Source organism: Eleutherodactylus coqui, chromosome 9, assembly GCF_035609145.1.
Source record: "Eleutherodactylus coqui strain aEleCoq1 chromosome 9, aEleCoq1.hap1, whole genome shotgun sequence".
Taxonomy (NCBI): Eukaryota; Metazoa; Chordata; class Amphibia; order Anura; family Eleutherodactylidae; genus Eleutherodactylus; species Eleutherodactylus coqui.
The window spans coordinates 9,720,546-9,792,634 of NC_089845.1; the positions used below are offsets into that span (position 1 = coordinate 9,720,546).

General features: G+C 44.8%; 1 protein-coding gene across 3 annotated transcripts; it reads right to left on the reverse strand.

The window, feature by feature from the left end:
* Positions 1–38,334: 38,334 nt before the first annotated feature.
* On the reverse strand, positions 38,335–50,518 carry CCDC127 (coiled-coil domain containing 127). 3 transcript variants are annotated; one of them, XM_066579112.1, is made up of 3 exons: positions 50,331–50,518; positions 46,574–46,702; positions 38,335–40,374 (listed from the first exon to the last, which is right to left on the reverse strand). In XM_066579112.1, exons 2-3 carry the CDS (start codon positions 46,686–46,688, stop codon positions 39,704–39,706), a joined length of 786 nt encoding a protein of 261 aa, XP_066435209.1. In that variant the 5' UTR covers positions 46,689–46,702; positions 50,331–50,518; the 3' UTR covers positions 38,335–39,703. The 3 variants fall into 3 exon arrangements, with proteins under 3 accessions (XP_066435209.1, XP_066435208.1, XP_066435207.1); XM_066579111.1 differs by having other exon boundaries at positions 50,381–50,516; XM_066579110.1 differs by having other exon boundaries at positions 50,303–50,516.
* Between the last annotated feature and the right edge of the window lie 21,571 nt (positions 50,519–72,089).

A 72,089-nucleotide genomic window follows, 5' to 3' on the forward strand; every position in this document is an offset into this window, starting at 1 on the left:
AATTAAAGACAGCTTGTGAGGGAGCTAACAAGAGGGAGGGCCAGTCTGGACTTATTATTGACTAACAAACTGGACAGAATCAAGGGGGTGCAGGATGAGTAATGGCCCATTTACACAGGACGAGTGTCGGGCAAACGATGCCCAACACTCATAACTGTGTCTCTCGCACACGGAGCGGCCAGCAGGTGGGCGGGGCAGTGCAGGAGATTTCTCTCCTCTCGCTCCCCCGCCCCTCTCCATTGAGATACACAGCGGCCGTTCACTATTGAAAGGCCGCTGTTTAACCTGCACGATGACAGGTGAGCTTCATCGCTGATCTTTTATGCAGCATAAATGATGGACGATCAGCTCATCGCTCATTGTGCAGTTTAAACAGCGGCCGTTCAATAGTGCATGGACACTGTGTATCTCAATTGAGAGGGGCGGGGGAGCGAGAGAAGAGAAATCTCCTGTACTGCCCCGCCCCCTGCTGTCTGCTTTGTGTGCGAGTCAACTCTGCTAGCTCCCGTGCAGGAGCATGGGAGCGCAGAGACACAGGTGCGAGTGTCGAGCATCGTTGCCCGACACTTGTCCTGTGTAAATGGGCCTTTACACTTGAGAAATAGTGACCACAATACCATTAATTTCCAGCTGTCATTCAATAAGAAGCCTTATCAGGGAGCGACAAAAGAACTAATGTTTAGTAAAGCAAAATTTGATCAGCTCAAAGTTAGTCTTGGCAACTTTAATTGGTAATATTAAACATTAAATGTCACCATTAATAACATTAAACAAAAATAACAGTACAGGCGGCAAATGGGAGGAATTTAAAAACATCCTAATCACCTCATGTGGGCCTTTCATACCCTTTAAAAACAAAAGAACTACAAGTAAAAAAAAAAACATTGTGGCTCGACAAGACTGTAAGGGGGCAATAAACGAAAAAAAGAAAGTGTTTAAACTACTAAAACAAGAAGGCAGCGAAGAAGCGCTAAAATTGTACAGAGAAAAAACAAAGTATGTAACGAAAAGATTAAAAACTGTCGAGGAGGAGGCAGAAAGACTGATTGCCAAAGAGAGCAAGAATCACCCTATTTTTCAATTATATAAATAGTAAACGGATTTGCACTGAGAGCGCTGGCCCTTTAATAAATAATGCAGGAGAAATAATAGAAGATGATGGGGGGGAAGGCAAATCTATTAAATAGTTATTTATCAAGTGTATTCACGAATGAAAAAGAAATGTCACACGAGATGCAGTGAGATAATGCAACCCCCCCCCCCCCACACACACACACACACACAAACACACACACACACACTCAATATCACCTACCTAACGCAGTAGGAAGTGCAGAGACGATTAAAAATGATTAAAATCAACAAATCACCGAGTCCAGGTGGAATAAAACCAAGGGTTCTAGGGGAACTAAGTGACGTGATACCTAGACCATTATTTCTTATATTTAGGGACACTATTGAAACCGGTTTTGTACCACTGGATTGGCGCATTGCCAATGTGGTTCCAATATACAAAAAGGGGTCAAGTAGAGAGCCTGGTAACTACAGGCAGGTAAGTCTCACTTCAATAATTGGAAAAATATTCGAGGGGTTTCTGAGAGACGCCATCGTAGAATACCTCAAGAAGAACAACAGAATAACTCCTCATTAACATGGGTTAATGAAGGGTCGATCATGTCAAACCAATCTGATCAGCTTCTATGATGAAGTTAGCTCTAGGCTGGACCTGGGAGAGTCTATTAATCTTGTATATCTGGATTTTTCTAAAGCAATTGACACCGTGCCGCTTAATAGGCTAATATATAAAATGAGACAGCTCGGATTGGGGGAAAACGTATGTATTTGGATAAGGAACTGGCTCAGAGATAGAAAGCAGAGGGGGGGGGTGGTAATAAATGGTGCGTACTCTGATTGGGCCAAGTATTCCACATCTATTGTGGTCAGGATAGCACTATCAGGGAGGAAACTTATGGTTGACAGTTTGTTCAGTAGGTCTGTGGTGTCCGGCAAGTAGCTGGTTGTTTTCCTCACCAGTGGTTTGAGCAGGGGCGTAACTATAGAGGTTGCAGGGGATGCGGTTGCACCCGGGCCCAGGAGCCTTAGTGGGCCCATAAGGTCTCTCTTCTCCATATAGGGAGCACAGTACTATGAATAAAGCATTATAGTTGGGGGCCCTGTTACAGGTTTTGCTGTGGGGCCCAGAAGCTTCAAGTTATGTCTCTGTGCAGCATGGTTTAGGTATGGGTACGGGTAGAGATACAGATAGAGGGGGGGCCCCAGCTCACCTATTGTATCAGGGCCCCTGAGCCTTTAGTTACGCCCCTGGGTTTGAGGACACCTTCTACCCATCCTGAGATTCCTTCAGTGAGGGTTCCCACACCGGAGATAATTGGCCTCCCTGTGTTGCCAGCTTTGTGTAGTTTTGGAAGCATGTAGAATGTTCCAATCCTGGGGTTCTCTGGTATCAAGTCCAAAAGTCTTGTGGAGCCCACAGACTGGCTGCTGATGACACGTCTCAATTCCCTCACATATTTCTGAGTCGGGTCTTGATCCAGTTTGGTGTAGTATCTGGTTTCTGTCAGCTGTCTGTCTGCTTCTTTCTTGTAGTACAATGTGTTCATGAGGACTATAGCACCACCCTTATCTGCAGGCTCAATAGTGAGCTCCTTGTTTTTGAGTGCATAGATGGCCCTTCTTTCCTGCATATTGATGTTAAATGTTTCCCTTCCATGCTTGTCCAGTATAGTGGATTGCACCATATTTCTAAAGGAGCCAATATATTTGTCCAAAGTGGGGTTGCGGCCAGGAGGACTGAATTCTTTCAGTCTTAGTCTTCTGAAATATTCCTCTAAAATACAGAACTCTGTAGCAACCACATGGAGGAATATTTCAGAAGACTAAGACTGAAAGAATTCTTTCATGATAAAGAGGACACAGGCCTTTCAAACACACAAATACAGGAGAAACTTGGGGCCAAAAAGAAGTCTGATTGGACGCCCCCTCCTGGCCGCAACCCCACTTTGGACAAATATATAGGCTCCTTTAGAAATATGGTGCAATCTACTATACTGGACAAGCATGGAAGGGAAACATTTAATATCAATATGCAGGAAAGAAGGGCCATCCATGCACTTAAGAGCAACAAGGAAATCACCATTAAGCCTGCAGATAAGGGTGGTGCTATAGTCCTCATGAATACATCGGACTACATGAAGGAAGCAGAGAGACAGCTGACAGACACCAGATACTACTCCAAACTGAATCAAGACCCGACTCAGAAATATGTGATGGAAATTGAGAAAGGTCGTCAGCAGCCGGTCTGTGGGCTCCACAAAACTTCTGGACTTGATACTTGAGCCAAAGCCAGCATCTTCTCCATAAGGAGAAGGTAACAATGTTCAAAGCTGCTACCTATTGGAGAGCAGTATTCAAAATGTTTTTTAATGACATACCATTTTCTGCCACATCACAGTGCTGGGTCTCTCTTTACAATTTTATGGTCCCTGAGGTCTGTGGGGTGGTACACATTCATCATGGCCACCACAAGCATCAACCCGGTAGACCATTACTTGCCACACATGAATTAGCTGGTCCCTGGTTATTGAATTCACAGCTTCAACAATTCACTGTCTGAAATCCTGAAGAGTAGCAGGTATAGGTGAGACAAAAACTCTATTCTTTATGTACTCCCAAAGATAAAAATCACATGGGATAACGTTTGGTGACCTGAGGGGCCACTGTCCAAAAACAATGTCATGTTGTCCCCCTCTTCCAATCCAATGTCCTGGAATGGTGTGGCAAAAAATCGAACTTACTAGTATGTCATAAAAAACTTTGCATTTTCCTCTTTTCACTGATGTGTAAATTGTGGACCTTTCTTTTGTAGTTTGTAATTAAATCTCCTAATCGGCTCCTTTTTGGATAACCCTGTATATGGCTATGCATGCAACATCACCAAAACCAAGCATATGCAGGCAATGGCAGGAAGCAGTATTGTGGGACACCTACGCTCGGGGTTCTGCTTTCCTGCTCCATTCGTGAAACAGGAAAGGGGAATTCCTGTGACCAAAGGCGTCATCTGAGGACAGAATTGAATAGAACCGAATTGACTATAATGGGGTCTGTTCGGTTTCTGCTCAGGTGTCTGGCTCTTTCTGGAAAGAAAAGTGCTGGATGCAGAGCTTGGTGGACATTGGGGTGGGCTTGGGATCACTGTCCTGTTGGAAGGTCCATTACCCAAGCTTCAGCTTTCTCAGAGAAGACCTGACATTTTCTCTTAGGATGTCTGGATACTTGATGGAGTCCATCTTTCCTCTGCACGCTGCAGGTGTCCATGTCAAAAGAAACAAAGCAGCCCAAGAGCATCAGTGCGTCTGTAGTGTCATTAAAAGTGTCATTTTGTGTTGAATTTGGAAAAGCCGCTTGATATATAGGTTGTGTTCAGCTCGTTTAAATTATTCCTGTATGCTTGTTTTTTTGCAAACAGCTGAAAGTTTTATAAATTTGGCAAATAAACCCAATTTGCAATGAGGCTGGAATAGTTTTGATTGTAACTGTATTATATATATTGATCTGGCTTACTCTGTATATGTGTTCAGATCTCTGACAACTGTTTGTTCGGGAGTTGTGACCTGGAACCTCTACCATTTGCAAAAATGCATGTTCTTTCCAGCCCCATAATTATATTTATAGGAGACTTCTCAGTATAATTCTAAGGTAGCAAAATTACAGCGCTAAAGGGAATCTATTTTAAACCGCTGCTGAAATACCGTCCTCCTCCTGCTGAGGGACAGCTATACACACAAGGGGAGAAAGCGGTCACTCTACATAATGCAGCCGGGGAGAGGCTGGTGCAGCTCGGGGGTAATGAGCATGCCTGTCCCGAGTTCATACTGCGCATGCTTCGGACAGCATGAACCTGGTGACAGATTCCCTTTAACCCCTTGAGTGGCACGCCCGGAAATTTTCTGGGACGAGCTCCACTGCCCCTAGTGATATAGCCCGGAAGATTTTCGGGCTATGTTTCACTATGGGAGCTGCAGAGCACAATGCCACAAGCTGTGGCATTGTGCTCTGCCTGCACAGACCCACAGAGAACAAAGCAGGACTTTGAAAAAAAAGCAGGAATATATTACCGATCGGCCGGCAACTTCCCGATTCATTTTTTAAACTCCTGCACTGCTTTGTTTACAGGTTGCCATAGAGACCATCGGTTTGTCAGAAGCCAGCCGATGGTCTCTGTGGCAGTAAGAGCTGGTGCTTGGCTGTCATAGGTTAGCCAGGCACCAGCTCTTACAGCAGAGAATGAAGAAAGCCTCTGATCTCTGCTGTGTTAACCCTTTACATGCCGCGGTCTATGTGACTGCAGCATGTAAAGGGCTGACAGATGGAGGGGGCTCCCTCTGTCAGAGGATAGCCGGACACCAGCTCTTACAGCAGAGAATGGAGAAAACCTCCAATCTCTCTTGTGTTAACCCTTTACATGCCACAATCTATGCGATTGCAGCATGTAAAGGGCTGACAGACGGAGGGGGCTCCCTCTGTCAGAGGATAGCCAGGGACCAGCTCTTACACAGCAGAGAATGGAGAAAACCTCCGATCTCTGCTGTTAACCCTTTACATGCCACGGTCTATGCGACTGCAGCATGTTAAGGGCTATGTGGTATCGGCATAATCGTACCGGCCTGTGGAATGACTTTAACCCCTTAGTGACAGCGCTATCGTAAAACTACGATAAAGCGCCGCTATCTCCCTCCATACAGCACGGGCGTCAGCTGTTTATTACAGCTGACACCCACAGGCAATAGCCGCGCTCGGCCATTCGGCCGATTGCGGCTATTAAAACTTTAAATGCCCCGAACGCTGTTTGAGGGTCCCGCACGGCCCCCCCTGCGGTGAGATGGGGGAGCCATGCAGGTGTCATGGCAGCCGGGGGCCTAATGAATGGCCCCAGGGCTGCCTTAGCAGACTGCCTATCAAGCCATCCACACAGGGTGGCTTGATGGACTGCCTGTCAAAAAACAGTATGACGTAATACTATAGCATTACGTCATACTGCAGGAGCGATCAAAGCATCGCATGTTAAAGTCCCCCAGGGGGACTTCAAAGTAAAGTAAGAAAAAAGATCAATAAAGTTTTTTTAAATTGTAAAAAAAAAAAAAAGTTATGAAAGTTTAAATCACCCCCCTTTTGCCATATCAATTATTATGATCAATTATTATTATCAATAAAAAATTTAAATCATAAAATAAAAATATGTATTTGGTATTGCCGCGTCCGTAAAAGTCTGATCTATCAAAGTAGTGCATTATTTTTCCTGCACGGTGAACGTCGTCCGAAAAACAAAATAAAGAATGCCAGAAATACACTTTTTTAGTTACCCTGGCTTCCAGAAAAAATGCAATAAAAAGCGATCAAAAAGTTGTATGTATTCCAAATTGATACTATCGGAAACTACAGGACATCCCGCAAAAATTGAGCCCTGGCACAACTACGTCGACAGAAAAATAAAAAAGTTATCGCGCGCACAAAATGACCACAGAAAATAATTGAAAAAAATTAAATATCTAAAAAAAAAAATACAAGTACTACAGCAAAAAAAAAACTATATAAGTTTGGTATCGTAGTAATCATACTGACCCATAGAATAAAAATATCAGGTCGTTTTTGTTGCAGTTTGTGCGCCGTAGAAACAGGACGCACCGAAAGATGGTGGAATGTCGGGTTTTTTTCCATTTCTCTCCGCTAACAATTTTTATAAAGTTTTTCAGTACATTATATGGTACAATAAATAGTGCCATTGAAAAATACAACTCGTCCCGCAAAAAACAAGCCCTCATACAGCGACGTCGATGGATAAATAAAGGAGCTACGATTTTTTAAAAGGGAGTAGGAAATAACAAAAATGGAAAAAAGCAAAAAAGCTCCGTCACTAAGGGGTTAATATATTATTTATACCGCTCAGAGAATGCAGGGAAAAATAAAAAACAACCAGAATTACAGATTTTGTTAATCTTGCCACTAGAAAAAATGAAATAAAAAGCGATCAAAACTTTACATGTTCCTAAAAATTAGATAAATGAAGACTAGAGTTCATCCCGCAATAAACACGGCCGTCTAGAGCGCTGGCGATGGGAAATAACATTATTACGGCTCTTGGAATGTGGAAACACAAAAGCAAACCTTTAAGAAAAAAAATTTTTAAATGTACAAAAATAGCAAAACATAAACTGTATAAACTCGGTATCGCCAGAATCGCGTGACTCAGAGAATAACGTTATCACACTATTTATTCTGCACTCTGAACGCCGTAAAAATGAAATCCAAAAAAGCAGAATTTATTTTTTTCCCCCAATCTCCCTACAAATTTTTTTTACAAAAGTTATGCAATACATTATATATACCCAAAAATGATGGCATCAAAAAATACAACTTATCCCGCAAAAAACAAGCCCTCATACGGCCGTGTCAGTGGGGAAATGAAAAAGTTATGGCTCAGGGTCTGCAGTGAGGCTTTATTTGTACAATCTATATATATATAAAGCTGAAAGCCCTCACTGACTCACTGACTGACTGACTGACTCACTGACTGACTCGCCAAAAGTTCTCCAACTTCCCGATGTCGTAGAAACATGAATTTTGGCACGAGCATAGATTATCTCCAAAATAGGAAAAGTAATTGGGTCCCAACTCGATTATTCAATTCTAGCGCAAAAGAATTGGCGTCGAAATTTAACGTACATAATCTAAATCTCTCACTTCCCAATGTCATAGAAACTTAAAACTTGGCACAAGCATTGATTATCTCATAAATAGCAAAAGTTAATGGGTCCCAACTCGATTATTCAATTCTATGCGCAAAAGAATTAGCGTCAAAATTTTACGTACGGAATGTATTTTTCTCACTTTCCGGTGTCATAGAAACGTGAAATTTGGCAAGAGCATTGATTATGTCATAAATAGGAAAAGCTAATGGGTCCCAACTCGATTATTCAATTTTATGCGCAAAAGAATTAGCGTCCAAATTTTACGTACGGAATGTAATTTTCTCACATAGAAACTTAAAATTTAGCACGGGCATTGAATATGTCATAAATAGGAAATGTTAATGGGTTCCAACTCGATTATTTAATTCTAAGCGCAAAAGAATTAGCGTCCAAATTTTACGTACGGAATGTATTTTTCTCACTTTCCGGTGTCATAGAAACGTGAAATTTGGCACAAGCATTGATTATGTCATAAATAGGAAAAGCTAATGGGTCCCAACTCAATTATTTAATTCTATGCGCAAAAGAATTAGCGTCCAAATTTTACGTACGGAATGTAACTTTCTTACTTTCCGGTGTCATAGAAACGTGAAATTTGGCACGAGTATTGATTATGTCATAAATAGGAAAAGCCAATGGGTCCCAACTCGATTATTCAATTCTATGCGCAAAAGAATTAGCGTCCAACTTTTACGTACGGAATCTAATTCTCTCACTTCCCGGAGTCATAGAAACTCGAAATTTGGCACAGGCATTAAATATGTCATAAATAGGAAAATTAATGGGTCCCAACTCGATTATTCAATTCTATGCGCAAAAGAATTAGCGTCCAAATTTTACGTACGGAATGTAATTTTCTCACATAGAAACTTAAAATTTTGCATGGGCATTGAATATGTCATAAATAGGAAAAGCTAATGGGTCATAGAAACTCAAAATTTGGCAGGAGCATTGATTATGTCATAAATAGGAAAAGCTAATGGGTCCCAACTCGATTATTCAATCCTATACGCAAAAGAATTAGCGTCAAAATTTTACGTACGGAATGTAATTTTCTCACTTTCCGGTTTCATAGAAATGTGAAATTTGGCACGAGCATTGATTATGTCATAAATAGGAAAAGCTAATGGGCCCCAACTTGATTATTCAATTCTATGCGCAAAAGAATTAGCGTCCAAATTTTACGTACGGAATGTAATTTTTCTCACTTTCCAGTGTCATAGAAACGTGAAATTTGGCACGAGCATTGATTATGTCATAAATAGGAAAAGCTAATGGGTCCCAACTCGATTATTCAATTCTATGCGCAAAAGAATTAGCGTCAAAATTTTAAGTACGGAATCTAATTCTCTCACTTTCCGGTGTCATAGAAACTCGAAATTTGGCAGGAGCATTGATTATGTCATAAATAGTAAAAGCTAATGGGTCCCAACTCGATTATTCAATTCTATGCGCAAAAGAATTAGCGTCCAAATTTTACATACGGAATGTATTTTTCTCACTTTCCAGTGTCATAGAAATGTGAAATTTGGAACGCGCATTGATTATGTCATAAATAGGAAAAGTTAATGGGTCCCAACTCGATTATTCAATTCTATGCGCAAAAGAATTAGCGTCCAAATTTTACGTACGGAATGTATTTTTCTCACTTTCCGGTGTCATAGAAACGTGAAATTTGGCAAGAGCATTGACTATGTCATAAATAGAAAAAGCTAATGGGTCCCAATTAGATTATTCAATTCTATGCGCAAAAGAATTAGCGTCCAAATTTTACGTACGGAATCTAATTCTCTCACTTCTTGGTGTCATAGAAACATGAAATTTGGAATGGGCATTGATTATGTCATAAATAGGAAAAGTTAATGGGTCCCACCTCGATTATTCAATTCTAAGCGCAAAAGAATTAGCGTCCAAATTTTACATACGCAATGTAATTTTCTCACTTTACGGTGTCATAGAAATGTGAAATGTGGCACAGGCATTGATTATGTCATAAATAGGAAAAGTTAATGGATCCCAACTCGATTAATCAATTCTAAGTGCAAAAGAATTAGCATCCAAATTTTATGTATGAAATCTAATTCTCTCACTTCCTGATGTCCTTTTGATATAAAGGAAACGTCGCATGGTTACCTCCCCGTGATGTTTCCTGGGTAGCGCAGAGAACTATGCAAAATGGGGAACATATGTTTTTCCGGTATCTCTAAAGTAACCACGGCTTCAGAAGATTTTCCGTATGAACAGCAGATAAACACCAGTACCAAATTAACTCGGGCGAAGCCGGGTATATCAGCTATTCTATATATATAAAACGGAAAGCCCTCACTGACTGACTGACTGACTCGCCAAAAGTTCTCCAACTTCCCAATGTCGTAGAAACATGAAATTTGCCACAAGCATAGATTATCTCCAAAATAGGAAAAGTAATTGGGTCCCAACTCGATTATTCAATTCAAGCGCAAAAGAATTAGCGTCAAAATTTTGCGTACGGAATCTAAATCTCTCACTTCCCAATGTCATAGAAACTTAAAATTTGGAACGCGCATTGATTATGTCATAAATAGGAAAAGTTAATGGGTCCCAACTCGATTATTCAATTCTATGCGCAAAAGAATTAGCGTCCAAATTTTACGTACGGAATGTATTTTTCTCACTTTCCGGTGTCATAGAAACGTGAAATTTGGCAAGAGCATTGATTATGTCATAAATAGGAAAAGCTAATGGGTCCCAATTAGATTATTCAATTCTATGCGCAAAAGAATTAGCGTCCAAATTTTACGTACGGAATGTAATTTTCTCACTTTCCGGTGTCGTAGAAACATGAAATTTGGCATGAGCATTGATTATGTCATAAATAGGAAAAGCTAATGGGTCCCAACTCGATTATTCAATTCTAGCGCAAAAGAACTAGCGTCCAAATTTTACGTACGGAATCTAATTCTCTCACTTCTTGGTGTCATAGAAACATGAAATTTGGAACGGGCATTGATTATGTCATAAATAGGAAAAGCTAATGGGTCCCAACTCGATTATTCAATTCTAGCGCAAAAGAACTAGCGTCCAAATTTTACATACGCAATGTAATTTTCTCACTTTACGGTGTCATAGAAATGTGAAATTTGGCACAGGCATTGATTATGTCATAAATAGGAAAAGTTAATGGATCCCAACTCGATTAATCAATTCTAAGTGCAAAAGAATTAGCATCCAAATTTTATGTATGAAATCTAATTCTCTCACTTCCTGATGTCCTTTTGATATAAAGGAAACGTCGCATGGTTACCTCCCCGTGATGTTTCCTGGGTAGCGCAGAGAACTATGCAAAATGGGGAACATATGTTTTTCCGGTATCTCTAAAGTAACCACGGCTTCAGAAGATTTTCCGTATGAACAGCAGATAAACACCAGTACCAAATTAACTCGGGCGAAGCCGGGTATATCAGCTATTCTATATATATAAAACGGAAAGCCCTCACTGACTGACTGACTGACTCGCCAAAAGTTCTCCAACTTCCCAATGTCGTAGAAACATGAAATTTGCCACAAGCATAGATTATCTCCAAAATAGGAAAAGTAATTGGGTCCCAACTCGATTATTCAATTCAAGCGCAAAAGAATTAGCGTCAAAATTTTGCGTACGGAATCTAAATCTCTCACTTCCCAATGTCATAGAAACTTAAAATTTGGAACGCGCATTGATTATGTCATAAATAGGAAAAGTTAATGGGTCCCAACTCGATTATTCAATTCTATGCGCAAAAGAATTAGCGTCCAAATTTTACGTACGGAATGTATTTTTCTCACTTTCCGGTGTCATAGAAACGTGAAATTTGGCAAGAGCATTGATTATGTCATAAATAGGAAAAGCTAATGGGTCCCAATTAGATTATTCAATTCTATGCGCAAAAGAATTAGCGTCCAAATTTTACGTACGGAATGTAATTTTCTCACTTTCCGGTGTCGTAGAAACATGAAATTTGGCATGAGCATTGATTATGTCATAAATAGGAAAAGCTAATGGGTCCCAACTCGATTATTCAATTCTAGCGCAAAAGAACTAGCGTCCAAATTTTACGTACGGAATCTAATTCTCTCACTTCTTGGTGTCATAGAAACATGAAATTTGGAACGGGCATTGATTATGTCATAAATAGGAAAAGTTAATGGGTCCCACCTCGATTGTTCAATTCTAAGCGCAAAAGAATTAGCGTCCACATTTTACGTACAAAATCTAATTCTCTCACTTCCCAATGTCATAGAAACTAGAAATTTGGCACGGGCATTGATTATGTCATAAATAGGAAAAGTTAATGGGTCCCACCTCGATTATTTAATTCTAAGCGCAAAAGAATTAGCGTCCAAATTTTACATACGCAATGCAATTTTCTCACTTTCTGGTGTCATAGAAATGTGAAATTTGGCACGGGCATTGATTATGTCATAAATAGGAAAAGCTAATGGGTCCCAACTCGATTATTCAATTCTAAGTGCAAAAGAATTAGTGTCCAAATTTTATGTATGAAATCTAATTCTCTCACTTCCTGATGTCATTTTATATAAAGGAAACGTCGCATGGTTACCTCCCCGTGATGTTTCCTGGGTAACGCAGAGAACTATGCAAAATGGGGAACATATGTTTTTCCGGTATCTCTAAAGTAAACACGGCTTCAGATTTTCCATGTGAACACCAGATCAACACCAGTACCAAATTAACTCGGGCGAAGCCCCGTATATCAGCTATTCTATATATTTAAAGCCGAAAGCCCTCACTGACTCACTGACTGACTCGCCAAAAGTTCTCCAACTTCCCGATGTCGTAGAAACATGAAATTTGCCACAAGCATAGATTATCTCCAAAATAGGAAAAGTAATTGGGTCCCAACTCGATTATTCAATTCAAGCGCAAAAGAATTAGCGTTGAAATTTTGCGTACGGAATCTAAATCTCTCACTTCCCAATGTCATAGAAACTTAAAATTTGGCACGCGCATTGATTATGTCATAAATAGGAAAAGTTAATGGGTCCCAACTCGATTATTCAATTCTATGCGCAAAAGAATTAGCGTCCAAATTTTACGTACACCATCTAATTCTCTCACTTCCCGGTGTCATAGAAACGTGAAATTTGTCACGCGCATTGATTATGTCATAAATAGGAAAAGCTAATGGGTCCCAACTCGATTATTCAATTCTAAGCGCAAAAGAATTAGCATCCAAATTTTACGTACGGAATGTAATTTTCTCACATTCCGGTTTCATAGAAATGTGAAATTTGGCACGAGCATTGATTATGTCATAAATAGGAAAAGCTAATGGGTCCCAACTCGATTATTCAATTCTATGCGCAAAAGAATTAGTGTCCAAATTTTACGTACGGAATGTAATTTTCTCACTTCCCGGTGTCATAGAAACGTGAAATTTGGCACGAGCATTGATTATGTCATAAATAGGAAAAGCTAATGGGTCCCAACTCGATTGTTCAACTCTATGCGCAAAAGAATTAGCGTCCAAATTTTACATACGGAATGTAATTTTCTCACTTTCCGGTGTCATAGAACCGTGAAATTTGGCACGAGCATTGATTATGTCATAAGTAGGAAAAGCTAATGGGTCCCAACTCGATTATTCAATTCTAGCGCAAAAGAATTGGCGTCGAAATTTTATGTGCGGAATGTAATTTTTTCACTTTCCGGTGTCATAGAAACGGGAAATTTGGCACGAGCATTGATTATGTCATCAATAGGAAAACCTAAGGGGGCCCAACTCGATTATTCAATTCTATGCGCAAAAGAATTAGCGTCCAAATTTTACGTGCGGAATGTAATTTTTTCACTTTCCGGTGTCATAGAAACGGGAAATTTAGCATGAGCATTGATTATGTCATAAATAGTAAAAGCTAATGGGTTCCAACTCCATTATTCAATTCTAGCGCAAAAGAATTAGTGTCCAAATTTTACGGACGGAATGTAATTTTCTCACTTTCCGGTGTCATAGAAACGTGAAATTTGGCACGAGCATTGATTATGTCATAAATAGGAAAAGTTCATAGGTCCCAACTCGATTATTCAATTCTATGCGCAAAAGAATTGGCGTCGAAATTTTATGTGCGGAATGTAATTTTCTCACTTTCCGGTGTCATAGAAACGGGAAATTTGGCACGAGCATTGATTATGTCATCAATAGGAAACGCTAATGGGTCCCAATTAGATTATTCAATTCTATGCGCAAAAGAATTAGCGTCCAAATTTTACGTACGGAATCTAATTCTCTCACTTCTTGGTGTCATAGAAACATGAAATTTGGAATGGGCATTGATTATGTCATAAATAGGAAAAGTTAATGGGTCCCACCTCGATTATTCAATTCTAAGCGCAAAAGAATTAGCGTCCAAATTTTACATACGCAATGTAATTTTCTCACTTTACGGTGTCATAGAAATGTGAAATTTGGCACAGGCATTGATTATGTCATAAATAGGAAAAGTTAATGGATCCCAACTCGATTAATCAATTCTAAGTGCAAAAGAATTAGCATCCAAATTTTATGTATGAAATCTAATTCTCTCACTTCCTGATGTCCTTTTGATATAAAGGAAACGTCGCATGGTTACCTCCCCGTGATGTTTCCTGGGTAGCGCAGAGAACTATGCAAAATGGGGAACATATGTTTTTCCGGTATCTCTAAAGTAACCACGGCTTCAGAAGATTTTCCGTATGAACAGCAGATAAACACCAGTACCAAATTAACTCGGGCGAAGCCGGGTATATCAGCTATTCTATATATATAAAACGGAAAGCCCTCACTGACTGACTGACTGACTCGCCAAAAGTTCTCCAACTTCCCAATGTCGTAGAAACATGAAATTTGCCACAAGCATAGATTATCTCCAAAATAGGAAAAGTAATTGGGTCCCAACTCGATTATTCAATTCAAGCGCAAAAGAATTAGCGTCAAAATTTTGCGTACGGAATCTAAATCTCTCACTTCCCAATGTCATAGAAACTTAAAATTTGGAACGCGCATTGATTATGTCATAAATAGGAAAAGTTAATGGGTCCCAACTCGATTATTCAATTCTATGCGCAAAAGAATTAGCGTCCAAATTTTACGTACGGAATGTATTTTTCTCACTTTCCGGTGTCATAGAAACGTGAAATTTGGCAAGAGCATTGATTATGTCATAAATAGGAAAAGCTAATGGGTCCCAATTAGATTATTCAATTCTATGCGCAAAAGAATTAGCGTCCAAATTTTACGTACGGAATGTAATTTTCTCACTTTCCGGTGTCATAGAAACATGAAATTTGGCATGAGCATTGATTATGTCATAAATAGGAAAAGCTAATGGGTCCCAACTCGATTATTCAATTCTAGCGCAAAAGAACTAGCGTCCAAATTTTACGTACGGAATCTAATTCTCTCACTTCTTGGTGTCATAGAAACATGAAATTTGGAACGGGCATTGATTATGTCATAAATAGGAAAAGTTAATGGGTCCCACCTCGATTGTTCAATTCTAAGCGCAAAAGAATTAGCGTCCACATTTTACGTACAAAATCTAATTCTCTCACTTCCCAATGTCATAGAAACTAGAAATTTGGCACGGGCATTGATTATGTCATAAATAGGAAAAGTTAATGGGTCCCACCTCGATTATTTAATTCTAAGCGCAAAAGAATTAGCGTCCAAATTTTACATACGCAATGCAATTTTCTCACTTTCTGGTGTCATAGAAATGTGAAATTTGGCACGGGCATTGATTATGTCATAAATAGGAAAAGCTAATGGGTCCCAACTCGATTATTCAATTCTAAGTGCAAAAGAATTAGTGTCCAAATTTTATGTATGAAATCTAATTCTCTCACTTCCTGGTGTCATTTTATATAAAGGAAACGTCGCATGGTTACCTCCCCGTGATGTTTCCTGGGTAACGCAGAGAACTATGCAAAATGGGGAACATATGTTTTTCCGGTATCTCTAAAGTAAACACGGCTTCAGATTTTCCATGTGAACACCAGATCAACACCAGTACCAAATTAACTCGGGCGAAGCCCCGTATATCAGCTATTCTATATATTTAAAGCCGAAAGCCCTCACTGACTCTCTGACTGACTCGCCAAAAGTTCTCCAACTTCCCGATGTCGTAGAAACATGAAATTTGCCACAAGCATAGATTATCTCCAAAATAGGAAAAGTAATTGGGTCCCAACTCGATTATTCAATTCAAGCGCAAAAGAATTAGCGTTGAAATTTTGCGTACGGAATCTAAATCTCTCACTTCCCAATGTCATAGAAACTTAAAATTTGGCACGCGCATTGATTATGTCATAAATAGGAAAAGTTAAAGGGTCCCAACTCGATTATTCAATTCTATGCGCAAAAGAATTAGCGTCCAAATTTTACGTACAGAATCTAATTCTCTCACTTCCCGGTGTCATAGAAACGTGAAATTTGTCACGCGCATTGATTATGTCATAAATAGGAAAAGCTAATGGGTCCCATCTCGATTATTCAATTCTAAGCGCAAAAGAATTAGCATCCAAATTTTACGTACGGAATGTAATTTTCTCACTTTCCGGTTTCATAGAAATGTGAAATTTGGCACGAGCATTGATTATGTCATAAATAGGAAAAGCTAATGGGTCCCAACTCGATTATTCAATTCTATGCGCAAAAGAATTAGTGTCCAAATTTTACGTACGGAATGTAATTTTCTCACTTCCCGGTGTCATAGAAACGTGAAATTTGGCACGAGCATTGATTATGTCATAAATAGGAAAAGCTAATGGGTCCCAACTCGATTGTTCAACTCTATGCGCAAAAGAATTAGCGTCCAAATTTTACATACGGAATGTAATTTTCTCACTTTCCGGTGTCATCGAACCGTGAAATTTGGCACGAGCATTGATTATGTCATAAGTAGGAAAAGCTAATGGGTCCCAACTCGATTATTCAATTCTAGCGCAAAAGAATTGGCGTCGAAATTTTATGTGCGGAATGTAATTTTTTCACTTTCCGGTGTCATAGAAACGGGAAATTTGGCACGAGCATTGATTATGTCATTAATAGGAAAACCTAAGGGGTCCCAACTCGATTATTCAATTCTATGCGCAAAAGAATTAGCGTCCAAATTTTACGTGCGGAATGTAATTTTTTCACTTTCCGGTGTCATAGAAACAGGAATTTTGGCACGAGCATTGATTATGTCATAAATAGTAAAAGCTAATGGGTTCCAACTCCATTATTCAATTCTAGCGCAAAAGAATTAGTGTCCAAATTTTACGGACGGAATGTAATTTTCTCACTTTCCGGTGTCATAGAAACGTGAAATTTGGCACGAGCATTGATTATGTCATAAATAGGAAAAGTTCATAGGTCCCAACTCGATTATTCAATTCTATGCGCAAAAGAATTGGCGTCGAAATTTTATGTGCGGAATGTAATTTTTTCACTTTCCGGTGTCATAGAAACGGGAAATTTGGCACGAGCATTGATTATGTCATCAATAGGAAACGCTAATGGGTCCCAACTCAATTATTCAATTCTATGTGCAAAAGAATTAGCATCCAAATTTTACGTACATAATCTAAATCTCTCACTTCCTAATGTCATAGAAACATGAAATTTGGCACAAGCATTGATTATGTCAGAAATAGGTAAAGTTAATGGGTCACAACTCGATTATTCAATTCTGAGTGCAAAAGAATTATTGTCCAAATTTTATGTACGTAATCTAATTCTCTCACTTCCTGATGTCATTTTATATAAAGGAAACGTCGCATGGTTGCCTCCACGTGGTGTTTCTTGGGTAACGCAGAGAACTATGCAAAATGGTGAACATATGTTTTTCCTCAGTATCTCTAAAGTAACCACGACTTCAGAAGATTTTCCGTGTGAACACCAGATAAACACCAGTACCAAATTAACTCGGGCGAAGCCGGGTATATCAGCTAGTCTCTATATAAAATGTAGAATATTATTCGAATAAGCTAAATTCTTGCGCTCTTCATGTTTTGTTTAACGAATCATTTCTCCATTTTTATGATATTTTGGTATAACTTTTTTTATTAATTGTAGTTTTTATTAAATTTTTCAAGAGTAAACACAAGAAATGGGTGAAAAGTCCATTCGCATATAACCAGGCAGTAAATAAATGCAAAAGAAGATTTTGCAACTTTGTATCAGAACACATAAGCAAAAGAGCTTTCAATAAAAGTAGTGAGTATATATGAAAGCATATGGGTCCGCGCTCCACTGGAACATACACTCTCCATCAGCAATATTGCATAGACAAACTTTTTATTGTACAACGCGTTTCGTCCGTGTGGGACTTTCTCAAGTTTGTTTACGGCTCTCTGTATTGAGAGACGGAAGGATTCGCTTGCTCTCCTTCTTGTCTAGCCTGGCGGGATTAGAAGGAACCTCTCGAGGATTGGATATCTGGCTTGCTTGGACATGGGGTGTTAGTGGGGATCCTCTATGGAGGGCTCCACTATGCACCGGGTAAGTTGTACCCACGGTTATTTTCCTGTTTGCGCTGTGTCTTTTTGGATTGAAGCAATAGTCTGCATTTTTTGACCTGCCTGGAGCGCTGTCCTAATTTTTATATTTGTTTTTCAATAAAAGTAGCTCAGCGGAATGGCTAAACAACGGTATAACAAGACATGCCAAGATTTAAACCATACTGACTGGGAACAAATCCATCATACATGAGGAATAATCACCGTGCAACGGAATATAACCAAATGTAAAGCACTGAGCCATAGCCCCATCAATAACAAACCAGCAAAGAAGACAAAACCAAGAGATGAAAATAATAGAAATGACACATAAGAAAGCATTAACCCTTTCCAATCCAATTTGTATCCTGGTTTTCCTCGGGGGCTTACTCTTTTTCTGCCATTATACAACGGTGCTATATGCTGGCTAAAGCCAGTACTGCATGAGGTGACAGGTTGGATAGGCTCCGACAGCAGAGAGGCTGGCAATATTCAGTAAGAGAACCCTGATGGATGTCTTCCAACAGCGGAGCTGTACAGCCTTAAATCATAATGTCTTCAGAGGTCAAACAGTGGATTGGAAAGGGTTAAGGAAGGGAGTGGAGAGGGTACTCCTTTCTGTAAGGGTGTATAGCCACAAGGGCCTTACCTAGAAGTGAGGATATTTAAGGTGTCACATGGGTCTTAGATAGCCTGAAACCTCTCCAAAATGTTGTTAAAGGGGTTGTCCAGTTGTCATGGTAGATCGGCAAGTGTCTGCCTCCTGTAAGCTGGGCCTTTGTGCTCATGCACTCAGCTGATTTCTGCATGATGCAGACATTTGTGTTCTCACTGCAATAGCAGGCCAAATTCCCATTTGTTTCAAACTCCAGGCCTAACCGCTGCAGTGGGAACAGAGTTGTCTGCTTTCTGCAGAAATCAGCTTAGTGCATCAGCACAAAGGATGAGCTTATAGCTGATTGGTTGGGGTCCTAGGCAGCAGACCCTCACAATCTACTGTAAATGGCTTATCCTAAGGATAAGTCATCATTAGGTTACATCTGGACAACCCCTTTAAGGGATGCTCTAAGATATTCAGGGGAACAGATGTCACGCAGCCTGACACATATAAACTCATACAGGACGGTGGAGCAGTTTGTTTCCAAGATTGTGCTATACGCTTGGGAGAAGCACTAAGTATAACGGTAAGAGGATCTAAGGGTATGCTACAAGAAAAGAAAATGTACTTTAAAACGGGGAGATTATCGACTGAATTACCTCTGAAAACAGCGAATTCCGACAATAATTATCCTGAGTACATGCGTCCCCTGACACTGTAAGAAATCACTCACTTGTCAGAGTTGATTAAATTTTAGCAGAACTAAAAACCAAACAACTGTTGCCCCATGTGAACAGGCAGTTAAATGACTTCAACTATGAATGACTGCCTGTTTACTATGAATGGAATTGGGCCCGATCTGCCTCCATTCACAAAACAACTATCGCAACTTTATAAAGCACAGGTGCAATAGTTGGGTGATAGTCCATGAGATGGCTCTTGGGCGCTTCTGTGCCTGATGGTTGTCCCATGTAAAGGTCCCAAGTTGTCCCACGTCATGCAAGTATAAGATTTTGAAGCCCTATTCCAGATGAGCTGCCACAACTCCCGGGAAATGGGTCACCCCAAAATTGTCATATATTTATGTTGGACTGGGGTCTCTACTGAGGCCAACAAAATCTGATAGACTGTCGATACAAAGCTCTTTGTAGACATGCCACTTCCACAAATTCTTCTAAATAAAGATGGGAGGAGACATGGTTGGAGTCAAATAATGAGACCATAAAATGTTGAATTTGGTGATAGTGTAGATATACCTGGGATGTAAGATGATGGGACCGCATTAGGGATTCAAAGATCTAAGTTCCCAAGGTCAACCAAATCCTCCAAGTGGGAGAGCCCCGCTGTCGACCAGGTGTGCACAAGCCTTGTGGTGAAGCTCCCTGGATTACTGGTTGCAAGGAAGAAAATCAAGGAGGCCAGAGAACAGCATCTAGTAGTAACAATGAAAGAAAACGGCACAGCCTGAAGAAAAGAAATCCCAGTAAATGGAGCGCCTTACACGAAAACCGTAATGTCAGACAGAAAAAAAAGATGTATATAAATGTATAACAAATGTATATAAAAGCTCTGCATGCCTACATGAATGCAGCCAAAGCAGGATTACTAGAACAGTTATTAAACACATATGAATATGCAGACGCACAAATCTAAGAATAAAACAATGTTCAGGCAACACTGATCAAAGCCCCGCAGAATATATAGAATCAGCGATCTGTGCTCCTCTACCCTACAAATGTCATTCAAACTGCAAAACGGTCATTAGATAACATAAGTGGAGAAGAGATCAGCGAATGGGAATCCAGATACGTGTAAGACGAGGGCTAAACAGGCAGGCGGACATGTAAGATGCCTTCTAAGGTAATTATAGCAAAATGTGAAAAATGACCCATTCCTGGTTTTATAGTGTTATTTCCTGTCTGCATTGAGCGGTACTTACTGTGAAAATAGTTGTTATAATCCAGAAACTCTGTTTTTGTGGCTGCCACAATAATATTATATCTGCGTATACTAATATTTGCCCACTATATCCGAATTCCTTTGTTCATGTGCATCAAATGCCCAATAGTAGATGAAGACCAATGTCTGTCTGTTCCATTAGTTTGATAAACAATATTTGTTTCCTACTTTCCGAGTAGCGGACGTCAGTAAGGTGTTGAGTACCTCCAGATTCCGATAGAACAGCCCTCAATTCCCTGTTACTCGTTTGACTCTATTTAAACACATCAGCACATCGTGGTTTAGCTTTCCCACAACGTTCACAATGTTATGGCGCAGATCCGGCTGCAAGAACCCAGCAGATGCATTTAGTTATATTTGTGGGGAGTTTATTAAAGTAAGAGGACAAAAGCTTCCCATGTCATCATTGATTAAGACGTGTGCAGCATAGGAGGCGTACCTGGGGAAGCCTGCTGGAGGACAAATCATGGGCTGCACAGTTCGCCACGCAAAAAACAAGCCCTTATACGCCCGCGTCGACGGAAAAATAAAAAAGTTATGACTTTTGATAAATGGAGAAGAAAATCCGCCAAAAATCATTGCGTCCTTAAGCCCAAAATAGGTCGTGTCAGTAAGGGGTTAAAGGCTGTATGTCAGAGGTACTGTTGGCAGTCTCATTATTAGAGAACATGTGTGCAGCCTCCTTTGTAAGATCAAATGATATACCTTGTTATAAGAAACCAGCCATACCTACTCAGATAATTGCAAGGTAGGTACCATGGAGTAGGAAAATAAAAACGCACATTGAACATGCCAGTCCGTAGTCAGCAGCTGCCGAATGCAGATTCCTGATGTCCTGGGGTCTAGTAATGTATGGCGGGGTCACTCCACAAGGCAGAGTGGCTCAAAGATGCTTAAGTCCCAGGCCACAGATCATCTGCGAGTTGTTTGCCAGCACTAAAACCAATCTAAAGGACCAGGGGGTCCCTCACAAGTAGCTGGTTGTGTTTCTCACCACTGGTTTGAGGACACCTTCTTCCCATCCTGAGATTCCTTCAGTGAGGGTTCCCACACCTGAGATAATTGGCCTCCCTGGATTGCCAGCTTTGGAGTAGTTTTGGAAGCATGTAGAATGTTCAAACCCTGGGGTTCAACGGTATCAAATCCACTGGTGAGAAACACAACTAGCTACTTGCAAGACACTACGGACCTACTGAACAAACTATCAACCATAGGTCCCCTCCCCGATGGCACCATCCTGGCCACCATGGATGCGGAATCTTAGTATTCCAACATTCCACATGAAGATGGACTCACTGCCTGCTAGGCACACCTTGAGACCAATGGGGTTGCCTCTGATGCAGTGCTACAACTCATAAGATTCATCCTCACACAATTTTTTTCTCCTTTGGCAAAGAGATATTCCTGCAACTCACCGGAACTGACATGGGCAGTAAAATGGCACCACAATATGCCAACCTTTTCATGGCAAAACTGGAGATTGACTTTCTGGCCTCCTGCTCCAGCAAACCATTGGCCTACTTCCGCTACATTGATGGCATCATAATCATCTAGATCAACACCGAACAAGAATTCATAAAATTCAATGAGAGATTCAATGCATTCCACCCACCATAAACCTGACATTAAGCTACTTGTATACAGAAATCAACTTTTTGGACACCACCATAAAGATTGCAAACAACTCAATACAGACATTCCTATACCCGAAACCGACTGATCGTCCCACATACCTCAGTCCATCGTCTACAGCCAGGCCATCAGGTATAACCGGATCTGCTCCAACCCAACAGGCAGAGAGGAACATTTGTACCATCTTAAATGGACATTTCTAAATCAGGGCGACCATCCCACCTCAATTGATGACCAAATCACCAGAGCGACAAGGATACCCAGAAATCACCAGAGCCACCAGGATACCCAGGAATCACCATAACCACCAGGATACCCAAGAATCACCAGAGCCACCAGGATACCCAGAGAAGGAAACAAACAATTGTGTACCTCTAGTAGTGACCTACAATTCACAGCTAGAGGTACTAAGGAAAACTGCAAAGGAACTCCATCATACCCTACACAAGGATGACCGTCTGACCACCATATTCCCAGACCCTCTGCTTCTGTGTTACAGGCAACCTCCAAGTCTGAGGAACTTTAAATCAGGAGTGGATTGTCCTCTGACACAGAAAAAGGAACTTATCCCTGCAATGTAAGGAGCTGTAAGACCTGCTGACATATACTGACTGCGGACAGGATACATAACCCCAACACACAGCAGGACTATAAGATCCCGGGACATTCACATGGTCCACGTCTGATGTTGTGTACCTGATCCGGAGCAGTAAATGTCCTGTTAGGGGTCTTTATGTTGGAGAAACAGGGCAAAGACTGAAAGAGGGGATGAGATCTCACTGCCACACGATTAACCCCTTAATGACATGGCCTATTTTGAGCTTAAGGACCAAGCCTTATTTTTCAAATCTGACATCTGTCACTTTCTGTGCTAATAACTTTTGAATGCTTTTACTTATCAAGGTGATTCTGAGATTGTTTTTTCGTGACATATTGTACTTTATGTTAGTGTAAAAATTTCATCAATAAATTTTGTCCTTATTAGGAAAAAAAATCCAAATTTACTGAAAATTTGGAAAAATTCACAATTTTCAAACTTTGAATTGTTTTCTTTGTAAGATAGAAAGTCAAACACCACAACATAGTTATTAATTAACATTTCCCATAGGCCTACTTTACACAGCAATCATTTTTTAAGTGTTATTTTACTTTTTGCAGACTCCACAAAGTATATAAATTTAGCAGTAATTTTTCACATTTACTAGCAAATTTCAAAATCTAAATTTTTTAAGGACCAATGCAGTTCAGACATAGTTTTGCCGAGCCTGTATATCAGAATCCCCCATGAATTGCCCCATTTTAAAATGAGCACCCTTCAAAGTATTCAAAATGGCATTTAGAAAGTTTATTAACCCTTTAGATGTTTTACAGGAATTAAAGGAAAGTGCATCAAAAATTAGAACAGTTCCTTTTTTCTACTGATTTTCAATATAAAACCTTTTTTTATATATAAAACAGTAGGAGTTAGCAAAGAAACAAAACTTGGAATGTATTACCCAGATTCCGCAGTTTTTAGAAATGCCCCATATGTGGACGTAGCCTGTTGTATGGGCACATGGCAGGTCTCAGAAGGAAAGGAGCGCTTCTTGTCTTTTTGAATGCAGATTTGGCAGGAATAATTTTCAGACCCCATGTAGTGTTTGCAGTGCCCCTGAGGTAGCAGTACATTTGAAACCCCCAATAACTGACCCCATTTTGGAAGCTACACCCCTCAGGGAATTTATTAAGGGGTGTAGTGAGCGGTTTGAACCCACAGATGTTTGAGGATTTTTTTTTAACAGTTTGAGTTCAATACGAAAAAATCCAATTTTTCACATAATGTTTAGCTTTAGGCCCAGATTTTCATTTTTCACCAGTGGCAGAAGGAAAAACGTACCCCATGATGCGTTACCCAGTTGCTCTCGAACACGGAAATGCCCCATATGTGGACGTAGCCTGTTGTATGGGCACATGGCAGGACTCAGAAGGATAGGAGCGCTTCTTGGCTTTTTGAATGCAGATTTTGCTGGAATAATTTTCAGACCCCATGTAGTGTTTACAGTGCCCCTGAGGTACCAGTGCATTTGAAACCCCCAACAACTGACCCCATTTTGGAAACTACACCCCTCAGGGAATTTTTTAAGGGGTGTAGTGAGCGGTTTGAACCCACAGGTATTTGAGGAATTTTTTTAACAGTTTGAGTTCAATACAAAAAAAAATCACATTTTTTACATAATGTTCAGCTTTAGGCCCAGATTTATATTTTTTACCAGTGGCAGAAGGACAAAACTTACCCCATGATGCGTTACCCAGTTGCTCTCGAACACGGAAATGCCCCATATGTGGACGTAGCCTGTTGTATGGGCACATGGCAGGACTCAGAAGGATAGGAGCGCTTCTTGGCTTTTTGAATGCAGATTTTGCTGGAATAATTTTCAGACCCCATGTAGTGTTTGCAGTGCCCCTGAGGTACCAGTGCATTTGAAACCCCCAACAACTGACCCCATTTTGGAAACTACACCCCTCAGGGAATTTTTTAAGGGGTATAGTGAGCGGTTTGAACCCACAGGTATTTGAGGAATTTTTTTAACAGTTTGAGTTCAATACAAAAAAAATCACATTTTTCACATAATGTTCAGCTTTAGGCCCAGATTTATATTTTTTACCAGTGGCAGAAGGAAAAAACGTACCCCATGATGCGTTACCCAGTTGCTCTCGAACACGGAAATGCCCCATATGTGGACGTAGCCTGTTGTATGGGCACATGGCAGGACTCAGAAGGATAGGAGCGCTTCTTGGCTTTTTGAATGCAGATTTTGCTGGAATAATTTTCAGACCCCATGTAGTGTTTGCAGTGCCCCTGAGGTACCAGTGCATTTGAAACCCCCAACAACTGACCCCATTTTGGAAACTACACCCCTCAGGGAATTTTTTAAGGGGTGTAGTGAGCGGTTTGAACCAACAGGTGTTTGAGGAATTTTTTTTCACAATTTGAGTTGAGAACGAAAAATTCACATTTTTCCAATAATGCTCAGCTTTAGGCCCAGATTTTCATTTTTCACCAGGGGCAGAAGGAGAAAACATAGTCCATATTGCATTACCCAATTACTCTCGAGCACGGAAATGCCCCATATGTGGATGTAAACTGTTGTTTGGGCACATGGCAGGGCTCAGAAAGAAAGGAGCGCTTTTTTTGAATGCAGATTTTGCTGGAATAATTTTCAGACACCGTGTAGTGTTTGCAGTGCCCCTGAGGTACCAGTGCATTTGAGACCCCCAACAACTGACCCCATTTTGGAAACTACACCCCTCAGGGAATTTTTTAAGGGGTGTAGTGAGCGGTTTGAACCCACAGGTGTTTGAGGAATTTTTTTTAACAATTTGAGTTGAGAACGAAAAATTCACATTTTTCCAATAATGCTCAGCTTTAGGCCCAGATTTTCATTTTTCACCAGGGGCAGAAGGAGAAAACATAGTCCATAATGCATTACCCAATTACTCTCGAGCACGGAAATGCCCCATATGTGGATGTAAACTGTTGTTTGGGCACATGGCAGGGCTCAGAAAGAAAGGAGCGCTTTTTTTGAATGCAGATTTTGCTGGAATAATTTTCAGACACCGTGTAGTGTTTGCAGTGCCCCTGAGGTACCAGTGCATTTGAGACCCCCAACAACTGACCCCATTTTGGAAACTACACCCCTCAGGGAATTTTTTAAGGGGTGTAGTAAGCGGTTTGAACCCACAGGTGTTTGAGGAATTTTTTTTAACAATTTGAGTTGAGAACGAAAAATTCACATTTTTCCAATAATGCTCAGCTTTAGGCCCAGATTTTCATTTTTCACCAGGGGCAGAAGGAGAAAACGTAACCCATGATGTTACCCAACAGGGAAATTCCCCAATATGTGAATCTAAACTGTTTTTAGGGCGCAGGGCTCAGAAGGGAAGGACTTAGCATGTGGCTTTATGTACAAGCTGTGCGAAGTACATCAGGGTAAAACGTCAGGGCAATAAAAAAATTAAAATTTCAGGGACGTGTGGTAGATCTTAAAACACTCATTTATACAGAGGCCGGGTTGTGTAGGGCACGTTTCACACTGGTATCTGGTGTCTTTTCTTATCCCCTGTTTGTAGCACACTCTGCACCTCTTTTGGGTCCTTCCCTTCGTCGCAGTGGAGGGAATTTCACTGAGAAAATGCTGCCCTGGTACAATTCTTGTGGCCTCGCTTCCAGAAGTACTGGGCCTCTCCCCCACCTCCTGGTCCCCAAATATTAGGTCCTTGATAACTTCCTCTTGAAATTCAAGGAATGTGCCCCTGTGGCCTGCACCTCGGAACAGCACGTAGGCATTATACAGTGCCATCTGTACGAGGTGCACGGACAGTTTTTTGTACCACACCCGTGTTTTCCGCATGGCTCTATAGGGCTCCAGTACCTGGTCTGATAGATCGACCCCTCCCATGTACTTATTATAGTCGAGGACGCAGTCTGGTTTGGGGGTCTCTGCACTGGTACCTCGTACTGGGCAGGGGGTACTGCTGTGGCCGTGTATTGTCGTCAACATAAGGACATCCCTCTTGTCCTTATATTTAACGCACAATACATTGTCGCTGCATTGGGCCCGGCTCTCACCCCTTCTGAGCAGTTGCCCAAGCAGCGTCTTAGGGAGGCTTTTTTGATTTTTCCGAACAGTGCCACATGCCACAGTTCCTCTGGAAGCGAGGCACTGAAACAGGGGGACACTGGTATAAAAGTTATCCAGGTACAGATGGTAACCCTGGTCTAATAGTGGGTGCACCAGTTCCCACACTATTTTCCCTGTTACTCCCAGCACGGGGGGGCATTCTGGGGGCTCAATTTTAGTGTCCTTCCCCTCGTAAATACGGAACTTGTGGGTGTACCCTGATGTACTTTCGCACAGCTTGTACAACTTCACACCATACCGTGCCCGCTTACTGGGCAGGTACTGGCGGAATTTTAGCCTCCCCTTAAAGTGTACCAGGGACTCGTCTACTGCAATGTTTATCTGTGGGGCATACGCCTGGGCAAACTTGGCGTTAAAATGGTCTATTACGGGCCTGATCTTATACAACCGATCGTAATTGGGGTGATCGCTGGGGGGGTACAGCTGGTTGTCATTGTAGTGCAGAAATTTTAAAATACACTCAAAGCGCGTCCTCGACATCGCCATGCGGAACATTGGGGTGTGGTACAAAATATCGGTAGACCAGTACGCCCTGATTGTTGGCTTCTTTATTAGCCCCATGGTTAGTATAAGCCCCCAAAATTTTTGTATCTCTGGTGCATCCACAGGGGTCCACTTATCGGGTCTGGCATAGCTGGAGGTGGGATTTTGTTGAATAAAATTCTGGGCGTACAAATTAGTCTGGGTAACAATGTGGGCAATGAACTCTTCTGAAAAAAAAAAACTTGAAGAAGTCCTTCCCTCTGAGCCCTTCCGGATCAAATTGAATCCCTGGGTTCCCAATAAAATCAGGGATCTGGGGTCTGTAATCTTCCGGGGTACTCCAGTGAGCATCTGATGCATTGGGGTCAGTGGCGGTCCTTGGACGCCTTCTCGGGGGTGCAGGGAGCTCAGACTCGCTGGATGAGGATGAGGATGAGGAGTCGGAGAATGCCAAAAAAGTGGGGTCGTCATCACCACTACCTGAGTCCGAGTCTGATGCAATGATTGCATACAGTTCCTCTGAAGTGTACCTCCTGCGGGCCATATTTATATAAAATGGGGCACACGGGGAAAAAGTTTTATTAGATGGGACACTGCGGGATGGGGTGACCACGGGACGGGGGTCGGAAAGAACGCGGAAACTTATGTGGTGTATTCACGTAAGTGTTTTTTTTTTTTCTTTTTTTTTTTTTTACACAGACGAATACACTGACACAACACGGACTAACGACACACTACACACTAGACGGACTAACGACACGCTACACTAACTAATGACGGGTGACGGGACAGGTAACGAAATGGGAACAACAGGAACTTTTTTTGTTTTTTTGGTTTTTTTTTACACAGACGAATACACTGACACAACACGGACTAACGACACACTAGACGGACTAACTAAACGCTACACTAACTAATAACGGGTGACGGGACAGGTAACGAAATGGGAACAACAGGAACTTTTTTTTTTTTTTTTTTTTTACACAGACGAATACACTGACAGTACACGGACTAACGACACGCTACACACTAGACGGACTAACTAAACGCTACACTAACTAATAACGGGTGACGGGACAGGTAACAAAATGGGAACAACAGGAACTTTTTTTTTTTTTTTTTTTTACACCAAGGGATACACTGACTACACGCTGCGCTACACTACACTGCTGATCGCACGCTACAGCTCACTCACTACACTTCTGATCACACACTACAGATCCCTCACTCACTACACTACACTGCACTTCTGATCACTCACTCCACTCTGCTACACTACACTGCCTGATCAATCACTCACTACACTCACTACACTACACTGCCTGATCAATCACTCACTACACTCACTACACTACACCAGACTGATCACTAACACTCACTCCACTACACCACACTGATGACTAACTCCTCTCCACTACACTGATCACTAACTCCACTCTGCTACACTACACTCCACTACACTACACTACACTACACTCCACTACACTACACTACACTACACTACACTACACTCACTCCCTGCCTAATCTACACTCTAATCGCACTTTATATTCAGAAAAAACACAGTAGGTGCTCTCTGTACAAGCACCGGAAACACACTGCGGTGCTTGCACATGGAGCCCCTACTGTAAACAGCGCGAAGTCCGCTGCTGCGCTGTGATTGGTCAGGGAGTTTTTCCCTGACCAATCACAGCGATCGTGGGGGAGGGACCGCTCTGATTGGTCCCCAGCCCGGACGCAGCACTTGTCTGCTGACTATGTCAGCAGACATCACTGCTGTGTCGCCGCGATTGTCACCGCGGCGACACTTTAATGGCATGACGTACCAGGTACGTCATGTTGCGGGAAGTATCCCGCTACCATGACGTACCAGGTACGTCCAGGAGCGGGAAGGGGTTAAACAGAGAAAGACAATTACCTGTGGCTGAGCACTTTTCTAATCATGGACATGACATAGAAGATATGAGAGTTATGGTACTGAAGGGGGGTTTCAAGTCACAAAGCCATAGAATTTGGGACTATAAATTTATAACAACTTTTAAAACTTGGAATAGTGGGTTAAAATCTTCATGAAGATTCATGCGTGACTAGGAGGTATGAGACATCTATAGCACAGATAAGACTGCTGGCCTGGAGACCCCCCAACAGTAATTCAGGGACCATAAAACGTTCACTCTCTTATCAGTGTCTAGTTAAATATGTTTGTGTTTCTGTTGCATTATTCCTTTAAGTCCAAACGAATCACATCCATGCCTGTGCCTTGTCATAAGTATGTGTGTATAAATATATGCATGTGTCTTTGGATCTATTTAATTTAAGCCTGAAGAAGAACCCTGCGTTGGTTCGGAAGCTCGCTATTACATCATTTATTTTTGTTAGCCATTAAAGGGTATCATATCTGCAAGATTACATGGTTTCTCTTGCTGGGAACAAAAAAAATCCCAAAACACACATGAACTGTATGGGTACCTTCACATGTGACAAATCTGCTATGGGCTTTCCGCTGCGGAAAACCTGCCGTAAATATGGTGGAAGTTTGCAGTGACCCAATTCAACGCCTAAATGGTGTGGATTTTGCCTTCTTTTTTGTTGCTGATCTGCCACAGATTTCAGAGTTGAAGTCCGCAGCATAAACAGGCATGTTGCAGATGTGGGCTGTACTGCAAATTCCGCAGAATTCCGCTGAGAGAGAAGGTGGCCTTAGAATAGTTTTTCCAAAGAGGGGGTATCGGGTTTGACTGTACAATTAATAACACACTTTCTACTTATTCCCACTGGCAGGAGCAACAACCAGACCATTTTTGGCCTCAAATGCCAAGGACATTTATAGGGAACCTGTCAGGACCACTAAGGACCACAGACTAAGTTTATAGGCTTATAGAAGAAGGACGGCTAAGTCCTGCTTGTGCTTTTTATACTTGTCTTTCGTCCCATTCCTTTGCTGTCCGTCCAGGAAGTCACTGCTCGGTCCATGCATCGGGGTCATCCCTGCATTCACTAGAGAACACTGCGCAATAGAACATCAGTGCAGTAGGTTTCTGTCTTAGCTAGTGAGAGGCCTGTGACCTGGGTCGGAAGGGAGCGAATGGGGAGGCATGTAAGTATAAAAAGCACAACCCTAGACTCAGAGGCCCGTCCTACGTAAAGTTAGTTTATGGTGCTCAAAGGACCAGCCAGATTCCCTTTAAGCTGGGCTCAGATGGCTGTAATTTGCTGTGTGCTACCCATGGGAGACGCGCAGCAAGTACACAATGACATTCATTCTTTACGCAATTTGTGTGAGTGGCAATATGCCACTCTATGGGAGATTGGTACAGCACATGACACGTGCAAAATCTGCATGTGGAATCCACTCTGCCAACACGCCTGTGTGAGACATTCCCCCATGCCAACATGATCTGACAACTCGTTCCCTCTACATCGTAGGGCCATTTCTTCTCTTACTATCTTTCAGGGTCTGCTGCTGTTTTCCTAGAGCAGATAGGTGGTCCAATATAAAAAACAAGGCAAAGAGTAAAATAAAAACAGAAATATGCATTATACAATATGACAAAAACATCAAAAAGCTTTCATTAGGAATCATTTTAGACAGAATGCTTGTCGGACACTTAAGTGCCCAACAGTGGCCCCACTGACTGCCGCTCTGGGGCTTTCACACTGAAGCCATATCGTTCAGTGAATGGGGGTGGAGCGGCCGGAGAACTCTGCCAGTCGCCTATGTTGGAGCAATCCCTTAATATAAGTGATACTCCGGGGGTATCAAAGCCTCATCAACCAGGTCTGCCCAACTGTCAGAGAGGAACACAACATGGAGTAATCAAGTCTGGCTCCAGAGCCCTTCTCAAAGAAAAAGCTCACCCACTAGTGTTTATTACAAAAACTAGAACAAAGGAATCTATAATAGACCGATCACAGGTGGACGACTGGCGTGACACCGCTGCAGCGCTAACAAGAACGAGTCATTATAAAAGAGCTGGTTAATACATAATATTAACAAGTATGATGACTCAATATGTACTCCAGGAGATGCTCATACCCCTCCCGGGTCCCAGAGCATGAAGATGTATTAACCCCTTAAATAACAAGTGTAACATGGGTCATCTTAATACTTACATTCCCCCCCCCCCTTCACAGAAAACAGGCAAAACTGAACGATTAACATTAAAGGGGTTGTCCCGCGAAACAAAGTGGGTCTATACACTTCTGTATGGCCATATTAATGCACTTTGTAATGTACATTGTGCATTAATTATGAGCCATACAGAAGTTATCAGAAATTTTTCACTTACCTGCTCCGTTGCTAGCGTCCTCGTCTCCATGGAGCCGTCTAATTTTCAGCGTCTAATCGCCAAATTAGACGCGCTTGCGCAGTCCGGGTCTTCTTCTTTTCTCAATGGGGCTCCGTGTAGCTCCGCCCCGTCACGTGCCGATTCCAGCCAATCAGGAGGCTGGAATCGGCAATGGACCGCACAGAAGCCCTGCAGTCCACCGAGGGAGAAGATCCCGGCGGCCATCTTCAGCAGGTAAGTAAGAAGTCACCGGAGCGCGGGGATTCAGGTAAGCGCTGTCCGGTGTTCTTGTTTAACCCCTGCATCGGGGTTGTCTCGCGCCGAACGGGGGGGCTGTTGAAAAAAAACAAAACCCGTTTCGGCGCGGGACAACCCCTTTAAGCAAATTACTTCAGAATTTCACAGCGGCAGTGTGAGTCCAAGAATTGTATATATCGAGAAGCTTACTTGGTTGGACCTTAAAGAATCCTAAAATATAACTTTTATTCTAATTAATTAAAAAGGTATAGAAGAACAAACATATACATGTATTTACAAATAGAGAAAGGATTGTTGAAAATAATCCGTTTAGAGCCACTAAAGCACTAAGATAACGACTGATTTGGTTAAGTTCCAACGGTGGGCGCTCAACCAACTAGTTCAATCAGTCCAGAACGTAACAGATATCTTGGTTGTTTACAGTGATTACAGCGCAGGTATCTACCCGATAGCTGGGTGACTACTACAAAGAGACCTGGACGGTAAGTTAATCCCTACGCATTTCCCCCATTAAAGGGTTCCTCAGGGGCAAGAAAAATTGGATGGTTCCAGTCGTAATGAACCGGATAGTGGTTTAGAAGATTGATATATAGAGAGATTAGCTTTAGTTAGACCAGATAGTGGCTAAAAAAGTTGCATATCTGAGAAAGAGGATAATAGCAATCCAAAAGATACAAGTCCAGATGAACTGGACGATGGTTAAAGATATATATATATATATATATATATATATATATATATATATATATATATCAGTTGGTAGATCCTAAAACAGACCGCAATTTCGTGCAGCTAAACGCTGAAAGGAGTAGAGGATAAGCAATCAATCCCCCTCGTTGATAAGGACTAGTATGATAGAATAAGAAGTCCTAATCTCAGTCATGCCGTTATATTCTAATGCATGTGATCCAAACTGAACCCTCCGCTAAGATATCTGGAGTAAGTATGATGCCAGCTGGTCACTGAAATAAAGCTCAGCCAGAAACTAGATATAACCCAAACTGGATAGTAACTTCTAGTACAGCTAAATAGCTAACGGCGCAAGCTAGATCCAAAATGAAAACAAAATAAATGAAAAAAACGGCGGCATGTCAGCCCTGGTGGTGGACTGACAGCATACTTCAGCGTTCAGCTGCGGCAGTTTACCATTCGTATAATCCTGTGTAATCTGTAACCATTCCGTGTAAAAGGGCCAGAAATTATATAAGCTGTATAACTATGCACTAGATTAGGATAAGCAGACAAGAGAAGCGTTAATCATTCCTTCATCCTACATTCATACGTGTAGGTTAGTTGTCCGCACACCGACGTGTAGGTTTGCGTTTATACGCAGCAGCCGCAATGTAATATAGGAGTGATGAAGTAAGTAGTCTGGGGAATAGAACTCCAACTGTATGATACTTCTGGACGTTCACTATTAAAAATCGATTGCATCGGCGGAGAAGTACTACACGGATGGGAATTAGTTTTTAACTGACTCATGTATACAAATGTGAATCCACAGGGTGCAAATACGGAAAGGTCTTCATCCTTCCAAGAATCCCAGCAGCACTATGTGGCCCACAAGGTCTTAGTCAGCAGACTATGCGGCTGTGATCCTTAGGATATTGGCTCCCTGGATGCTGTCACATTGTTTTATCGGATTCCAGGTTGGATCCGCAGATTCTGGTTCCAGGTGACTGTGTATGATTGAAGTGTTCTGGGTTGTACTGCTGGCACTCTATATCTTCATCTGTATACAAATGTGAATGTGCCCTACTGTGTCACATATGATCTAGTGCAGGGGTGTCTAACGCCTTTTCACAGAGGGCCACATCAGCATTACAATGGCTTTTAAAGGACCTTTGTAGTTGTAAGACTGTATTTTAAAGACCGTAATATAAAAGAGAGAGGAGAACAGACGGACCAGAGCAAGGCTCTAGTCCATAAAAATTGGGACACAAGTCCCCAACACAAACAGGTAGTCACAGAAAAGGAAAAATTATGGGAGTTAGCAGGTTCCCAAAAAATTTCTTAGGACAGAGCCCATACACACTGGGTTACACAGCCGTATAACACAATGTTGTCTCCAGTCCCTGCAGCAGGCTCCCAGGATAGGGAAAGGCAAGCTGGAACAGATTGCCCTCTGTAGGATGGAAACGAAGACCCGCCAGGATATATCTCACAGTTTGAGCCCCAGAAAGCAACGCTGTAGTGCAGGAAAGGCTTAGCAGGAGAAGCACACAGGTGAGTATACACCAAAGGTTACAGGGGCTGTGTCAACAGCCACAGCGCTCGGACCGCATGCATCCAATGTGGCAGTGTAAGACCAAGTGACAGACTGCAAATGAGTCCATGCTGCGCCAGAGGGGTTTCTTGGAACAACGCGGGACCCTGCAATGTAGAAGAGACTCTTCTGCGTCTATGTGGACGAGGAGGAAAAAGAGGGGTGGAGCAAAACCCGTAGAGTTGTGCTTGTTGTGAACAATGATACTACATAAGTGGTGAAGAGAGTGAAGTGGTGACTTCAATAGTGGAGGTGCTGCCTGACCAGATGACGCTCCACCGGGGGGCATGATAGAGTAAGAGAATAGAACTAAAAAAACTGGCAGTGGAGAAGGCACAACACTCCAGGTTAAAGCAAGTAGGAAGTGACCAAAGGTTTGGGAAACTTCTCCTTTTATTTAATAAAGTATGTGATCAGCTTATGAAAACGCGTTTCGGGGAGAACCCCTTCGTCAGTTCAGCTGGTGTTTAACTCCTTAGTGACGGAGCTTTTTTGCTTTATTCCATTTTTGTTTTTTCCTACTCCCTTTAAAAAAATCGTAGCTCCTTTATTTATCCATCGAAGTCGCTGTATGAGGGCTTATTTTTTGCGGGACGAGTTGTATTTTTCAATGGCACTATTTATTGTACCATATAATGTACTGAAAAACTTTTTAAAAATTCTTAGCGGAGAGAAATGGAAAAAAAACGACATTCCACCATCTTTCGGTGCGTCCTGTTTCTACGGCGCACAAACTGCAACAAAAACGACCTGATATTTTTATTCTATGGGTCAGTATGATTACTACGATACCAAACTTATATATTTTTTTTTTTGCTGTAGTACTTGTATTTTTTTTTAAGATATTTAATTTTTTGCAATTATTTTCTGTGGTCATTTTGTGCGCGCGATAACTTTTTTATTTTTCTGTCGACGTAGTTGTGCCAGGGCTCAATTTTTGTGGGATGTCCTGTAGTTTCCGATCGTATCAATTTGGAATACATACAACTTTTTGATCGCTTTTTATTGCATTTTTTCTGGAAAACAGGGTAACTAAAAAAGTGTATTTCTGGCATTCTTTATTTTTTTTTTCGGACGACGTTCACCGTGCAGGAAAAATAATGCACTACTTTGATAGATCGGACTTTTACGGACGCAGCGATACCAAATACATATTTTTATTTTATGATTTAGATTTTTTAGTAATTGATATGGCAAAAGGGGTGTGATTTAAACTTTTATAACTTTTTTTTTTTTTTTACAATTTAAAAAACTTTATTGATCTTTTTTCTTACTTTACTTTGAAGTCCCCCTGGGGGACATTAACATGCGATGCTTTGATCGCTCCTGCAGTATGACGTAATGCTATAGCATTACGTCATACTGCTTTTTTACAGGCAGTCTATCAAGCCACCCTGTGTGGATGGCTTGATAGGCAGTCTGCTAAGGCCGACCTGGGGCCATTCATTAGGCCCCCGGCTGCCATGACACCTGCACGGCTCCCCCGATCCAACCGCGGGGGGGCCGTGCGGGACCCCCAAACAGCGTTCGGGGGATTTAAATGCCGCTGTCAGAATTGACAGCGGCATTTAAAGGGTTAATAGCTGCGAAGGCCGAGCGCGGCTATTGCCCACGGGTGTCAGCTGTAATAAACAGCTGACGAACGCGCTGTATGGAGGGAGATAGCGGCGCTACCTCCCTCCATACACGTCCTGCAACAGCAGGACGTAGTTTTACGATAGCGCCGTCACTAAGGGGTTAAAACATACAAACAATTGGTGGGTCCCAAAAGGGTTAATGATTAGATCTGTTTGCCTGTGGGGTGCGGGTCAGCCAGGGCAGGAGCAGTTCTTCCCAAACCTCTGGTCACTTCCTACTTGCTTTAACCTGGAGTGCTGTGCCTTCTCCACTGCCAGTTTAGTCCTATTCTCTTCTTCTGCATCTAGACCTTGCGGCCACATAAAACTCAATGGCAGGCTGGGTTCGGACCTTGAGTTTGACATGTATGAATTAAGAATACAGAATTTGAGATCAGGTCAAAATTAAAATAAAACTGAGGAATTGTATCTTATAAAAAGTGGAATAAACTTAAAAAGCTTGCAGTCACACCAAGGTTTGCCTCAAGTAGTCGGTCACTATTTTTCTATAACTGCAGCAAAAATAGTAACAAAAAGGTTGCAAAGTCCTGGCGCTTTTAACATTATTTAGCGCGATTCACTGTGACAATAAATGCCGTGTATACATATGGCCGTATTGACCTACAACACCATGCTGCAGGTTTTATTCTGACTGTGTGAAGAAGGCCTCGTTTTCAGCACCCAACAACCTGATGGCTATAATTAAAGGGGACAGGGAATAGTGTAAAATAAAGAAACATGACATACTTCCTTCCTTAATTGGCCCACTGCCCAGCACAAGTGCCCCATTCCATGCCGTCCCGATTTAGGTGAAAGCTGTGACATTCATGTGTGGTTCACAAGACTGCTTGGCTCACAGGCCATGAATGGCTTGTAACCGCTAAATCCTGAAACTGGCTGAGCACTACAATAAGACATTGGGCAGGGGTATTCCCATTGTAGGCTTTTATGGGATTTACACAGGATATTCCCTACAAATCTGATAAATGTGGGTCCCACCTCTGGGCCCCGTACCCATTTCAAGATCAGGCCTCTGCCGACCACATTCTGTCTGGGATGATTTAGTGATCCTGCATTGGGCAGGGGGTGGGACCCGATGACCATGGAGGTCCCTTCCAACTCTACCAGTCTATGGCTGTATGTGTTGGGGGCGAGATGTGTGGGAGAACGAGAACAGCCAAATGGGTTATGTTACATTGTTTCTACAATGCCCATTCAGGTCTATGTGAGTTATAGAAACAGCAACGTAGAGCCCACTCAGCCACAGCATACAGAGGCATAGTAATGATGGGCTGAGATGGGAATATCACTTTCAATGGCTTTCCTAAGTGATGGCTTATCGCTAGAATAAAGTATGCCATCACTAGTCAGGAGAGGTCTAATTGCCAAAACCCTTGTAATGCTTAGAGTAGCGCAGAAGACATTTGTGTGACTGTCCCAGTCGCCGGGTTGGGCCTGGAGAAATCCATACAATACAGAAAAAATCCCATTCAGATATAAAGGAACAGAGCTGATGTGTGAATATAACCTTCAGAATGAAGCGGCTGCACTGCTACCCAAGCATTGTGCTCGCTTTGTAGGATTTACCTACACATCATTCATGTTGGCTACTTGAAGGTCCAAATAAGTCATGTTCTTAAAGGGGAGATCTCACCTTAACCGCTCAGGACATATACGCAGCACATAGCATAAATTGGACCAACACCTATCTCCTGAACGGTGGTCCCCTTACTCGCCTGGTGAGGCAGCTGCTACATTCAGGCAGGAGATGGAGAGGTTGCTGTCGCAACTAAATTCTGTGGGAGTCAAGAAAATAGCTGAAGAAGTAGAGTCAGATGTTTTTGTGTTTCCTACAGAAGTGAATGGAGAGAGCTATGCATGCGGACCTCTTAATTCATCCTCGGCCTAACTGTAGCAGCTGCCTCACAAGGCAGGACAGGGGTTAAGAGGACCCTCGTTCTGCATCTATCAGACGTCTAGGTCATATACGGTATAACAAGGGTATATTCCTTTCAGGGATTAATACCAGATTTGTCTCTTGAGCCTTTGTGAAGATATTTGCAAGACATAACATAGGTCTACATGGCATGTGGGAACTCTGCACATCCGGAAACATTGTATGCATGGATGCAGGCATCGGTGTAAAGTGGTGCGGACCGTGTCACAATATGGCGTTTATTTCCATAAAATATATGTTATGTGTTAAATGAGGGTTTCATTATTCCCTTTTCAGTTCAGTATACAGAGATGGCGCAGAAGGCATGTAAAGCGGACGTCAACCACAACATTTCAGCTGCAGTAGATTACTCGCCACTTTGGGGTTTTCTTTATTGACATTTACAATGTAGACAGAAATACATATATATATGATGTTTGTATATCTATCTTGGACATAACTCCTCAGAAAAATTCACAGGCCCGATTCTTAAAACTTTTATTGGTAAATTAAATATAAAATAAATCACGGGCTGGAAGTGAAAATACACCAAATAAAAGATAAGCCAAATAAGCCACCACCTTTATGTAACCTGTAGAAATGAATAAGATTCTATTCTGGAGTGGAAGAAATAGATTAGATTCTGTCTAAATCCCTCAAAAACAATTCTGTGTACTTAAAAATCACACACATAGGCAACTAGACAGCAGCCAAGGGGCTGCGAGTACCTGGGGCTTGACACTCCGGTGGAGGTTTTGGAGTACTAGCGGGTTTAGCCTTTAAAACTATTGCACCTTCCTGTGGAGGGATCTCCTTCCTAGAGAATGCAAGATTCTCGCATGCCCATAGAAACGGGAGAATAACTAAGAGCCCCTACTGTATGCCAATGGTATTAGAGCTACGTGATGTATTAGTAGACCTTAGATCACACACCGTTTTATAGTTCTTATAGGCATTCTAGTTCCAACGGCAGCGCACGGAGCCCAGTGATAAAAATAGGGGCAACTAATGTCTAAAAGGGTGATGTTATAGTTTAGGAGCTTGTGAGGTGTACCCAATTCTGGATTTATCGACAGTATCCAGATTTGTTATTGGGCTCACCCTCCGTCTACAGGCACCAGATAATAAGATCCTTTCCAGGAGTTAATCAGGTGCCTGGATCTCTGGGTAATTACGTTTATTACTCTTTTCATGACAATTTGTTTGGTCTATAGAAAAAAATCTTTTGGTTCAACGCGTTTTGTTGATTGCTCAACTCATCAGAAACCAATTACCTCCAGCATACACAATCCCCCAAAGGATGGTAACGGGTGAATGTGTTCTAGATCATTGAGGACAGAACAGGACAAGTGACCCAAAAAATCTCAACGCATAAAGTGGGGAAGAAAAAGCCTTCAAAGCTTCTCGTAGATTAAATAACCTGCGAAGAACCACCCAAAGGCTAGCAACCTTTCCGTAGGTAGGTCCAAGTTAGCTCACCCAAAATGTCTGGAACCTAGGGGCGTCAATAAACTATATCAATATCTGTAGCGAGACCCACTCCTGATTGCAGTTACATAACCCCGGCTAACGCCGAGCCCCAGGGAATTAGACAGAATTAATGAAAATAACAGCAGAGTCTCCAGCCTTCATTTAGGAATAAAGCCTGTGAATTAGTCCAGAATAGAATGGATTCCTCTCCCTCACTGAAAGAAGTTCCTCAGAAAAAACAAAACACTTTCTACTTTTCCATGAAATTTTCTTCGAATCTTTTAAATTTCTTTAAATCTACAATCAATCCCCAGTATTTCAGGTAGATCCACATTAACCGGCCGTTTTCCCGCTTATTGGTGTTTGTCAGTCCGGCACAATGGTTGTCATGTTTAAAGATGTCAATCAAGCCGTCTGTCATCTGCATCTCTGCAGCGATTGGATTGCTGGCCGCTTTGATGAGGACATTTTTTTCTATCTCTAATCTTTTTTTTTTATTTACTATCACGCTGCAATAAATGTGCTGCCTCTCGGTCAGCACAACCTCGAATTCTTTTAGCAGGCGTCTAGCTTGTGTCTGCCATTCTTCTTCCCTCTCCAGGTGACTTGGGTACGAGACCTGCGCTGTACTAGTCTTCTTGGCTTCCGTTATTTCCTGCCTGAGTTGTTCTCTCTCGCGGTCCATCTGCCTTCTCTCATCAACCAGCTTCTTGCTTTGAGCAATGAGGGCTTGGCGATAACTAAAAGTTCGGTTTTGTTCTTTCTCAAGCTCAATTTCCAAGTGAGCCACCGTGCGCCTGTTCTCCACAATAGTGTCTCGATATTTTGTTTCAAGTTCCTTTTCGGCTATGGTCACTTTCTTAAGGCATTCGGATTTGGCTTTTCCAATTTCTTTCTCAGATTCTTTTGACCAAATCCACCCTGGAAATTAGAAGATTTCAGATTTACAATATTCGGCTTTCTCAAACAACATTAAAAAGCAGCTGAATGAAAGACATCACATAATTGGGAGCTTGTCTGGTCACATTCACACGGTACGGGCTGCAGGGATACCACAAACTGACTGCTCCCAATTTACAGGGGTAACTATATAAATAGTAAAAAGATTAATACTGAAAGGGTTGACCCTTAAGAAATAATGTGGGAAATGAGAAAACAAATCTAGTAAGTAGTTTTATCTCCTGTGTATTCACAGAGAAATGAAATGTCAGACGAGATGCAAAGTGGTAAAGTAAACTCTTTACTAAATGTCACCAGTCTAACATAGGAAGAAGTGCAGATCAGTCTTCAAAACATTAAAATGGACACAATCGCTGGGTCTTGATGGCATGCACCCCCGGGCACTAAGGAATTAAGTAATGTGGTACACAGACATTATTTATCAGATTGAAGGACTCTATAGTGACGGGGTCTGTTGCATTGGATAAGCATATACCAAATGTGGTGCCAATATTCAAAAAGGAGTCAAAAAGCTAACCTGGAGATTACAGGCCGGTAAGTCCTACTTCTATTGTGGGTAAAATGTTTGAGTTTGGATCTCTAAGCTGATCCCCTTTTCCTTTCTTTCTTTTCCACCTCCTCTGCTCTTTTTCTTTCAATTATTTTTACTATCTATATTACAATTATTAACTCCAACAGCATGATATAGCCATACCAACGCCTTGTAACTTTGCACCCCCCATACTTTTCCTTTCTGGATCCAATTTAAAATTTACAAATAAAGAATTTATACAAAGAAAAAAAATGTTTTTTAATGGTAAATGTTCTGATAGGGTCACCATTAATATTTGGCAGTATAAGAGGGGTCACACTTCCTAGTGGGGCACCACAGGGGGCAGTATTGAGCACTATTCTTTGTAATATATTTATAATGACCTGGTAGAAGGATTGTGCAGGAAAATATCAATATTTGTAGATGATACAAAACTGTGTGAAGAAATGAACAGAAGAGAACAGAAGAGAGGATCTGGATATGTTGGGTATTTAGGCATAAAAGTGGCAAATGAGGTGTAACATTGATAAATCTAAGGTTATACACATGGGCAGGGCAATACGTCACCATTACACACAAAGGGCTTAAACAGGGAGGGGGAGGGGGGGCAGATTTTGTCCCGTTATGCGACCATGAAAATCACAACTGCATATAGGGACAAAATGAAACCACTTATTTCAATGGTTTGGCTTCCTCTAACGCGATCCTTGGACATTAATACTTCGCCTGGTAAAAGATTGGACTTGCCCTACCTTTCTTGATTGCAGTTAATAATATGTGCGAGAACAATAGGGCAGGACCCATCTACCAGCTTTTTCCCCCCCCAAACTTGTGTGGAATAGAGCGGAGTTTCAAAGGTTAAAAGAAAATCCTCATCTTGTTCATGCACAATTATGCACCGTAGCAGCGAGTGTAGTTGCGCATATAAAAAAGCCCTAAATGGGAAAAAAACTGAGCAAAACGGACATAGCAAAGGACTTGATTTTAGTTAACTGGAGCAACCAGTGTCAGACAGCTGCTGCCAAGGCAAACAGGATCACGGGGTGCATCAAAAGAGGTCTAGGGGCACATGATGAGAACATTGTTCTTCCTCTCTATAAGTCACTGGTCAGACCACACATGGAATATTGGGGATAGTTTTAGGTAACGGCACTCAAGTAGGACATATCAAAATTTGAGTGGGTACAAAGGAGGCATATAAAGTAATAAATGGAATGGATGGACTACAATACCCAGAGAGGGTATTAAAATTATGTTTAGATAAAAGACAGCTGAGGGGCAACCTAATAACTATGTATAGATATATCAGGGGTCAGTACAAAAATCTCTCCCATCATCTATTGTACCCAGGAGTGTAATAAGGGGGCGCTCTAATAACTATGTATAGATGTATCAGGGGTCAGTACAGAGATCTCTCCCATCATCTATTGTACCCAGGAGTGTAATAAGGGGGCGCTCTAATAATTATGTATAGATGTATCAGGGGTCAGTACAGAGATCTCTCCCATCATCTATTGTACCGAGGAGTGTAATAAGGGGGCGCTCTAATAACTATGTATAGATGTATCAGGGGTCAGTACAGAGATCTCTCCCATCATCTATTATACCCAGGACTGTAACAAGGGGGCGCTCTAATAACTATGTATAATACCATAAAATCATTGAATGGTAGAGTTGGAAGGGACCTCCGGGGTCATCTGGTCCAACCACCTCCTCAGTGCAGGATCACTAAATCATCCCAGACAGATATTTGTCCAACCTCTGAACACTTCCATTGAATGAGAACTCCCCACCTCCTGTGGTAACCTGTTCCACTCATTGATCCCCTCACTGTCTAATATCTAATCTGTGTCTCCTCCCTTTCAGTTTCATCCCATTGCTTCTAGTCTTTCCTTGTGCAGATGAGAATAGGGCTGATCCCTCTGTACTGGGACAGCCCTTCAGATATTTGTAGACAGCTATTAAGTCTCCTCTCAGCCTTCTCTTCTGCTAAACATTCCCAGATCCTTTAACCGTTCCTCATAGGACATGATTTGCAGACTGCTCACCATCTTGGTAACTCTTCTCTGAACTTGCTTCAGTTTGTCTATGTCTTTTTTAAAGTGGGGTGCCCAGAACTGGACCCAGTATTCCAGATGAGGCCTGACTAAGGAAGAGTAGAGGGGGATAATGACCTCATGTGATCTACACTCTATGCTTCTCTTAATACATCCCAGAATTGTGTGTGCCTTTTTGGCTGCTGCATCACATTGTTGACTCATGTTCAGTCTATGATCTATTAGTATACCCAAGTATTTTTCACGTGTTGCTGCTTAGCCCAATTCCTCCCATTCTGTATGTGCTTTCTTCAATTTTCTTGCTCAGATGTAGGACTTTGCATTTCTCCTTGTTAAATATCATTCTGTTAGTCGCTGCCCACTGTGCAAGCTTTTCTAGATCTTTTTGAATACTTTTCTTCTCTTTCCTAGTGTTAGCTATGCCTCCTAGCTTTGTGTCGTCAGAAAATTTGATCAGTTTCCCACAATTCCCTCCTCCAGATAATTTATAACAATGTTGACCAACACTGGGCCTAGGACAGAGCCTTGTGGCCCCCCACTTGATACATTCTTCCACTTGGATGTGCAGCCATTTATGACCACTCTTTGAGTATGATCACTCAGCCAGTTGTGAATCCACCTAACAGTTGCCTTGTCAATCCCATATTTGGTTATTTTTTCAATAAGTATGGTATGAGATACTTTGTCAAATGCTTTACTAAAGCCAAGATATACTATATCCACCGCATTTCCCTGATCAACTCAGTCGGTGATTCTGTCATAGAAGCAAATTAGATTCGTCTGGCATGACTTGTTTGTTACAAACCCATGCTGGCTCTGGTTAATTACGCTATTCTCATCCAAGTACTTGCATACATGCTGGTTCATTAGTTCAGAGATCAGGTTCAGGTATAGAAGTCAGGCTCACAGGCCTGAAGTTTCCTGGCTCCACCTTCTTCCCTTTTTTGAAGATAGGGAAAACATTCACCCTTCTCCAATCTTCTGGGACTTCTCCTGTTCTCCAGGAATTTTCGAAGATTATGACAAGTGGTTCAGCAATCACCTCTGCTGCTTCCTTTGGTATCCTAGGATGTAATTTATCTGAACCTGGAGACTTGAATTCATGTAAGTTAGCCAAGTGTTCCCTCACCATCTCTCTGCTTATAGCCTGCATTCCTTTATTCCTTCAACAACACAGGGGAGATCAGTTGATGTTCAATCTACTTTCTGAGCGAAAATACATTACTTTTTTTTCTATGTTTTTTTTTAAGAAGTAGAAAAAAATACACTAGAAATTTGGTATCCGTGCAATCGTAGTCATCCGCAGAATACAGCAAAATATCCGATTTACTGTTTTGCGCATACCGTAAAAACACCCCAAAAACTATTGTACCAGTGCATTTTGTTTCAGTCCACTTGATTTTTAACAGTTACATTCAATCACAGAAAATGGCCGTTACTTACTGAGTGAGGAGTGCATATAGATGCACCCTCCTCTCACCATACAGGTAGCTGACTACCAAATGGAGGAGCCAATAACACCTGTGAGGGCACCGATAAGACAACCACTCACACTGCCTCCTGATAATGAGGGGGGTGGATGCTTGGTGTACACTCTCACACATAGTGGATACAGGGTGCCAGACCATTCTGATATATGTAGTTCACCATGCAGACCAGTTACATTATACTAAATCCAAGGAAGAGAAGGGGGGGGGGGGGGGGCGGATCAACTTTAGTTAAGATCCAAATGGTAAAGGAGAAACACTTTTAAGATAACGTATAAGTGACCTTTGCACAAAAAGAAAAATATTTTAAAGCCACATTCAGACAAAGTTTCGCCACCATATATAAAGGGGCGCAGTAGTGTAACTCAAAAACTAACCAATAGTACTGTAAAAAAAAATACAATACTAAATAGCACCATTTAAAAATAGAACTTGTTCCGAAAACACAAACCTCATAGAGCCGTCAAAGGAAAAAAAAGTGAAAAAAGAAAGTTGCGAAACTTGAAATCTGGGAATGAAAAACATGAGAATAGAAAAAAGGGCGGGTCTTCAAGGGGTTAATTTTTCTTTTGTTAACCTCTAAGAATTAAAAAAAAAATTTGACTACAGCATCTAGGTACGGCCGCGATCGGAGCTAGCCCTCACCAAGGCCCCTGTAGGCGGCTGCCAGCTGCCACGTTTGTACTGGAGGGGGGGGGGGGGGGGGAGGTTCAAACGGTCTATAGTATTCTTCTATCATGCTTGGTTAAAGGGATATTCCCATCTTGAACTTTTAGGACATACTCACAAGTATGTGGCGCCAAGCTGTATGTGGCGACCATTAGTGGCCGGGATTCTGGAACTGGGTTGCCTTGTGCTGTTCCCATAACTGCCATATATGTGAATTACATAGCAGACGTCATGCCGTATCCTCAGCTCCAAGAAACCACTTGTGTCATTGTGCGACGCAGTTTCTGTAACTCCATCTCACTTCTATGAGAGGTACAGAGACTGCGCGGCCCGCTATCTGGGTATTCCTGGCCACCACATACAGGACTGGCCACAATGAGAATACCTTCACAAAGGACAATACAACGTTCTGCACATTAGTCCCTGATAAAATATATATAGGAAAGCGAACTCATTCACAAATTCCAACAAATGTGATATCACTAAATCCATCAGCCTACGGCGCCCCCGGAGGACAGGGGGAAAGCAGCCACGTGCCAGCTCTTCTCTGGACCACTTGTGGAACAAGAACAGATGGGATTCTGCAGCGGGCTCTACTGCAAGGGTTTCTGACCGCTGAGAAGGTCACAGACATTGCCCAGTATCACCCGGCGAGGGAGGATTCATCAGCCCACGTCTCTGACAACATCCTGAAGGCATAACCAGTGAGGCTGGACCTCACCGACATTACACCTCTGGTGACATCCCCTGCTATGGACCTTAAAGGGGGGTTAAGACCTCACCTACAGCATGGGCCATCCTCTTTGGGTCAATTCATGGCGCCAGCACCCCTAGTTATGCTCCTATTTGCCACATCTATAAAGTCACCTTGCTCTGGATCCACAAGGCCCTTGTATCCTGGGGATGACGAGGTTTATCAGCGAAGGGCCGGAATATTAATGTATTAAGTAAAATAAATGTTATCATGTACACAGACAAAACTAGAAGAAACCTGATTCCATTAAGGCTCGTGCCCACGGGCGGAGCGGAATCAGACCCTGTGCCCCGACCTCGACCCCCGCAGACGTGTCTTGTCTTTCTCTCTCTGCAGATGCACAGTGCAGAGAGTCACACCGGCGATGACACGGTTTCGCTACGGCTCACAGCGGAACGGACAACTTACACTGACTGCAATGGAAGCCGTCTGAGCGAGGCTCGCGGTAGAATAGGACATGCTGCGAATGTCCCCCGCGAGCAGAAAAATTACAGTTAATTTACGCTCATGGGCAGAAAAAAGCCTTTTCATTGCACGCCCTGTGGGCGGTATTTACTGCGGGTTCTGGAGGCGGGCACTCGCTCCGGATCCCGCAGTGCAAATACGGCCGTGGGCATTGGGCCAACATGAAACTGCGATATACAATACTGATTAGACTTACGAAACGCAGCGAGCCCCAACATTGGTACCAGCAGCGCGTAGTTCCATCTACTCCCCTCTCCGCCATCGCCATTCGGATGGATGTTCCACTGCGGGGGGTCGTTTAGGTTATTCATCGGCGCTCAGACTTCTGCAGCAACAGAAAAAGGAAATATATAAAGTATATTTGGAAACATAAGTTGGTGGCGGCCTCCTGCCGCTGGTAGAAACAAACACTCGGCCGCCCACAGCAGCAGCCAATCATGTCTCAGCACTTATTTTACAAGAGCTGGGCTCTGATTGGCTAATCAGGCAACAAGACAGTTTGTCCTTTGGATAGAATAAACTCCAACACATTTATATTAACAGAAGAAGCCAAAACATCGCGTCACTGAAGACATACATGTAACATGTAGAAAGGGCCTAGCATGACTCTGTACAAGCCCCGCAGACCCCGAGCAGTCACAGGCACTTGTACAAAGAGAACCGCATCAACGCCATATATAAGCACAGCCCCCCCTAGTGGAGCTGGAGGTCTCTGGGACCTGAGATGGGCTACACGCTCTGCCTCTGGTTACGGGTGGCTCAGCTTCAGTGCCGTAAGGAACTACCGGCCCCCACGCTGCACTGTACAACACCGGACGGGAAGCTCTCCGGTAACCAGACAGCCCTCTTAAAGACAGCGATTTCTACACTTCTAGGCGCCAGGAGATAGAACTAGATTGTTTTCCAGCAACGTCGTTACACGAGTACTTGGAAAGGGGTTCGTTTTGTTTATGGCAAACCCTATTTTTTGGCTTTACGGCCCCCCTCGGGTGTAAGCCACGCCATGCAGCGCGCTACTGCCCCCCTGGGTGTAAGCCACGCCATGCAGCGCGCTACGGCCCCCCTCAGGTGTAAGCCACGCCAAGCAGCGCGCTACGGCCCCCCTTAGGTGTAAGCCACGCCAAGCAGCGTGCTACGGCCCCCCTCGGGTGTAAGCCACGCCAAGCAGCGTGCTACGGCCCCCCTCGGGTGTAAGCCACGCCAAGCAGCGCGCTACGGCCCCCCTCAGGTGTGAGCCACGCCAAGCAGCGGCCCCCGTCGGGTGTAAGCCACGCCATGCAGCGCGCTACGGCCCCGTCGGGTGTAAGCCACGCCAAGCAGCGCCCCCCGTCGGGTGTAAGCCACACCATGCAGCGCGCTACGGCCCCCCTCGGGTGTAAGCCACGCCAAGCAGCGGCCCCCGTCGGGTGTAAGCCACACCATGCAGCGCGCTACGGTCCCCCTCGGGTGTAAGCCACGCCAAGCAGCGGCCCCCGTCAGGTGTAAGCCACGCCATGCAGTGCGCTACGGCCCCCGTCGGGTGTAAGCCACGCCAAGCAGCGGCCCCCGTCGGGTGTAAGCCACGCCATGCAGCGCGCTACGGTCCCCCTCGGGTGTAAGCCACGCCAAGCAGCGGCCCCCGTCGGGTGTAAGCCACGCCATGCAGCGCACTACGGCCCCCGTCAGGTGTAAGCCACGCCATGCAGCGCGCTACGGCCCCCGTCAGGTGTAAGCCACGCCATGCAGCGCGCTACGGCCCCCCCTCGGGTGTAAGCCACGCCATGCAGCGGCCCTCGTCAGGGGTAAGCCACACCATGCAGCGCGCTACGGCCCCCCTCGGGTGTAAGCCACGGCATGCAGCGCGCTACGGCCCCCCTCGGGTGTAAGCCACGCCATGCAGCGCGCTACGGCCCCCCTGGGGTGTAAGCCACGCCATGCAGAGCGCTACGGCCCCCCTGGGGTGTAAGCCACGCCATGCAGAGCGCTACGGCCCCCCTGGGGTGTAAGCCACGCCATGCAGCGCGCTACGGCCCCCCTGGGGTGTAAGCCACGCCATGCAGCGCGCTACGGCCCCCCGGGGTGTAAGCCACGCCATGCAGCGCGCTACTGCCCCCGTCGGTTCTAAGCGTTCTATTTGCGGTCCATTCATTTTAAACCCCATTGAAATTGAGGTAAAAAACGGATCGTCCGATTTCAGTTCTAATTTGGTTTCTCTGCTCAGAGGACTTCCACGTGACGGCCGGCGGGGCGTTGTGGGGCGCGGCTCGCACGGACACGCCATCCAATGACGCACATCTGCATGTTCTAGTCTTCTAGAGCGACTGTTCGATTTCGTAGATCTGCCACGACACACCCCCACCCCCGCTGCACGTGTTTCCCCGAGAAGAAGACAGTCATATTATTTTTTGCCCCAGAAACGGCACAGTGTCTTATTTTCAGGGAGGGGGGCCCTTATACTCACCTGGTCCACAGCGTCCCGATGATCTTCGGCGGCGCTGCAGCAAATGTCCTCCTCGTCTGCCTGCTCAGCTTTTGCTGGTGATGGGGCTTTGAATACCCCGTCTCCAGCAAAGAGAGCGCTGTGATTGGCTAATTGAGCCCCAGCCAATCACAGCCATCCACTGAATGGCTGTGATTGGCAGCGCCGCCGGAGACCGTCAGGACGCCGCGGACCAGGTGAGTATTGATTTTTTTTATTTTTGGGGCAGCTAAGCTAGGTCCTATTTTTGGGGGAGGCCTTCTATTTCAAGCCTCCCGAAACCGGGTAGGACTTACTATCAGGGTAGGACCTATTGTCTGGGAAATGCGGTATGTCAACAGAAAGAGAAGAGTTATTACGGTCAGAAGACGGCAAAAACGCATCTTTGAAAAAATAATACAAGAAGTACAGCAAAAAACCAAAACCCCACTATTCCGGTTTGTATCGCAGCGATCGCACCGCAGGATGAGCCTTCGGGTCAGTCTGGTTGCAGTTTGTGCGCCGTAGAAACAAGACGCAACGAAAGATGGCGGAATGTCACGCTTTTTCATTTTACTGCACTTGGAATTTTTTATAGTTTTTCAGTCCATTATATGGCGCCAGCGACAAACACAACTCGCCCCGCAAACAACAGCGGGCAACCCAACGGCGATGGGTTAACAAGGAGCTACCACTTTTTTTAAAGGGGGAGGGGGGAGGAAAAACCAAGAATGGAAAAAAAAAAAAAAGTAGCCACGTCATTAAGGGGTTAAGCTATATTCACGCCGGCGAGCGCTATATCAGGGCGAGGAACTCAGCCTGAGGGCTAACGCCCATGGATGGATTACCGCTGCGGTCAGACACCACGACTTCCACCGCGATAACCGTCCATAGTCATGCTGTGGTAAACGATTCTTCCCTGCCCACGCGGTCCGTGCCGGCTATGCCACTGGCTCCGGGTGGGCGGTGCCACTGCTAGTGCAGCCTCCCGGTGGGCGGGGCCGCAGTCAGTGCAGCCTCCCGGTGGGCGGGGCCGCAGTCAGTGCAGCCTCCCGTGGGCGGGGCCGCAGTCAGTGCAGCCTCCGGTGGGCGGGGCCGCGGTGATAAAGTTACCCGGCCCCGCAGCACTGTCGATGCGTTCTGCCAGGTACCGCCCACTCACGCTGCTCCACTCATCTCATACACGTCTAACACAAGCAGTACGTCTTCTGCACAGACCCCGCCCTCCGCTCCGGCACGTTGTCGTGGGTTGTTTCCGTCTGCCGTACACAATCGGCCAGAGGTCGGACGCTGCGTGAGAGGAATGGGGTACGTAACGGCAGCCGCTGGACACGCGGGGAGAGCTGCAGACTAGCGGCTCCTTCACACGCTGAGCGGCTGTGTGCGGCGTTATCACCGGCACACAGGTACAATGTGTCACAGCGCCCCCTGGCGGCCGTAGGCGCTGTCGTCAGTAAGACGCGCTGACGTTACGTTGGTGTGAATCACCCTGCAGCTCCTGGCGTCCGGCGGTTACCGACTCTCGGCTGGCACATCCCGCCCGTGTGGTGGCGCCGTTGTTCTCACCCTCAGCGCGGACAGCCGTTCCCACCAACAGCCAATAAGCTGCCCCGCCCACGTCACGTGACTGGCAGCACCGTCCGTGGAAATGCGGACTGAACCAATTACAGACGCCTGTAGGGGAGTCAGTGCAGTGCCTTCATGAGATGACAAGGTCCTGGCGCTCCGCTTACGGCCGCATATTAACTTTTTCCACCAGACTTCTGCTCTATTCAGCAATTCCAGCAACCTGATTGGTTGTTTGGGTTGGCTGATTCCCCGCCCCTTCACTGCCCCCTTTTGAGATGTGAACGAGGAACATGAGCACTCACTAGCACACGCAATCAAAAGGGGCAGTGAAGGGGCGGGGAATCAGCCAACTCAAACAACCAATCAGGTTGCTGGAATTGCTGAATAGGACAGAAACCTGTTGGAAAAAGTTAATATGCGTCCCGGCGGCTCTGTGAGGCTCTCTGGCGGCACCTGCTGGCCCCGTGCGGTGCTTTATGTTCAGTGACTTGCCGGTTGTCCTGGAGGGGGCGCTGCAGCCTGCGTGCTCTCCTACCGGCGCTTACACTTGGGGGCTGTTTTCTGTGACCCTGTGTCAGCCATGTGATCCCATCCCCCGTCTTCGTTCACACAGCTTGTCCGCTTCAAAATGTTCCCCGTCTGATGTGAATAGTGACTTGGCGCCATGCTGCTTCACAGCTGATTCCAGCCTGCCAGAAAACGTCGCCCTGATATGTCCCGCCTGTTACCAGAGAGCAGCGCTAGTGAGCACATCCGCTGAGCTCTGGCGGCGCGGGGGCGTTCCCCCCACCAGTAGTGAAGCATACAGGCTGAACAGCAGTGTCGGTAGGCGGGCGGGGTGCTGGGCTCCGGTGGGCGGGGTGCTGGGCTCTGGCGGTGCCTGTGGGCGGGACGCGCTGGGCTCTGGTGGGCTGGGCATGCTAGGCTTTGGCAGTGCTGGTAGGCGGGGTGCGGGGCTCTGCTATTGCCAGTAGGTGGGGCCTGGCTGGCTCTGGTGGACGGGGCGCGCTGGGCTCTGGCGGTGACAGTGGTTAGGGCAAGCTGGGCTGTGGCGGTGTTGGTAGATGGGGCATGCTGGCCTCTGGCAGTGACTGTGGGTGAGGCGTGCTGAGCTCTGGCAGTGCCGGTGGACATGGCTCTGGCAGTGCCGGTGGATAGGGCGTGCTGGGCTCTGACAGTGCCGGTGGACGGGGCACTGGCAGTGCAGGTGGATGGGGCGCGCTGGGCTCTGGTGGTGGCGGTGGGAGGGGTGCTGGGCTCTGCTGTTGCCAGTAGATGGGGCCTGGCTGGGCTCTGGTGGACGGGGCGCGCTGGGCTCTGGCGGTGCTGGTGGACGGGGCGTGCTTGGCTCTGGCGGTGCCTGTTGGCGCGGTGCCCTGGGTTTTGGCGGTGCCTGTGGATGGGGCACGCTGGTCTGTGGCGATGTTGGTGGATGGGGCATGCTGGGCTCTAGCGGCGCCTGTCGACGGGGCTCTGGCGGTGCCGGTGGGCGAGGCATGCTGGACTTTGGTGGTGCCGGTGGGCGAGGCATGCTGGGCTCTGGTGGTGCTGGTGGACAGGGCTCCCGCGGTGCCAGTGGACGGTGCATGCTGGGCTCTAGCGGCGCCTGTCGACGGGGCTCTGGCGGTGCCGGTGGGCGAGGCATGCTGGACTTTGGTGGTGCCGGTGGGCGAGGCATGCTGGGCTCTGGTGGTGCTGGTGGACAGGGCTCCCGCGGTGCCAGTGGACGGTGCATGCTGGGCTCTGCCGGTGGACGGGGCGTGCTGGGCTCTGCCGGTGCATTGGGTGGGGTGCGCTGGGTTCTGGCGGTGTCTGTGGGCGCGGCGTGCTGGGTTCTGGCGGTGCCAGTGGGCAAGGCATGCTGGGTTTTGGTGGTGCCGGTGGGCAAGGCATGCTGGGCTCTCATGGTGCTGGTGGACGGGGCGTGCTGGGCTCTGGCAGAGCCAATGGGCGGGGCACGCTGGGCTCTGGCGGTGCCTTGGGCGGGGTGCGCTAGGTTATGGCGGTGCCTGTGGGCGGGGTGCGCTGGGTTCTGGCGGTCTCTGTGGACGAGGCGTGCTGGGCTCTGGCAGTTCTCCCCTTGCTAATGAGGACATGAGCTGAGTATCAGTGGATATAAGTGCAGTATGTCTTTATCGGAAGAGTGGGCGTGACCGGGCTAAACTACAGGTAACGCCCAGATCATGCCCACAGCTCCCGATTGGCTGCGGCACACACACTTTCACCAAGTGCTTGGTGAAGACACAGTACACTAATAGCATCATAGGCAATGGCAAAGCAGGATGCCTGTATCTGGCATCCTGTTGCCATGACAACCCCGTCTGCTCTCTGCGAATACATCATGGAGGTCCGATGACAAAACAGGGAGGAAGGGGATAACAACGTGTCTATGATGCTATTAGTGTACTACCGGTATGTGTCCATCGAGCTGTCGGTGAAGGTGTGTGTGTGCCGCAGCCAATCGGGAGCTGTGGGCGTTACCTGTAGCTCAGCCCGGTCAAGCCCACTCTTCCAGTGGAGACATACTGCACTAATACCGCCGCAGTGTTGGCAGGTGGTCCCCCGACTGCTAGAGCGCAGACGAGCTGAGCAGCGGCACCTTCCGTCCGTGAACGTGTCGGCACAGTCACATGGTAAGATTCCTCTGTGGATTTCACAGCGGATCCACATCCCATTCCTCCTGGTGGGACCCCTGAGCTCCACGCAGACCAATCATAAAGCAGATATCACCGAGCCCTAGCGTTATCTACAAGAAACGCCTCACAGGGCAAGAGTTCCAGCGTTAAATTTATCATGCCACACGTTGCAAGGAATCTCATTTCTAGCCCATCCCATGGAGACCACCCAGCAGATCTGTAATGCTGCCTTCCCATCTGACAGACTGCAGGAGTGCCACCGCTGTAGCCCTTCTGGGAGGACTCTAACTGCACACTACATCAGTAGTAGCCCCCCTGATGGTGCCCCCCGCAGAATGGAAGTGGCTGCTTCAACACAGGTAGAGTTTGGTGCAGAAGGCTCCATTTTGCAGAAATCCTCCCCCTCTGTGAACGGGCCCTCAGACAGATCCTACCTGGCGGAACAGGGGGGACATCCTCCGTGTGCGTGGTACGCGGGGACCTGTCTATTCTGCACTCTGTTGCTCATCACACTTGCTCTTCAAGATCAGCAACTTCTCTCCTAGTCAGACTTTTACTGAAGAACGGCATGCGAGGAGAGGAGCAGTTTATCTAATGAGAGAAGTGCCTGTACATCTCTGTTGGTGGCCCAGCTGTAAGTAAACATGCCGATAAAGGTGGAGCCACAATTATTATGGACCGCCTTCTTTGCAAGCAAGAAATTAATTGGCAACTCTCAGATGGTTTACATTCCGGAAACTTGATGGTGATTGTGGCAACCTTGGGGTGGGGGTGGTACTCACAGGATCGCCATCTTTTCCATTCAGGATGGTTGGCACATGTGAGTCTCCAGAGCATACTGGCTCTGGAGACTCACATCTCTCTAAGCTCTGGCTACCACCAGCTTTATTCCACATCACAGCAAACACTTGTGGTATATATGATAGCAGAGTTCACAAACCACAGGCTCTCCGTCACTATCCCCCATCCAAGGCGTCTAGAGGGCGTCCTCCTCTGTCAGACCTTGTGACGGGCCCAAACTGGTCCACAGTGGACCTCAGGCTCCAAGTTCTTGATACTGCTCTGTGCAGCCCCTCTCTCTGGTTGGCAGTCAGTTTCCCCCCTGAGTGTGGCAGGAGCTGATCCATTTATCTTACTTCCTGCCAAACCCACACGTGTTGTCTTTCATCTCCGGTATAAGAATATAGGTCTACAGCCCATTCTGTGTATTACCCTTTTACATATACCCCCCTGATAAAGGCCTTTTTACAAATTTTGCCCCTCCGGGGTCAAAACTCCAGGCTCGGGGATCTCTATATTTTTACTACCTCTTCACGTTGTCTAACTGGCACTTTCCTAGCTGCCACCTCATTTTTCTCATGGTCAGGTCTTTATGCGGAGTCTGCCTCTACTGACTCTGTTTTGCTCTTCTCTGCAACTTCTTGCACATGGTTCTCTTCACCTGCAGCTTCTGAGGCCTCTTTTTCAGTTTCTGCTTCTTTAGTGGCCGCCTCAGCTTCAGTAGCCTCACCTCCTGCCTTCTCTTTGGTCGTTTGTACTTCAGAGGACTGCTCGCCCTTCATCCGTTGCTCAGGCCTCCCATTCCCCATGTCTTTACTCTTGTTTACAGAGGCGATTTCTTCCCTCAAGAGACTTTCCCGGTTCTCACACACTGTTTCACCTGTAGCAGCAGGTCAGCTTCTAAGCACAACCTGGCATACCTTACTGCTTGTATCTCAGTTTTAACCCCTTAGTGACGGAGCTTTTTTTATTTTTTTTTCCATTTTCGTTTTTTCCTCCTCCCTTTTAAAAACTCGTAACTCTACGCCGCTGTATGAGGGCTTGTTTTTTGTGGGACGAGTTGTATTTTTCAATGTTACTATTTATTATACTATATAATGTACTGAAAAACTTAGAATTTTTTTTTAAGTGGAGAGAAATGGAAAAAAAACGACATTCCACCATCTTTCGTTGCCTCCTGTTTCTACGGCGCACAAACTGCACCAAAAACGATAACTTTATTCTATGGGTCAGTACGATTACTGCGATACCGAACTTGTATAGTTTTTCTTTTTGCTCTAGTACTTGTATTTTTTTTGAAGATATTTAATTTAAAAAAAAAAATTTTTGTCCATTTTCTGCGCACAATAACCTTTTTATTTTTCTGCTGACATAGTTGTGTGAGGGCTCGCTTTGTGCGGTACGTCCTGTCGTTTCCATTGGTACAATTTTTGCAAACAATTGACTTTTTTCTTGCTTTTTATTACATTTTTTCTTGGCGATAGGGTGACCAGAAAAGTGCATTTCTGGCGTTTCGTTTTTTTTCATACCACGTTCACCGTGCGGGTAAAATAATGCATAAATTTGATAGATCGGACTTTTACGGACGCAGCGATACTAAACGCGTATTTTTGGTTTAATATTTTGATTTTTTTTTTATTGCAAATATGGCAAAGGGGGGGGGGGTGGAACTTTTATCACTGTTTTCTTTTAATAATTACTAAAACTTTATTGATCTTATTACAATTTTCACAACCAGCAAGGCTTTGATCGCTCCTGCAGTATGACGTAATGCTATAGCATTGCGTCATACTGCCTTTCACAGGCAGTCTATCAAGCCACCCCACGGGGATGGCTTGATAGGCAGTCTCCCAAGGCAGCCCTGGGGCCTTTTAAAAGGCCCCTGGCTGCCATAATACCTGCACAGCTCCCCCGATCTCACCGCGGGGGAGCGTACGGGATTTCCGAACATCGTTTGGGGAATTTAAATGCCGCTGTCAGAATAAACAGCTGCCGCCCGCACTGTATGGAGGAAGATAGCGGCGCTATCTCCCTCCATACACTTCCTACAACGGCAATTGGGCCATCACTAAGGGGTTAAGATACTTCAACAAGATCTTCTCTTTACTTGCAGTCTGAACCGGGTCCTAGACCAAAAAAGAGAGGAAAGACTAATGCCCCCTTTACTTGAGCCGATTGTTATTTGAGGCGTGCCGTCACCCCTAATTCGTTCGCAGTTGTTCGTGCAGAACGTTCCGCTCATTGTTGGAATTGCTAATTTCTCGCTCGGTGCTCACATTCCTCTGTATACAGGGAGCGGGGAGCGTTTAGATATAAACGGGCTTAGACAGGCTGAAACTGAGCAGCAACAGAAAAGCAAAATAAAAGTGCGCGACGGCTCGCGTTTAGACGTAACTTATCATGTGTATAAGCTGACATTGAGAAACAATCGTTACGTGTAAATGGCCTTCAGGGAGATGGAGAGTATTTTTTTAGAAAGAGGTTATGCTAGTTATCTGCTGAAGGAAGTGTGAAGGGAGCATCTAAGGCGAGCGATAGGAAATCTGTGGGGCGTGGCCCTTGTGTCCGGAAGTATCATCGTAGGACAGATCAAATAATTAGGAACAATTGCAATATCTCGCCGAAGGCTGACCCATGCGGGGTTTCTCATTATGCTTTGAGTAGTGATACACAATTTGGAAACTTGAGAGATTATCTGACCAGAGCCGATTTGGGGAGCGAGGTCAAGCAGTTCAATTAAGAGTCATTTTACTTGGGACCCAACAAATGTAGCATATCTGATCAAAAGCACTTGTGGGTTTCTGTATATTGGAGACGATGCAACATATAAAGGATGGGATTAGCAAATCGTAATCTACAGTCATATGTGCAGATTTATCACCGGCACCGTATCACTGAGCAGAAACATACACAGCTGCACAATGAAGCCATCAGGTTATTGAGGAGGCTGAACAACTTGGTGGGGAAGAAAACTTTATTATTACGATGTGAAGACTTTCCTGTACCTTGTCATAAGTGTGTATGTATGTATGTGTGTGTGTGTGTGTGTATATATATATATATATATATATATATATATATATATTATACACAGTGAGGGAAAAAAGTATTTAGTCAGATCCCAATTGTACAAGTTCTCCTGTAATTGACATCATAGGTAGACCTCAACTATGAGAGACAGCATGAGAAAACACATCCAGAAAATCACATTGTCTGATTTTTAACCAATTTATTTGCCAATTATGGTGGAAAATAAGTATTTGGTCAATAACGAAAGTTCATCTTAATACTTTGTTATATATCCTTTATTGGCAATGACAGAGGTCAGACGTTTTCTGTAAGTCCTCACAAGGTTGGCACACACTGCTGCTGGTATGTTGGCCCATTCCTCCATGCAGATCTCCTCAAGAGCAGTGATGTTTTGGGGCTGTCGCTGGGCAACACGGACTTTCAACTTTCTCCAAAGGTTTTCTATAGAGTTGAGATCTGGAGACTGGCTAAGCCACTCCAGGATCTTGAAATGCTTCTTATGAAGCCACTCCTTCAATGCCCTGGCGGTGTGCTTGGGATCATTGTCATGCTGAAAGACCCAGCCACGTTTCATCTTCAGTGCCCTTGCTGATGGAAGGAGGTTTGCACTCAAAATCTCACGATACATGGCCCCATTCATTCTTTCATGTGTACGGGTCAGTCGTCCTGGTAACAGCCCCAAAGCATGATGTTGCCACCCCCATGCTTCACAGTAGGTATGGGGCTCTTTGGATGCAACACGGCATTCTTTCTCCTCCTAACATAACGAGTTGTGTTTCTGCCAAACAGTTCTACTTTGGTTTCATCTGACCATATGGCATTCTCTATATACTCTTCTGGATCATCCAAATGCTCTCTAGCAAACCTCAGTCGGCCCCAGACATGTACTGGCTTAAGCAGGGGGCCACGTCTGGCACTGCAGGATCTGAGTCCCTGGCGGCGTAGTGTGTTACTGATGGTAGCCTTTGTTACGTTGGTCCCAGCTCTCTGCAGGTCATTCCCTAGGTTCCCCCGTGTGGTTCTGGGATTTTTGCTCACCGTTCTTGTGATCATTTTGACCCCACGGGGTGAGATCTTGCGTGGAGCCCCAGATTGAGGGAGATTAGCAGTGGTCTTGTATCTCTACCATTTTCTAATTATGGCTCCCACAGTTGATTTCTTCACACCAAGCTGCTTGCCTATTGCAGATTCAGTCTTCCCAGTCTGGTGCAGGCTACAATTGTGTTTCTGGTGTCCTTCGACAGCTCTTTGGTCTTCACCATAGTGGAGTTTGGAGTGTGACTGCTTGAGGTTGTGGACAGGTGTTGTTCAAACAGGTGCCATTACTACAGGTAATGAGTGGAGGACAGAGGAGCCTCTTGAAGAAGTTACAGGTCTGTGAGACCCAGAAGTCCTGCTTGTTTGTAGGTGACCAAATACTTATTTTCCACCATAATTGGCAAATAAATTGGTTAAAAATCAGACAATGTGATTTTCTGGATGTGTTTTCTCCTGTTGTCTCTCATAGTTGAGGTCTACCTATGATGTCAATTACAGGAGAACTTGTACAATTGGGATCTGACTAAATACTTTTTTCCTGTGTGTGTGTGTGTGTGTGTGTTGCCTTTTAGTGATTTATTTTTTATTTTTATTTTTTTTGAGTGATCATTGCTCTGTGTAAATGGGCCCTAAAGGGGTTGTCTCGCGAAATCAAGTGGGGGTATACACTTCTGTATGGCCATATTAATGCACTTTGTAATATACATCGTGCATTAAATATGAGCCATACAGAAGTTATTCCACTTACCTGCTCCGTTGCTAGCGTCCTCGTCTCCATGGTTCCATCTAAATTCGCTGGCAGCTTGCTTTTTTAGACGCGCTTGCGCAGTCCGGTCTTCTGCTCAGCACGAGCCGCTTCAGCCTGCTAGCCGCTACAGCTCTTCTGCGCATGCACAGACGAGCTGTCACTTCTCGGGAGCGCGCTGGAGCGGCCATTCTGTACCATCCTCTCTTAGAGAGGGGTGCAGAAACTTGAGCCGCCCAGCCGTCCCGAGAAGCCGCCCAGCCGTCCCGAGGTCCCAGCCAGGTATCATATCTATAAGATTACTTGGTTTCTCTTACTGAGAACAATCACGACTTTTGGATTCACACATTGCAGACTGAAGGGTTAAACAGGGAACATGAGGGATAATATTTGGTTATAGTGCTCATTTTGTACACCCACAAGGTTGGGAAGGATCCATAAGTGCAGGTTAATAGGTATAACAATGATGATTTATTGTCTGCTTCCTGTCAGAATTGGGAGACATGGAAAAGAAATTTGTATACATTGTAGCTATATAGTACATCATCTTATGGAGACATCGTTATCTGTTGATTGTCAATAAGGAAGATGCAACAATGCCTCTGCAGCGCCACCTATTGGAAGGTAGCATTCCTGCAAGTCAATGTCAGGCCTTTTAGACAACCTTATAATTGTTTTGTGTTCTGGTTTGGTTTACAATTGTCAGTCATTGTTACAAGACTTATCTAACAGGTCTGACATTGACATGCAGGAATGCTGCTTTCCAATAGGTGGCGCTGCAGAGATATTGTTCCATCTTCCCTATCAGCATATTTCCCAGAGAAGCATGGATGGCCTTATAAGTCTCCTCAGACCTTCTAGGTGTCCCTTAAGGAGAAGCGATACCCTTCCCGACCCTATTTATTGTCATTGATGATGTAATGTGGTATGAAAAAGGCTGAATGAAAGAATGCAGATTTATTGAAGTGCAATAAAGAGACTTTGAAGAGCAGCGAGTGTCGGGGCTTATTCTTTACTTTGTACGCCAGAAAATGTTATTTTAATGAAAATATCCAAATTATTTTTTAAGAGACAAATTCAGTTCAGAGGGGACTTGGAGAAGCCTTTATATTAGAAACTCCCATAAATGACCCCATTATAAAAAGGGCACCCATCAAAGTTTACCCCTTGGGGGCACGCCCAGACATTTTCCGGGAGGAGCTCCACTGCCCATAGCAATATAGCTCAGAAGATTTCCGGGCTATGTATCACTATGAGACCTGCAGAGCACAATGCCACAAGCTGTGGCATTGTGCTCTGCCTGTACAGACCCACAGAGAACAGTGCAGGAGAACCAGAAAACGGAAGCAGGAAGAGATTGCCGAACAGCCGGCAATCTCCCGCTTCTGAATTCAAACTCCTGCACTGGTTTGTTTACAGGTTGCCATAGAGGCCATCAGCTTGTCAGAAGCCAGCGGATGGTCTCTGTGGCAGGGAGAGCTGGTGCTTGGCTGTCAGAGGATAGCCAGGCACCAGCTCTTACAGCAGAGATCAGAGAAAACCTTTGATCTCTGCTGTGTTAGCCCTTTACATGCTGCAGGCTATGTGACTGCAGCAAGTAACGGGCTGACAGAGAGAGGGTGCTCCCTCTGTCAGAGGACAGCCAGGCACCAGCTCTTATAGCAGAGATCAGAGAAAACCTCTGATCTCTGCTGTGTTAACTCTTTACATGCTGCAGTCTATGTGACTGCAGCATGTAAAGGGCTGTCACCATCGAACCTCCAGAATGTGATCAGGGGGTCCTGATGGGTCTCTGTGGAAGTCCTCTAAAGGGACAAAAATAAAAAAAAGTTAAAAAATTAAAAAAATAAAAACAAAAACACTTGTCTCCCTTTACTTTGTGTAAAATTAAAAATAAAATGACACATGTGGTATCCCTGCGTAGTAATGACACAGTGAAGGAAGTTAGTACATTATTTAACCACTTAATGACATGGCCCCTTTTTTCTTTTTTTCCTCCCTCCGTTTAAAAAATTGTTACTCCTTCATTTACCCATCTCCGTCGCTGTATGGGGCTTGTTGTTTTTTGCGGGACGAGTTGTAATTTTCAATGGTGCTATTTATTATACCATATAATGTACTGAAAAACTTTTACAAAATTCTAAGTGGAGTAAAATGACATTCCGCCATCTTTCAGTGCGTTTTGTTTCTACGGCACACAAAGTGCAACAAGAATGACCTGATACCTTCATTCTATGTGTCGGTACGATTACTGCGATACCAAACTTGTAGAGTTTTTTTTTGTTGTAGTACTTGTATTTTTTTTCAAAGACATTTAATTTTTTTAAAATTATTTTCTGCCGCCATCTTCTGCGCACAATAATTTTTTTATTTTTCCGTCGAAGTCATTGTGCGAGGGCTCGTTTTTTACGGGATGTCCTGTAGTTCCCGTTAGTACCAATTCGGAATACATACAACTTTTTGATCGCTTTTTATTGCATTTTTTCTGGGAGACAGAAAAAGTGTATTTCTGGTGTTCTTTATTGTTTTTCGGACTACGTTCACTGTGCGGGGTAAATAATGCACTACTTTGATAGATCGGACATTTCCAGACGCAGCGATACCAAATATGTATTTTTCTTTTATGATTTACATTCTTTTATTATAGAAATGGCAAAAGGGGGGCGATTTAAACTTTTATTACTTTTTTTTTTTAAGTGTGAAAAAGTCATGAAAAAGAAAAAAACCTATTACAATTTGGCAATATATATATATATATATATATATATATATATATATATATATATATATATATACATATACCCAAAAATGATGGCATCAAAAAGTACAACTTGTCCCGCAAAAAACAAGCCCTCGTACGGCCGTGTCAGTGGGGAAATGAAGAAGTTATGGCTCTTGGAAAGCAGCTGGAACATTAGCTGAAATTAAATGATTAGACCATTTAAAAAACCTGCCCTGGTGGGTCTGACAGGGGGGTAAGAAACCCGCCACTGAGGGGGTTAAAGAACCTGCCCTGGTGATTCTGTGTCTGACTCAAGGGGTTAATAGACGCATATTAACTCTTTAGGCCTTTCACAGGAACTAAACGAAAATGGAGGATACGTTTTAAAATTTCATTTGTCGACTTTCAATTTCAACAATTTTTTTCTGCAACACAACAGAAGTTATCAGATATACAAAACTCAATGTTTATCTGCACGTTTCAGAAATATTGCACACATGACCCCAGTGCGCACCACGACTCAAACACCAGTTAAAATCACAGAAAGGGAAACCTCAAACAGACAAAAAAAATCTGAGAAAGCGGCCACATACTCACTGATATACTGATACAATAGGACAGGTATATACACCGCCTAACCCCAACAGCCAGAATGCTAAATGGAGAAGCAACAACCACACGTGCAGGACACTGATGAGTCGCTCACAAATCCTCCTTATATTGGGAGGGGGTGGCTGTTTAATGTTTATTCCTGCACCCCATAGGCACCCTGGGCTCCTTCAGCGTTCAAAGCCGTACTGCATGTTAATGATAAAGATGAGGTATTAGCTGATATTTTGGCCAAAATACATGAGCCCACAACCCAAGTCATGGATCCTCATGCATCGTGGGTCCCTACACTGATATACTGATACTAGAGGGCAGGTATATGCACCACTTATCCCCCAACATGCAGACAGCCAGACTGCTAAATGGAGGAGCAATAGACACATGAGGAGGACTCGGATGAAACAGCCACTCTCAAACCCTGTATCTACTCTTTTGTGCAGGAAGAAACACTAAACAGCACCCCCCCCCCCCTCCAATATAAGGAGGGCTTGTGAGTGACTGCCTCATCAGCGTCATCACATGTGTCTGTCGCTCCTCCATTTAGCATTCTGTTCGTCTGCATGTTAAGGGATAAGTGGTTTATGCGCCTGCTCTATGCCAGTGAGTAATCGGCCGCTTTCTGTGATTTTTTTTTTTATGACTTGGACACCGGCCTCAGAAATGAAGGAGCCCCTCATGGTTTTTGGGCCTCCTTATCATTTCTCATTGCCATATTTAGAGAACTATCATTTTTTCATCTACAACCCTCGGGGGGAGCCTGTTTTTTGCGTGATACTCAAACGTTTCATTCGTACTATTTTGGGGTGCGGACTAAATTTTTTGTTTTTATTGCATTTTCAGGAGACGAGCTGTTAGATATGTTCACTGTGGGGTATAAGTGATGGGTTGTCTTTATTCTGTGCTTGTTCTCAGTAAGATAAACCAAGTCATCTTGTAGATATCAGACCTTTTACTGCCCAACAAAAATACATGCTGTTATAGCGAGATTTCAAACCTACTCAGGGTTCTTTCTCAGGCTTAATGAAACAGATCTGGATGGGGCATGCATGCTGCGGTGGCTGATTGGGGTCGGCAGCAGCTGTTGGTCGGTGGCTGATTTTTGCTCGCCGGCAGCTGGTGGCCGGGGTCCCCTCAGGTGGGGGGGTATCAGGCTTGTCGGTGTGGGCTCGGGCCTGCCGGTGGGTCTCTGGCCTGTTGGGGGGACTCGTGATGGTCGGGGCCTGTCGGTGGGGCTCTGGCCTACCAGGGCTTGCTAGTGGGTGTCGGGGATGCCGGGGTCTGCTGGTGGGTGTCGGGGCCTACCCGGGGGTCTCTAATCTGCCTGGGGGGGTCTCTGGCCTGCCTTAGGTGTCGGGGCCCTCCTGGGGTTTCTCTAGACTGCCGGGGGTGTCGGGGCCTGCCTGGGGGGGTCTATGGCCTGCTGGGGGGGTATTCTGTTACATAGACTTGAGACTTGTCGCTGTGGAAGTGCTGTCACATAGACTTGTCCCTGTGGGGGTGCAGTCACATAGACTTGTCCCTGTGGGGGTGCAGTCACATAGACTTGTCCCTGTGGGGGTGCAGTCACATAGACTTGTCCCTGTGGGGGTGCAGTCACATAGTCTTGTCCCTGTGGGGGTGCAGTCACATAGACTTGTCCCTGTGGGGGTGCAGTCACATAGACTTGTCCCTGTGGGGGTGCAGTCACATAGACTTGTCCCTGTGGGGGTGCAGTCACATAGACTTGTCCCTGTGGGGGTGCAGTCACATAGACTTGTCCCTGTGGGGGTGCAGTCACATAGACTTGTCCCTGTGGGGGTGCAGTCACATAGACTTGCCGTTGTGGGGGTGCAGTCACATCGACTTTTGGCCGTGGGGTGCTGTCACATCTGTCACATAGACTTTGAGGTACATACACTATGGCTTTTCCATCCGCTGTCCATGCGAGTAGCAGTTATCTGCTGCCCCCCAGGGGCTCCTCGCCTGATTTTGGACCACTTTGCTGCCTGGCTCCCCCACTTCCTATCCTGCGAAATTCCAACCCTCATCTTAGGTGATTTTAACATCCCCACTAATGACCCCAACTCCCCATCTGCCTCTCAGCTTCTTTCGCTCACCTCCTCCCTTGGTCTCTCACAACTCAAAGCCTCTCCCACTTACAGGGATGGCACCACTCTTGATCTGGTCTTCTTCCGTTTCTGCTCTGCTTCCAACTTCACTAACTCTCCTCTTCCGCTCTCGGACCATAACCTCCTCTCTTTCACGCTCCCTAACATCTCTCCAGACCTACCTACCGTACTTACAGGAACCTTCAGGTCGTTCACACTCAGGACTTTGCTGAATCCCTACAGTCCTCTCTGTCCCCTATCTCTCTCCTCTCCTGCCCCAACCTGGCTGCCGATTACTACAACACCTTTCTCAAACATGCCCTGAATGAAGCGGCGCCCCCCCATGACCCGGGCCATCCGATGTAGAATGTCAGGAAATAACTTCCCAATCCCAGAGTAGCCCTGACCCTAGTCTTGTCAGCACTGCATCTAGCTCCTGCTCACTGTCTGTACTCAGACCAGCGACAGAGGAAGAAGTCTCCAAATTGCTCTTCTCTGCTCGCCCCACCACTTGCGCTAGCGACCCCCTCCCCTCACACCTCCTCCGATCCCTCTCCTCTCACACCACCTCCGGTCCCTCTCCCCAGTGGTCATCTCCCATCTCACCACTATATTCAACCTCTCTCTGACCTCTGGCATCTTTCCCTCTTCTTTCAAACACGTCATTTTAAACCGCTGCTAAAGAAGCCGACTCTGGACACGACTGATGCTGCCAACTACCGACCAATCTTTAATCTCTCCTTCATCTCCAGCTACTAGAACGCCTTGTTTACTCCTGCCTTACAAGCTATCTATCAGAGCACTCGCTCCTAGACCCCATAGAGTCTGGCTTCCGCCCCCTACACTCGGCAGAAACTGCCCTTACAAGGGTGTCAAACGACCTCCTGACAGCAAAATCGAAGGGCGATTACTCCCTACTGATCCTCCTCGACCTCTCCGCAGCATTTGACTCTGTTGACCACAAACTCCTCAGTATGCTTCACTCCATCGGCCTAAAGGGCACTGCTCTCTCCTAGTTCTCCTCCTGCCTATCTGACTGCTCATTCAGCATCTCCTTTGCTGGCTCTACCTCCCCTCTTCTTCCCCTTGCTGTTGGGGTCCCCCAGGGCTCGGTCCTCGGCCCACTCCTTTTCTTTATCTACACAGCCGCTATTGGACAAACCATCAGTAGTTTTGGCCTCCAATACCACCTGTGTGCTCATGACACCCAGCTATACACTTCTTCCCGTGACATCTATGCACCTTTACTCCAACACATCACCGACTATCTGTCCGCTGTCTCTAACACTATGTCCTCTCTCTAGCTAAAACTAAACCTCTCTAAAACTGACCCACTGGTGTTTCCACCCTCCACTAACTGACCTCATCCTGACATCTCCATCTCAGTGTGTGGCACCATAACTCCCAGTATGCCCACTGTCTTGGGGTTATATTCGACTCTGATCTCTCCTTTACGCCTTACATCCAATCTCTATTCCGAACGTGTCAGCTGCACCTCAAGAACATCGCAAGAATCCGCTCTTTTCTCACCACAGACACGCTAAAAACGCTCACTGCTGCCCTCATCCACTCTCGGCTCGCCTATTGCAACTCGTTGATGATCGGCCTCCCCTGCACCAGAATCTACCCTCTCCAATCCATCCTGAATGCAGCAGCCAGGCTCATCTTCCTGTTCAGCCGCTAGTCGGACACCTCTGCCCTGTGCCGGTCACTGCACTGGCTGCCCGTTAAATACAGAATTAAATTTAAACTCATTGCCTTAATCCATAAAGCTCTCCACAGCGCAGCACCACCCTACATCGCCTCCCTCATCTCAATCCATCACACAGCCCGGGTCCTCCGCTCACAAAACCAGACTGAGCGCCCCTTTAACTCAAACCTCTCATTCCTGCCTCCAAGATTTCTCCAGAGAAGCACCAGTCCTCTGAAACGCGCTACCAAAAGCTATCTGGGCAATCTCTAACCTGAAAACTACAGGTGTGCCCTAAAAATGCACCAGGGAGGCATACCACATCCCCTAAACCAAACGCTTCTGTACTCTGCTTGATAACATGCTCCCTGTCCTACTGACTGCAATCCCTGCCAGTCGTGATCAACAGCCCCTGCAGTCACACAGATTCAGCCACCACACAGCTTAAAGGAGATGTCCCGCGGCAGCAAGTGGGTCTATACACTTCTGTATGGCCATATTAATGCACTTTGTAATGTAAATTGTGCATTAATTATGAGCCATACAGAAGTTATCAAAAGTTATTCACTTACCTGTTCCGTTGCTGGCGTCCTCGTCTCCATGGTTGCCGTCTAATTTTCGCCGTCTAATGGCCAAATTAGACGCGCTTGCGCAGTCCGGGTCTTCTCCTCTTCTCAATGGGGCTCCGTGTAGCTACGCCCCGTCACGTGCGGATTCCAGCCAATCAGGAGGCTGGAATCGGCAATGGACCGCACAGAAGCCCTGCGGTCCACCGAGGGAGAAGATGCCGGCGGCCATCTTCAGCAGGTAAGTAAGAAGTCACCGGAGCGCGGGGATTCAGGTAAGCGCTGTCCGGTGTTCTTTTTTAACCCCTGCATCGGGGTTGTCTCGCGCCGAACGGGGGGGAGGGGGGGGGGGGGGGTTGAGAAAAAAAAAAACCCGTTTCGGCGCGGGACAACCCCCTTAAGTCTGACCATTGTCTATGTGTATAGCATCCCTCACTCTCCACACCGTGCACATCTCCAGCCCTTTACCTTCTGTATCACCCCATTATTTGTAGTGTATAAGCTCGTTGGAGCAGGACCCACACACCTATTGTTTCCATCACCTGATTATCATATGTATGTATATGTTTTTTTTTTTTCTGTATCGTTTTTTGTAAGCACTTCGGAATATGTTGGCACTATATATATATGATTATTATTATATACTGAGCTGTACGTGGGTTTGACTTTTGGGGGATGACTTTTTCATTCGTACCACTTTCGGGAAGATAAATGTAGGGAAAAAAAGAACCCCTGGGCTCAGAGTGCCCCAATAAAACCAACAGCATCAAGGAACAGTAGGACGTAATCAAACCGAGGCTGTACACATGAAGGTGACGCGGACTCAGTAAGAGGAATGTATACGAAATACTGCTTTATTGACTACAAAACAGAGACCGGTGCAATGCGTTTCAGAACTAGATACGTTCCTTTTTCAATCACACAACTACAGGAAAAAAAGAGGAAAATGGAACTAAGAATTTAGCATTTATACATGAATGGGGAGGGGAAAAAAAACCAGAAACACAAATTATTAAGAAAAATTCTTGCTAGTAACCTATACACGGGCTCTTTCAGAACCTAGAGGCGTTGACTCCCAATGGTCCACTGTGGAATCATTCGACTTTGGAAATCTTTTCAAAACTCAATTTAATGCTCATCATACTGAAGTCAGAAGCATTCTCCACAAACACTGGGCTATTCTGAAGGCCCATCCCTTATTAGCCGACGAGACCACCACCAAACCTAAAATCATCTTTAATAAGGTCTGTAACCTTAAGAACATCCTGGCACCTTATTGTTCCAAATCTTTGGATGCCATTAAACCCACGCTCTTCCCCTTAACACATGGGGGGGGGGGGGGGGGTCTATAGATGCAGAATATCTAAGTGCAAATGCTGTCAAAATATCCAATATGGTACCAAAGAGATAAATATTGGTAGCGGTAAGACCTTCCAGATCAGACAAAATTTGAACTGTGGTCCTTCTTACCTTATATATCTAATGGAATGTCCATGTGGACTCAGATTTGTAGGGCGCACCACTAACGCCCTGCGAGTCCATGCTAACGAGCAGCTCTAACATTAAAAGGGGATATCTACTCCCCAGTGTCTCCATGCACACTCTAATGATGCATCTTTTCTGCGTATAACACCTATGGAAAAGGTGACAACAGGTCTGTTTTCACAATTAAAAAACAAAGATGTTCTGGATTTTGTTTGGGCAGTGAAAAACCTGGTGGTCTCAGCGGGGTCCTAGAGAAAATATGATTGTGCCTGACCCCATCTTTGTATCAGGGGACCGTTGTGCTCCTCCTCTACTATAACTACTGGGGGTTTGTTTGTTTTTTCAGTTTTCCAATCACCATTCGGTAGGATTATGGCCCCTTGCAGTCGGCCGGGTCGGATCCCTCTGTGAGAATTCTCGCAGCGGGACCCAACTCGCACCCCTGCAGGGACCAGTTAGTTCACAGGAGCAGGTAAGTCTATAGTATTCACAATTATGCCCTTCACAGTTATAGACTAAAATAATAATTTTTATTAAGATCCTTTTTAAAAAACACATATATGGGCTATGAAGACTCCCATAACATAAACACAAAGGGATGTCACAATATCCCTTCCACACAACAAATATTTTCTTTTATATTTTAGTCAAGAGGTTCCACTGATAATCAATAACTGGAACACCCTATGATCTTGACAGATAGTGTATATGATCAATAGATGTAATCAAAGAGGTACAAGTGAGCTACAGAGCTCTTCAATGTATTATATTTGCAAGTAGTATAGATGATCATAAGTAGATCAATTAATGAGATCCAAAAGAATATAGATAGACCCATAAGTCTATACTCAGATCATTTTTGATATAGTCAGAGATACGAATGAGTCTATAAATTCGAGCTCAAATTCGGGCTCAGTTCGAGCTCAAACTGAGCCCGAATTTGAGCTCGAATTTAGTCCTCTCCCCACTGTCATCTCCCTGGCCTTGTTTTGAAATCCCCACAGTCAGTGCTGTTTAAGGAAGCGCTGTGATTGGATCGCGTGAGTGAGACTTGAGTATTGCTTTTTTTTTCTTACCTAGTATATACTTGAGTATAGCTCAATACTTGCTATTGATAAAATATTAATATTTTTTTTTTCATTATTTGTCACTTTTATTAATTCATTCTTTAATTTTCATTATTCACATGTAAGTGTATCTATATACAAATTGCCTGCCTTCACTTCACTCTGCTGCCCCCTAGGGGCTCTGTAGATGACTACAATCCATCTGGAAGCTAGGTTTCTTTCACTTTCTCTCCTGTGGAACACACAGCCTTTGAGTTTGGAATGCATCAGGCTTTCTTCCTGCTTCCGTCAACAGCAGCACGCTGCTCTATTCCTGCGATGCTGCTAACTCTCTGGCGTCCTCACGCCGGTGTTTCCCAGCATATAAGGCTCTCCCCTGCTACAGTATGGCACGCTTTGCTGTCACCCACTCTGGGTAAGTGCTTCTCAATCTGCTGTTTTGCGATGCACATGCCATCAGGTACCTTCACTTTCTTCTCCTACATAGTGGCACAGCATTATGCTCTTCTGAGCAATGGTTGATCACCTTTTTCCCTTCTTTGCTCCTTCCATTGTGGCCAATTTCACAGCCCTACATAGTTAAACCTGAAACTTTTTTCAAAGCCCATTCACAGAACCATATATATACACATATATGGGTTAAGAGTGCCTCCGCTTACAAGATTTTTGACTTGAGAGCAGGCTCGCTCCCAAATTTTTGCTCTGATTTAAGAGCAAAAACTTGGGTCAAGAGCCTTGCTTTCAATGGGGCCATCGCTACAGCTGGTATCAGTGGCCTGCCTAGGGGGCAGCGGTATCAGTGGCCTGCCAGCAACCCCTGCAGTGATTTTCGGGTGAGTATATATATTTTTTTTTTACTTTTTAAAGCCCTTCCCTGAAAATCACTGCGGGGGTGCCGACGTCCTATTGCCTTCAATGGGGCAACGCCATCCCCATTGAAATCAGTGGGAGAGCTTTGTGGTCCGGAAGCAGTATTTTCTATACATTCCTCTTACTGAGTCCGCATCCCCTGCGTACAGCCTCGGTTTGATTACCTCCTACTGTTCCTTGGTGCTGTTGGTTTTATTGGGACACTGAGCGCAGGGGTTCTTTTTTTCCTACATTTCTAGTTCACATTGTTCACCTGGGGTCTGCTGGTCCACAGGGATCTTCTCCCTCTTGCAGCTCTCCGCTGGATGCCCCTTGGGACAGGGTGTTTCCTCTGTGCACGGCTTTTCTTGCATGTGCTTCAGTGTGATGGGCATTCCTGATGCGAAGTTCCTGACTGCTATCAACTTGTCTGAGGCGCTGTCCTAACTACCTTTGGCTTAGGACTTTTGAGAACATACAATTTTTTGATCGCTTTTTAATTTTTTGCGAGGTAAGATAATCAAAATCAGGAATTTTGACAGTTTTCAACAGCAGTCGCTGTAATAATTTTATGGTATTAATCGTATTGTTAGGAATGTGTCAATACTAAATTAGTTTTTTCAATTTGCATTTTTACAATAATGTTTTATCAATTAATACTTGCCAATAATGAGCGTCTGCAGGCAGCAGCGAAGCATGGTGGACAGCGGTACAATGAGTGTCTGCAGGCAGCAGCGAAGCATGGTGGAGAGCGGTACAATAATGAGTGTCTGCAGGCAGCAGCGAAGCATGGTGGAGAGCGGTACAATAATGAGTGTCTGCAGGCAGCAGCGAAGCATGGTGGAGAGCGGTACAATAATGAGTGTCTGCAGCCAGCAGCGAAACATGGTGGAGAGCGGTACAATAATGAGTGTCTGCAGGCAGCAGCGAAGCATGGTGGAGAGCGGTACAATAATGAGTGTCTGCAGGCAGCAGCGAAGCATGGTGGAGAGCGGTACAATAAGGAGTGTCTGCAGGCAGCAGCGAAGCATGGTGGAGAGCGGTACAATAATGAGTGTCTGCAGGCAGCAGCGAAGCATGGTGGAGAGCGGTACAATAATGAGTGTCTGCAGGCAGCAGCGAAGCATGGTGGAGAGCGGTACAATAATGAGTGTCTGCAGGCAGCAGCGAAGCATGGTGAAGAGCGGTACAATAATGAGTGTCTGCAGGCAGCAGCGAAGCATGGTGGAGAGCGGTACAATAATGAGTGTCTGCAGGCAGCAGCGAAGCATGGTGGAGAGCGGTACAATAATGAGTGTCTGCAGGCAGCAGCGAAGCATGGTGGAGAGCGGTACAATAATGAGTGTCTGCAGGCAGCAGCGAAGCATGGTGGAGAGCGGTACAATAATGAGTGTCTGCAGGCAGCAGCGAAGCATGGTGGAGAGCGGTACAATAATGAGTGTCTGCAGGCAGCAGCGAAGCATGGTGGAGAGCGGTACAATAATGAGTGTCTGCAGGCAGCAGCGAAGCATGGTGGAGAGCGGTACAATAATGAGTGTCTGCAGGCAGCAGCGAAGCATGGTGGAGAGCGGTACAATAATGAGTGTCTGCAGGCAGCAGCGAAGCATGGTGGAGAGCAGTACAATAATGAGTGTCTGCAGGCAGCAGCGAAGCATGGTGGAGAGCGGTACAATAATGAGTGTCTGCAGGCAGCAGCGAAGCATGGTGGAGAGCGGTACAATAATGAGTGTCTGCAGGCAGCAGCGAAGCATGGTGGAGAGCGGTACAATAATGAGTGTCTGCAGGCAGCAGCGAAGCATGGTGGAGAGCGGTACAATAATGAGTGTCTGCAGGCAGCAGCGAAGCATGGTGGAGAGCGGTACAATAATGAGTGTCTGCAGGCAGCAGCGAAGCATGGTGGAGAGCGGTACAATAATGAGTGTCTGCAGGCAGCAGCGAAGCATGGTGGAGAGCGGTACAATAATGAGTGTCTGCAGGCAGCAGCGAAGCATGGTGGAGAGCGGTACAATAATGAGTGTCTGCAGGCAGCAGCGAAGCATGGTGGAGAGCAGTACAATAATGAGTGTCTGCAGGCAGCAGCGAAGCATGGTGGAGAGCAGTACAATAATGAGTGTCTGCAGGCAGCAGCGAAGCATGGTGGAGAGCAGTACAATAATGAGTGTCTGCAGGAAGCAGCGAAGCATGGTGGACAGCGGTACAATGAGTGTCGGCAGGCAGCAGCGAAGTATGGTGAAGTGGTACAATAATAAGTGTATGCAGGCAGCAGCGAAGCATTATGGAGAGCGGTACAATAATGAGTGTCTGCAGGCAGCAGCGAAGCATGGTGGAGAGCAGTACAATAATGAGTGTCTGCAGGAAGCAGCGAAGCGAGGCATGGTGAAGTGGTACAATAAGGAGTGTCT

Coding starts and splice junctions, on each gene's coding strand:
- CCDC127 (XM_066579112.1), bottom strand. CDS start 46,688: ATGAATAACCTAAACGACCCCCCGCAGTGGAACATCCATCCGAATGGC. Junction 40,375..46,573: donor GTTGGGGCTCGCTGCGTTTC/GTAAGTCTAATC, acceptor TCTAATTTCCAG/GGTGGATTTGGTCAAAAGAA.